Raw genomic sequence first — 72,089 nt, forward strand, 5'->3', positions numbered from 1 at the left:
TAGTGGCGGATTTCCCACTGTAGGAATCTGCCGTTACGAGTGGAAACTCAAAGCTACCCAGCTGCAGTCGAGAGCTCGCTGTGTAGTGCCCCTATGCTGTGGAAGCCCTCCCCCTCCATGTGATCCTGCCCTGATCCTATATTAAGAATTTTATTAAGAAGAAATAAAAACTTGTTTATTAGGAACTTTAAGAATTTTGGTCCTTGTAAGAAAACAAAAACACAATTACATGTCTTTAATTTGCTGGTTGTTCTACACAGAAGAGGAAGCTCCAACAGCCCTGTTCTCGGAAGGCATATTGTCTCGATGTTATCTTTTTGAAGACATTCTTCATGTCTTCATCTCACTGGTTGGTCTAGACAAAAGAGGCTGCTTTGTTGTCTCTGTTTTGTAGGCTTATGTCATCACAATGTCATCTTCATAAAGACTTTCTTCATACCTTTATCTTACTGTTTGGTCTACACAGAAGAGCCTGTTCCAACGAATCTGTTATCGAAGGTTACATCAATACAATGTTATCTTTTTGAAGACTTTATTCATGTCCTTATCTCACTGGTTGGTCTATACAAAGGACGTTGCTTTGATGTCTCTGTTCTCTATAGGTATATCATCTTGATGTTACCTTCTTCAACGCATTCTTAATGTCTTTGTTTCTCAGGCAGTAGATAATAGGGTTACTTAATGGGGTCACCATAGTATACACAAGAGACATCATTTTACGTAAAGCAGTATATTTTCTTTTTTCTGGAGTCAAGTATATAGACATTAAAGTCCCATAAAATATGGACACCACTGCTAGGTGAGAACCACAGGTAGAGAAGACTTTTTGGCTTTGGGCTGTGGATTGTATCTTGAGAACTGTATGGACAATGTAAGCATAGGATACCATGACTATCATAAAAGGACACAGGAGGACAGGGACACACATGGATGTAGCCAGTAACCTCATCCTTGATACGTTAGTGCAAGACAATTCTATTAAGGGGTTAATGTCACAGAAGAAGTGGTCGATGGTGTTTGACCTACAGAAGTGAAGTTGGGAGATGTTTGCTGTTAGAACTAATGAAACCAAAATTCCAAGAATCCAGCATAGAAGAATATATGTCATACATCGGAAAGGAGTCATGGTAGAGTGATAGTGCAAGGGTTTACATATGGCAAAATACCTGTCATAAGACATCACTGTCAGGAGAAAACATTCTAGAACTTCACAAAGAGCAAAAATAAAATACTGAATAAAACAAGCAGGAAGAGGCAGAGTGGAGCCATTGTTCAGAACCACATGGAGCATGGTCGGGACTATGTCCGAGGTTAGGATGATGTCCGAAGCTGTGAGCTGTGTCAGGAAGAAATACATGGGGCTGTGGAGGTTCTTATTATAGGACACCAGGGAAATGACCAAGAGGTTCCCACAGATTGTAACAAGGTAAATCACAAAAAGGAAAAGGAAAAAGAAAATTCTAAAACTATACAACTCCGGAAATCCAAGAAGAAAAATTGTGGTTACATTTCTGGCTTCCATTTTCTACAAAAATAGATAAGGCAGCGTCAAATATAAACCTAAATATATCTATTTCTAGCACATGGTAAAATATGCTCAGAACATAAGCATCATGCTAACCTCATGTTAAGCACCAGCTTATAACAACACAGAATATAAAAGATCCTTATTATTGTCTATGTATTACAGTATATACAGAAGAAAAGTGGAAGCCAACAACACAATAGTAGAGGATCTAAGACTCTGTTCACACCAGCCTCATTGCCTCTGTTCACGATAATGCGGCCTCCAGGCACCATAACAGCTTCAATAGGTATAATGGGGGAGATTTATCAAAACCCGTCCAGAGGAAAAGTTGACCAGTTGCCCATAGCACCCAATCAGCTTGCTTCTTTAATTTTTAACAAGGCCTCTGCAAAATTTAAGAAGTGATCTGATTGGTTGCTTTGGGCAACTGGGCAAATTTACCTCTGGACAGGTTTTGATAAATCTCCCCTTATGTGTCCATGTAAGAGATGTAGAAACTTTTTTTTTCCATTTTAGTGACACAGTTGACCAACCATACAAAAGCCTGCTCATGAGTCAGTCAACTAGAGTTTCTGTAGAACTACGGCCCTTACATTTCATGGAATCAGTCATTTCCCAGAATCCCTTTTAATTGCAGTAGAATAGAATAGAATATGGCTGTGTACACTACTAATATTTAAGTATGTATGTGGTCAGAAACTTGTAAATAACTAATGAAAGAATATAGTTACGTTAAAACCAAGCACATCATTGTTTTTCTTGTGAAATTCCCAATAAGTTTGATGTGTCACATGACCCTCTTCCTATTGAAAAAACAAACTTCAAAATGGCCACCATGGTCACATCCCATCTGGAAAAGTTTCCCCCCTCACATATACTAATGTGCCACAAACAGGACGTTAATATCACCAACCATTCCCATTTTATTAAGGTGCATCCATATAAATCGCCCACCTTGTATAGCATGATCTGGACAGGTTTCCATGCATATTAATAAGGGAGTAGGATAAGACGCTGGTGGATATTTTGCCTTCTTAAAACCTGAAAAAACCCTGAGGAAATCATCTCCAGAGTTTCTTCTTAAAGGGGTTCTCCACCATAAGGTGATTTTAGTACGTACCTGGCAGACAGTAATGGACATGCTTAGGAAGGATCTGCGCTTGTCTTGGGGCTAAATTACTATGTTGTGAGATTACCATAATACTGTGGCTAGCTGTTTGTGAACTGGTATTTCCTGTTTGAGTTTTCTTTTCTGCCTACAAATCCCACAATTCCCTTTTCCTCCCTCCCACACATCAGCCACCCCACCCATTGAAACATAAATGAGCTGCATCCATTCAAAAGACCTATTGTTTTCAATCAGGGTGCCTACATCTGTTGCATTAGTTACAGATTGATCTCTCTCCCACCAAGTGATCGCTCCACCCATTGAAGAAGACAGGCTCCCTGTCATCAGCTGACTAGTGAGTCAGGTCTCGGCCGCATTGCAAGCTGGGAAATATTTGAGACAACAGTCATTCTGTATGCTGTTAAAAAGTGATATTGGGGTGAAAATCACAGAAGAATTGTGAGAAAACCGTCACACACAGGTGCAGACACTATATTATGAACTACACTAACTTTACAGCCGCTGTAGCATAGTCAAATAAAAAAAATCATGAAATACCCCTTTAATTTTTTGGGAAAATTAGCTCAAGGAACAAATCTAGAGAATAATAATTCTATACATGAAAGTCATAATTTGCCTTCATATACCAGACATGGTACAGGTGTAAGCACTTATAGATATATTACAATATTGCTTTATTTTTATTTATTTTTCTCCGCATAGGGGGCTGCAGGAGGGCTCTTTTTTGCACAGCAGTAAGAGATCAAAAAGTAACTTATTACCACTCAAAAGTGTAAATATAACAAAATAAGGCGGGTTTTGAAAATACTTTTGAAGGTACAAGTACTCTTTAAAGAACAGCCATATATCCTGCGATAAACCCCATTAAAGGGGTACTCCGCTGCTCAGTGTTTGGAACAAAGTGTCCCGAACACTGGAGCCGGCAGCTCGTGATGTCGTGACAGCTGCCACACCCCCTCCCATAGACTTGTATTGAGGGGGTGGGGCATGATGTCATGAGGGAGCGGGGCTATGATGTCACGAGCTGCCGGCTCCAGTGTTCCGAACACTTTGTTCCAAACGCTGAGCAGCGGAGTACCCCTTTAAAGCATGCCTGGAATACATGTAACATGCAAACATAGAAATGCATCAGAATACACCCGACTTCAGACACCTACAAATGGCCACCTATTGCCCCTCCCCGAAAGTGCATTGTGGTTGAACCTAGGTTGTCTCATGGAAGGATATAGTCGGGCCTTAGAGCCAGAGGCTACATTTTTAGCTACATCCAGATCTTCACCTCTACGGGCGCTACTTGAAAGCATCAGATCCCAGACCAAGAAGGAGATGGTCAGAGCTGAGGTGATGGGCAGATAATGGAAGGCAGCCATCTTAGCCCCCACTATAATGCTACCTACCCTTTGTAGACTGCAGGACTAAAAAAGTCTCAGGGCTAGTGATAAGAAAATTGTTTGAAACTTATTACAGATCCAATTCTAGCAAATCTGTCAACTGATCTGATCAAGATTAAAGATGAGGGAACTTTTTCAAAAATTCAATTCGGACATGCGCTGAACCCACCGTTTCTTTTTCTTCCTTTTAAAGGGGTACTCAGGTGGAAAACTTTTTTTTTTTTTTAAATAAACTGGTGCCAGAAAGTTAAACAGATTTGTAAATAGCTTCTTTTAAAAAACCCAGTACTTCCAGTACTTATTGGCTGCTGAATACTAAAGAGGAAATACTTTTCCTTCTTGGAAAACAGAGCTCTCTGCTGACATCATGACCACAGTGCTCTCTGCTGACAACTCTGTCCATTTTAAGAACTGTCCAGAGCAGGAGAAAATCCCCATAGAAAACATATGCTGCTCTGGACAGTTCCTAAAATGGACAGAGATGTCAGCAGAGTGCTCTGTGTTCCAAAAAGAAAAGAATTTCCTCTGTAGTAGTCAGCAGCTTATAAGTACTGGAAGGATTAAGATTGTTTAAAAGAAGTAATTTACAAATCTGTTCAACTTTCTGGCACCAGTTGATTTAAAAAAAAAAAAAAGTTTTCCACCGGAGTACCCCTTTAAAGATGAGGGAACTTTTTCAAAAATTCAGTTCGGTCTTCGAACCCACCGTTTCTTTTTCTTTATTTTATTTAACCCCTATGAGACTGATGAAATACATTTAAGGCATGATCGCACAGTATTTGGGGCATCATGCCTTAAATGTAGGTCATGTAGTGCACGTCTAGGAGTCTAGGAGCAGGAGGTGCATACGGCTTTATAGACGGTGAATCTCAGCTGCTTTCAGCAGTCGCTACTTAGAGAGCATGAGCGATATCAGTGAGCACACTGATGTTGATCTTTAACCTTTTAAATGCTGCCGAACCTGTCATCCCTCTGATCAGCATCCCCGCAATGTTACTGTGGGGGGGGAGAGGCAGTCGGATTCCATGGCAGCTGGAGTCCCCCTAAATCCCTCGATGCTTGTTTCAGGGCGAACTGCTAATACAGTCTGCCTCAGGCAGGGTGCTGTTCACACAGAGCAATGTAATGCAAAATGTACATCCAAATCTCCAACAAAGCCCATTCTTTCAGTGTTGACCATAAAAAAATTGAAAACAATCATTGCAGTGATATTTTAATGTGTTTAAAAAAAAAAAAATGTTTTACATTCATTAAAGGGGTACTCCGGTGAAAACCTTTTTTCTTTTAAATCAACTGGGGGCAGAAAGTTAAACATATTTGTAAATTACTTCTATAAAAAAATCTTAATCCTTCCAGTACTTATTAGCTGCTGAGTGCTACAGAGGAAATTCCTTTCTTTTTGGAACACAAAGCTCTCTGCTGACATCTCTGTCCATTTTAGCAACCATGCATAGCAGATGTATGCTAAGGGCAGCATGGTGGCTCAGTGGTTAGCACTGCTGCCTTGCAGTGCTGGGGACAACAATAAATAAAGCGTTATTATTATTATAATAACATCAGCAGAGAGAACTGTGGTCGTGATGTCATCAGAGAGCATTCCAAAAAGAAAAGAATTTCCTCTGTAGTATTCAGCAGCTAATAAGTACATGAAGGATTATGATTTTTTAATAGAAGTAATTTACAAATATGTTTAACTTTCTGCCACCAGTAGATTTAAAAGAAAAAAGGTTTTCACCGGAGTACCCCTTTAATGAAGTGGTACATGTAATCAATATAAAGACATTACCATTTTATAAAACAGGTTGAATAATATACTGTATAAAGTCATTAATTAGACATGTGCCACTGTTTCGGCACGAATGCAAATTTATACGAATGTTACCGTTTTCGGGCGTTCGGATTGATCCGAATGCATGAAAACAAATTTGGAACATTTCCGAATAATCACGATAATGCGAACATCAGATTAACGAATACATTCGTAAAATAACCAATGTATTCGTTAACCGTAAAACGAAAGTAAATAATTAATTCGATTTTTTTCAATTGGTCCTTGGGAGGTCACATGATCGGAGTTCATTGTCACATGATACCTTTTAGCCAGTTAGCTTATTCCAATCGATCCCTACTGTATCACAGACAGTGAGGCTGTTTAATTAGTTGTGAGGTTGTCCTGTGAGAGTTTGCCTGGTGTTACTGAAGTTTGGAGTCACTGGATTTGCAAGAAATGGACGGTTTACCTGAGGAAAACTTGGCTTCCGGCACAGAGACAACTGCAAAACAAGCTGAGGTAACACCTGCTATTTTTTAGAAGAGAGGGTCAGCAAGGCCTGCGTTAGAAATAAGCATTAAAACGATTAACAAAATTGTCCGAAAACGAACGTGAAACGAATGATATATATATATATATATATATATATATATATATAACGAATAGATCCGAAATAACGAATGCATCTGACAGCCGAACAGTAAAATATAAAATATAAAATATATACAAATGCGTCCGAAAACAGAATAAAACAAATGACTGTTTAACGGTTTAACAGAACCGAAAAAAATGTTATTCGAAAAAAAAAAAAAAAAAAACATTTTGGTCGTGCACAAGTCTAGTATTAATAAACAATGGTTTTCATATTTAAAAAAGCCTAAGAATACCAGGGGTATTGAAGACAAGGTGTACATTAATATCAAAAATAGGAGAAAACAGAAGGTACAGTCAAAAATAAGCAGACCTGATCAAAATAATATAACACAGTCCCGTGCGTGTTCAGTGGCCAAAGCTGCTCAGTGTTACTACTGCCGGGGTGCTAAGTAATGAAAGAAGCAAAAATAGCATCCAATGTATGAAATAGAAAGGGGTGAACTTGCACTCACCGTTCGTGTAGTTCATTCATTCACGGGACCTCCATGCAGCAGGGAGACATATAGATGAGAGCGCTCAGAGGCTAACATTCGTTTTCGCACACAGCCGTGTACTTCTTCCGGCCTCCTTTGGAGGCCGGAAGAAGCACACGGCTGTGTGCGAAAACGACTGTTAGCCTCTGAGCGCTCTCATCTATATCTCACCCTGCTGGACGGAGGTCCCGTGAATGAATGAACTACACGGACGGTGAGTGCAAGTTCAGCCCTTTCTATTTCATACATTGGGTACATTAATATCACTAAACTAAATTCTCCTTTTAAACATTAAGTTTGAGATTAACACAAAAAAAAACAATTTAAAATCTTTTTACCTCAGACACTTATTTGGAGTAATCTTTTGATCTTCACAATGGTTTACGCAGCATTACTTTCATGAGATATTTGCTTGGCCTCCGCCATCATTTTCATGTTCCTTTTTCTTGGGTTTTCTCTTAGTTTTGTTTTCAGGACAAGACCCAGAGATGATGTAGGACGATGTTGCACAGGAGCAGCGTCAGCTTCTATGACCCCCATACCCCTGAATGTGAAGCATTACCTGCCGATATTTATCTACAAGATGAAGACAAGGGACCAGGTAGAAGAACCCCCCGGAGATATCTCTGCTATCGTCTGATGAGTCTACAGGGTTCTGATCTATAGAGGAATATAAAAAAATAATAATTTACAGATATTCCAAAAGTCAATTCTATCATTTATAAGAATCTATAAATTAAACTTTAAAGGGGTTATCCAGGAATTAAAAAAAAAAAAACACAGCTAATTTCTTTTAAAAAAAATAGCTCCACATCTGTCTCCAGGTTGGGTGTGGTTTTACAACTTAACTCCATTCACTTCAATGAAACTGAGCTGCAGAACCACACCCAACTTGGAGACAGACAGGGAGCGTTTTTTGTTTTTTTTCCTATTCCTGGACAACCGCTTTAAAGGGGTACTCCGGCAGTACTCCTTTATTTTTTTTAATGAACTGGTGCCAGAAAGTTAAACAGATTTGCAAATTACTTCTTTTAATACATTTTTACCCTTCCTGTACTTTTTGGCAGCTGCATGCTACAGAGGAAATTTTGTTCATTTTCAATTTCTTTTTTGTCTTGTGCTCTCTGCTGACACCTGATGTCCGTGTCAGGAACTGTCCAGAGCAGGAGAAAATCCCCATAGCAAACCTATGCTGCTCTGGACAGTTCCTGACACGGACAGAGGTGTCAGCAGAGAGCACTGTGGACAGGACAAAAAATAAATTAAAAAATAACAGAATTTCCTTGGTAGCATACAGCTGCTAAAAAGTAGAGGGAGAGTAAAGATGTTTTAATAGTAGTAATTTACAAACCTGTTTAACTTTCTGGCACCAGTTGACTTATAAAGACATTAAAAAAAAATGTTTTCCACTGGAGTACCCCTTTAATCCTACTTCATATCATTGTTGAGCTATATAAAGTTTATAAAACAAATTAGTTAGTCATAAAATAGTTATTTAAGAATATTAGTAAGTTACCGAAGTGGAATTAGAAAATCTGGCGCATAATTGGCATTCCAGTGTAATAAATCCCAGATGTATGGAATGGAGTTGAGGTCAGAGCTCTGTGTAACCACTCAAGGTCCCACTCACCAAACTGTTCACCCTATGTCTTTATGGCCCCCTTTGTGGATAGGGACACACTCATGCTGGAACAATAAAGGGCCTTACAGAAACTTGTATGTCTTAAAGTGGAACAAAAAGAAGCAGAACTTCTCATAGGGCAATATTACAGCCACAGTCAAGTGTAACTGGTGTAGTGACCCCAACAGGGGGAAAGTCTCACCTTGTTTGGTAATGTAATGAACACAACCCCTATAGAGTCATTCCCATTAATAAGGTTGGTGAGCTGAGGAACCAAAGCTTCTTAATGTAGTTTATAGAATTTATTGCAGTGAGGAGAGATAAAAAGGGAGGAACAAAAAAGGGCGCTATCTAAGTGCCGTAAATGGTGATATACAAAATGAAAATAAAAATGATTTTCAATACATAGAGATGAGTAGAATGGTGTGCGATGTCACACTCACCTTTTGGTGTTGTGCAGGTTCAGGCACAACACTGATGTTCGCTTTGTGAGTGTATTCACTCTGAGAGATCCTTAAGGCTGCCGGGCATCCGTCCCGAAATCCGTGATGTCGGTCTGATCTGTAGTGATGTGGGTGCCGGGGAACCTCCAGTGAGGTGCTAGTCCGACCCTGGTAAAAAGGGTGATGCTACTCTAGGGCGCCTCAGGTATTGCAGATTCTCAAACCTCCGTCCCAAGCCTGGGTTATTGAAGGATGATGCGTGATCAAATGAAAGTTTAAAAGCTTTATTGCAGGCCAAGGAAACTTAGTTAATTTAAAGGGGTACTACTGTGGAAAACTTTTTTTTTTATTTATCCACTTTTTTTTAAAATCAAAACGCGTTGTCCAACTGAGCACCAAAACTTTTTATGATATTAATAAAAAGTTATCACTATATCTCTGCACCGTCTCCGACTGCTGTCTAACCCCGCCGGTGTAGCGCTTCAGTGCCAAAGTCGTCATCCACGGGAAGGTTTAGGAAACCCATGCCAGGATTCCAACCTCCCGCATCTGCAACATTATCCTACCCACCGTCTCCGACAGGACCGATGGCCATCTGCTCCCGGTGTACCTGCCAAAAGACACCTGCTCAAAGCTTTCATCAGTGCTGCGCCTGAAACTAGCGCAACACTTTATGGTGAGCAGGTGCTTGATTCTTGTACCATACATCCATTATCCACGGATAACCGACACCATATTAGCGCCATATCTGTCTTCTTTTCTCCCCCTACATATACTAGGTTCTGATAGAAAGCTTGGCTAATAAATTTGAACCTAACAGCAGCCTCAGCCCCTTTATTTCCTCCTCGCTTTCTAATAATAATAACACTTTCAATTTTCGACCTACAGACCCATATGAGGACATGGTTTTTTTTTGCCACTAATTGTATTCTGTTATGACATCACTCAATTACCACCAAGTCTATGGTAAGACAAAAAAATATTTGTGGGAAGAAATTGAAAAAAATCTGCCCTTATGCAATTTTTGGGGGCTTCCGCTTCTACGCAGTGCACTTTCGGTAAAAATTACAGAACTTTATTCTGTAGGTCCTTTATTATGTAACTTTATTATGAAAGTTAGTATGCTAATATTGTCCCCTTCTGATCCCTGTACCTCTTTTATTACCATTTTTGTTTTGATGGGACTTTTTGATCACTTTTTATGATTTTTTTCTGGTATATGAAGTGACCAAAAAGATGTAGTTCTGGAATTGTTTTTTTATTTTTTTATTTTATTTTTTTTATATTTACACTAGATTTTTCAAAAATTGATTGGGGCGATTTGCCGAATTTTCCCAAAAAAATTGTTTTGATCCGAATATATCGGCAGTGAATCGCTATTAAAAACTGCTATTTCCGGGCTACAGAGAGTCTCAATAGGGGTGTAGGACACTTTGCCTTGCCGTAACACGCATAGGGAATATGTTGGGGTTGTGAAATAATACTGTTATTCAGTATGACATGCAGATTACTGGTGTCGCTATTAGAATCACTGCCGCAGCGTGGCACAATGACAGAGTCTGGATGCGGCAGCAGGGTATGGAGACCATATGGAATCACAATTGAAGAGATTAAAGAGATTTTTGAGATATAATTTGAAGGGTTTGAAGAGATTAAACAAGTTTAATGTGCCAGCAGCATGAGGAGATCACATGGCGGTACAATGACACAGCCTGGAGGGGTCAGTAGCCTATGTAGGCCACAGAGCAGCACAATGACAGAGCCTGTAGGTGGCAGCAGCATGGCAAAAAAACATAGAACGGCACAATGACAGAGCCTGGAGGTGGCAGGAGCATGAGGAGAACCTATGGTGGCACAATAACAGAGCCTGGAGGGGGCAGCATGAGGAAATCATATGGCTGCACAATGACAATGCCTGGAGGTGGCAGTGCAGCATCAGGAGTTTGGCTGCCCAGAAGTCCAGCAGATCTTTCATGTGGGTTGGCAGGGTCATGTCCAAGTATGCCCCCACCTGCTGGTTCAGGTCCTGCTCAAGGTCTACCTGCTTCAGATGATTAGTTGCTTCACTATGCAGGTGAAGAAAGCTACTCATCAGCAACTTTAGACTCAGGCTGCTGCTGATGGAGCTTGTACTGCTCCTGCCACCCCTCCCCAGCAACCATGGCAGTGGAACATGAGTGCAGGGGGCCCCCGAGTCAGACCTGCAAGAGCATGGACGATGGTGCAAATTGGCATCGGCCAACTGACTACGTAGGATGTCTCTATAGTAGGTCAATTTGTCCTCCCTCTCAATGTGTATAAAAAATGCCCCCATTTTGTGGCGGTAGCGAGGGTCCAACAAGGTGGAGAGCCAGAAGTCATCCTGCTGCCAAATGGTGACAATTTGACAGTCACTACGCAGGCAAGTGAGCATGCATCGTGCCATTAGTGCAAGCGACTCGGAAGGACTCCCTGCCTCAACTCCACTGCATACTGCCACAGTGTGTCTAGGTCCTCTGTCTCGTCTTCCTCATCACCCTGTAGCTCCTATGGCTGCTCCTGATCCTCCGCTCCTGTCAGCTGAGTAAAAAAAACACACATACGTGACACAGCAGGCATCACGTATGAGCTGCCACTGGTTGACATTGAAGTTACACATGGGAGTTCCCCTATGATCATAAAGTAATTGTTGATGGGCTTCTATGTTCATATAGTGGGTACAACATATAGAGGATGGAATTCCAACTGGTGGAAACATCGCAAATCAGACTATGTTGGGGGATGCCGTTCTGATGCTGCAGCTCAAGGATGTTGTGCTTTGCGGTGTACGAGTGGCTGAAGTGCATGCACAGTTTCCTTCCCATAGTTAGGATGTCTTGCAGATGGGGGAACACTACTGCTTGACAACCAGATTGAACACGTGTGCCATGCAGGGCGCATGGCTCAGGCTTCCTTGTCGCAGCGCGGACAAGATGTTCTTCCCGTTGTCGGTCACCATGGTTCCCTTTTTCAGTTGTGGCAGAGAAAGCCATGATTTAATTTCTTGACAAATCACTTTTAGCAGTCGTACATTGTTGCAGGACCAACGGCGTGAGAGTGTGGAGGAGGAAGCGGCATGATGTGGCCAAGTTGCTGGTGTGGCTGTGCAGGAACCACATTCACTCACTTCTTTGCCTGACATACTTGTAGAACAGTGGTGTGCGTATATATTTTACTTTTTTATAGAGCACTACGCCCCTATACGGCTGCAGCAAAAACTTGCATAACACTCAATGGCCCTCATTCACTAAAGGCTTCCCGACAGTTTTTATCGGTTTGTGCGCCTAAATTTCTGCCACATTGAGCGTGCGACCAAATGTGCCCCCAAAATTTACACCGCAAAGCCGACAGTTTTGCAAACACTGAACCAAGAAAATGGGCGTTGTTTTTGTTAAAAGGGGCATGGTCCCAACAAAATGCTAAAAACACTCTGTAAATTGTGTGAATTGTGTTTGCTGAAAAACCGACAGCCAAGAAGATGTGTAAAATGGTAACATGGTGGGGAGTGCTTAAACCATTTTCTTATTTTTTTTCCATTGTTTTACAGTTCTACACAAGGATTTTTAGAATATGCAATGCATTTAAAACTTAAAAATATGCCTTTAACTGTATATATATTTTTTTTTTTTTTTTGGGGGGGGGGGGAGAATTGTTCTTAAAATCCTATATTACATGGTTTAGGTCAATAAAAAAAATGTTGTTCTATTTTGTTTCTTAATTCTCGTTGAATCTTGCTTGTTTGGTTTGGCACATGCTGTTGATGAGTATGTGTGACACATTTTCCTGTGCGACCCAAAAGAAACTGTGCGACAGAAAATGAAGCGATACCTGCGACACATTAGTAAATCAGCTTCCAGAAAAAGAGAAGTGAAATCTAAAACACTCCAGAAAGAACATTCAGGTTTTAGTAAATCAGGGCCAATGTGTGTGTATATATCCCTGCTTTTACACTATCAGGCCACTATACACTTTAAACAGTAAACACGTAAAACAGTGGAGTGCTGTTACGCCGAGCGCTCCGGGTCCCCGCTCCTCCCCGGAGCGCTCGCAACATCCTCGCTACTGCAGCGCCCCGGTCAGATCTACTGACCGGGTGCGCTGCGATACCGCCCCCAGCCGGGATGCGATTCGCGATGCGGGTGGCGCCCGCTCGCGATGCGCACCCCGGCTCCCGTACCTGACTCGCTCTCCGTCGGTCCTGTCCCGGCGCGCGCGGCCCCGCTCCCTAGGGCGCGCGCGCGCCGGGTCTCTGCGATTTAAAGGGCCACTGCGCCACTGATTGGCGCAGTTGGTCTAATTAGTGTGTTCACCTGTGCACTCCCTATGTATACCTCACTTCCCCTGCACTCCCTCGCCGGATCTTGTTGCCATTGTGCCAGTGAAAGCGTTTCCTTGTGTGTTCCTAGCCTGTGTTCCAGACCTCCTGCCGTTGCCCCTGACTACGATCCTTGCTGCCTGCCCCGACCTTCTGCTACGTCCGACCTTGCTCTTGTCTACTCCCTTGTACCGCGCCTATCTTCAGCAGTCAGAGAGGTTGAGCCGTTGCTAGTGGATACGACCTGGTTACTACCGCCGCTGCAAGACCATCCCGCCTTGCGGCGGGCTCTGGTGAATATCAGTAGTAACTTAGAACCGGTCCACTAGCACGGTCCACGCCAATCCCTCTCTGGCACAGAGGATCCACCTCCTGCCAGCCGAATCGTGACAGTAGATCCGGCCATGGATCCCGCTGAAGTTCCACTGCCAGTTGTCGCCGACCTCACCACGGTGGTCGCCCAGCAGTCGCAACAGATAGCGCAACAAGGCCACCAGCTGTCTCAACTGACCGTGATGCTACAGCAGCTACTACCACAGCTTCAGCAATCATCTCCTCCGCCAGCTCCTGCACCTCCTCCGCAGCGAGTGGCCGCTTCCGGCCTACGACTATCCTTGCCGGATAAATTTGATGGGGACTCTAAGTTTTGCCGTGGCTTTCTTTCGCAATGTTCCCTGCACTTGGAGATGATGTCGGACCAGTTTCCTACTGAAAGGTCTAAGGTGGCTTTCGTAGTCAGCCTTCTGTCTGGGAAAGCTCTGTCATGGGCCACACCGCTCTGGGACCGCAATGACCCCGTCACTGCCTCTGTACACTCCTTCTTCTCGGAAATTCGAAGTGTCTTTGAGGAACCTGCCCGAGCCTCTTCTGCTGAGACTGCCCTGCTGAACCTGGTCCAGGGTAATTCTTCCGTTGGCGAGTACGCCATCCAATTCCGTACTCTTGCTTCCGAATTATCCTGGAATAATGAGGCCCTCTGCGCGACCTTTAAAAAAGGCCTATCCAGCAACATTAAAGATGTTCTGGCCGCACGAGAAATTCCTGCTAACCTGCATGAACTCATTCATCTAGCCACTCGCATTGACATGCGTTTTTCCGAAAGGCGTCAGGAGCTCCGCCAGGATATGGACTTTGTTCGCACGAGGCGTTTTTTCTCCCCGGCTCCTCTCTCCTCTGGTCCTCTGCAATCCGTTCCTGTGCCTCCCGCCGTGGAGGCTATGCAAGTTGACCGGTCTCGCTTGACACCTCAAGAGAGGACACGACGCCGCATGGAGAATCTTTGCCTGTACTGTGCCGGTACCGAACACTTCCTGAAGGATTGTCCTATCCGTCCTCCCGGCCTGAAAAGACGTACGCTGACTCCGCACAAAGGTGAGACAGTTCTTGATGTCAACTCTGCTTCTCCACGCCTTACTGTGCCTGTGCGGATATCTGCCTCTACCTTCTCCTTCTCTACTATGGCCTTCTTGGATTCCGGATCTGCAGGAAATTTTATTTTGGCCTCTCTCATCAACAGGTTCAACATCCCGGTGACCAGTCTCGCCAGACCCCTCTACATCAATTGTGTTAACAATGAAAGATTGGACTGTACCGTGCGTTACCGCACGGAGCCCCTCCTAATGTGCATCGGACCTCATCACGAAAAAATTGAGTTTTTGGTCCTCTCCAATTGCACTTCTGAAATTCTCCTTGGACTATCGTGGCTTCAACGCCATTCCCCAACCCTTGATTGGTCCACAGGAGAGATCAAGAGCTGGGGTACTTCTTGTTTCAAGGACTGTCTTAAACCGGTTCCCAGTACTCCCTGCCGTGACCCTGTGGGTCCCCCTGTAACCGGTCTCCCTAAGGCTTATATGGACTATGCTGACGTATTTTGCAAAAAACAAGCTGAGACTTTACCTCCTCACAGGCCTTATGACTGTCCTATTGACCTCCTCCCGGGCACTACTCCACCCCGGGGCAGAATTTATCCTCTGTCCGCCCCAGAGACTCTTGCTATGTCTGAATACATCCAGGAAAATTTAAAAAAGGGGTTTATCCGCAAATCCTCCTCTCCTGCCGGAGCTGGATTTTTCTTTGTGTCCAAAAAAGATGGCTCCCTACGTCCTTGCATTGATTACCGCGGACTTAATAAAATCACGGTAAAGAACCGCTACCCCCTACCTCTTATCTCAGAACTCTTTGATCGCCTTCAAGGTGCCCACATCTTTACCAAACTGGACTTAAGAGGTGCTTATAATCTCATCCGCATCAGGGAGGGGGACGAATGGAAAACTGCATTTAACACCAGAGATGGACACTTTGAGTATCTAGTCATGCCCTTTGGCCTGTGCAACGCCCCTGCCGTCTTCCAAGACTTTGTTAATGAAATTTTTCGTGATCTCTTATATTCCTGTGTTGTTGTGTATCTGGACGATATTCTGATTTTTTCTGCCAACTTAGAAGAACACCGCCAGCATGTCCGCATGGTTCTTCAGAGACTTCGGGACAATCAACTTTATGCCAAAATGGAGAAATGTCTGTTTGAATGTCAATCTCTTCCTTTCCTAGGATACTTGGTCTCTGGCCAGGGACTACAAATGGACCCAGATAAACTCTCTGCCGTCTTAGATTGGCCACGCCCCTCCGGACTCCGTGCTATCCAACGTTTTTTGGGGTTCGCCAATTATTACAGACAATTTATTCCACATTTTTCCACTATTGTGGCTCCTATCGTGGCTTTAACCAAGAAGAATGCAAATCCTAAGTCCTGGTCTCCCCAAGCGGAAGACGCATTTAAACGGCTCAAGTCTGCCTTTTCTTCTGCTCCCGTGCTCTCCAGACCTGACCCATCTAAACCCTTCCTATTGGAGGTTGATGCCTCCTCAGTGGGAGCTGGAGCGGTCCTTCTACAAAAAAATTCTTCCGGGCATGCTGTTACTTGTGGTTTTTTTTCTAGGACCTTCTCTCCGGCGGAGAGGAACTACTCCATCGGGGATCGAGAACTACTGGCCATTAAATTGGCACTTGAGGAATGGAGGCATCTGCTGGAGGGATCAAAATTTCCAGTTATCATTTACACCGATCACAAGAATCTCTCCTATCTCCAGTCTGCCCAACGGCTGAATCCTCGCCAGGCCAGGTGGTCGTTGTTCTTTGCCCGTTTTAACTTTGAAATTCATTTTCGCCCTGCCGACAAGAACATTAGGGCCGATGCTCTCTCTCGTTCCTCGGATGCCTCGGAAGTAGAGGTCTCTCCGCAACACATCATTCCTCCTGACTGTCTGATCTCCACTTCTCCAGTCTCCATCAGGCAAACTCCTCCAGGGAAGACCTTCGTTTCTCCACGCCAACGTCTCGGGATTCTCAAATGGGGTCACTCCTCCCACCTCGCAGGCCATGCGGGCATCAAAAAGTCCTTGCAACTCATCTCTCGTTTCTATTGGTGGCCGACTCTGGAGACGGATGTTGTTGATTTTGTGCGGGCCTGTACTGTCTGTGCCCGGGATAAGACTCCTCGCCAGAAGCCTGCTGGTCTCCTTCATCCTCTGCCTGTCCCCGAACAGCCTTGGTCTCTGATTGGTATGGACTTTATTACAGACTTACCCCCATCCCGTGGCAACACTGTTGTTTGGGTGGTCGTTGATCGATTTTCCAAGATGGCACATTTTATTCCTCTTCCTGGTCTTCCTTCAGCGCCTCAGTTGGCAAAACAATTTTTTGTACACATTTTTCGTCTTCACGGTTTGCCCACGCAGATCGTCTCGGATAGAGGCGTCCAATTCGTGTCAAAATTCTGGAGGGCTCTCTGTAAACAACTCAAGATTAAATTAAACTTCTCTTCTGCTTATCATCCTCAATCCAATGGGCAAGTAGAAAGAATTAACCAGGTCCTGGGTGACTATTTACGGCATTTTGTTTCCTCCCGCCAGGATGACTGGGCAGATCTTCTACCATAATTCTCGTACAACTTCAGAGTCTCTGAATCTTCTGCTAAATCCCCATTTTTCGTGGTGTACGGCCGTCACCCTCTTCCCCCCCTCCCTACTCCCTTGCCCTCTGGTTTGCCCGCTGTGGATGAAGTGACTCGTGATCTTTCCACCATATGGAAAGAGACCCAAAATTCTCTTTTACAGGCTTCATCTCGCATGAAAAAGTTTGCCGATAAGAAAAGAAGAGCTTCCCCCATTTTTGCTCCCGGAGACAAGGTATGGCTCTCCGCTAAATATGTCCGCTTCCGTGTCCCCAGTTACAAACTGGGACCACGCTATCTGGGTCCTTTCAAAATCTTGTGCCAAATTAATCCTGTCTCTTACAAACTTCTTCTTCCTCCTTCTCTTCGTATTCCCAATGCCTTTCATGTCTCTCTCCTTAAACCACTCATCATCAACCGTTTCTCTCCCAAACTTGTTTCTCCCACTCCTGTTTCCGGTTCTTCTGACATCTTCTCCGTGAAGGAGATACTGGCCTCCAAGACGGTCAGAGGGAAAAAAAAATTTTGGGTTGATTGGGAGGGCTGTGGTCCTGAAGAGAGAACCTGGGAACCTGAGGACAACATCCTAGACAAAAGTCTGGTCCTCAGGTTCTCAGGCTCCAAGAAGAGGGGGAGACCCAAGGGGGGGTACTGTTACGCCGAGCGCTCCGGGTCCCCGCTCCTCCCCGGAGCGCTCGCAACATCCTCGCTACTGCAGCGCCCCGGTCAGATCTACTGACCGGGTGTGCTGCGATACCGCCCCCAGCCGGGAAGCGATTCGGTTGAGCAGTTGCTAGTGGATACGACCTGGTTACTACCGCCGCTGCAAGACCATCCCGCCTTGCGGTGGGCTCTGGTGAATACCAGTAGTAACTTAGAACCGGTCCACTAGCACGGTCCACGCCAATCCCTCTCTGGCACAGAGGATCCGCCTCCTGCCAGCCGAATCGTGACAAGTGCGTCTATATTTAACTTTTTATAGAGAAATAAGCCCCTATACGACTGCAACAGAAACTTGTGGAACACTTAATGTGTGTATATAGATTACTGTTTTTACACTAACAGGCCACTATACGCTTAAAACAGAAAACATGTACAACAGCGGAGAGCGTATATATTTCACATTTTAGTGTAATACGCCCCAGTACGGTTGCAACAGAAATAATCGTAACAATCTAGTGTGGAAGTCTTTCAGTGCTTTTCACTTACTGCCCCCTATTAGCTTTAAAGGGGTTCTCCGGTGCTTACACATCTTATCCCCTATCCTTTGGACATGCACGCAGCACCCCGTTTGTAATCAGTCCCCGGAGCTCGTTCACTCCGGGACTGATTACAGGCAACCACCGGGCCGGCGGCGTGTGACGTCAAGCTCCGCTTCTCAATGCAAGCCTACGGGAGGGGGCTTGATAGCTGTCACGCCCCTCCCGTAGGCTTGCATTGAGGGGTGTGGCATGACGTCACACAGGGGCGGAGGCATGACGTCACACGCCGCCGGCCCGGTGGTCGCCTGTAATCAGTCCCAGAACGAACACGCTCCGAGGACTGATTACAAACGAGGTGCCGCGTGCATGATTACGGGGTCCCCAGCGGAGAGGCTCCCGCGATCAGGCATCTTATTCCCTATCCTTTGGATAGGGGATAAGATGTGTAAGCACCGGAGAACCCCTTTAACCAGAAAAAAAACTTAGAACTGCAGAGTGCATATACAGTAATGCACCCCAGTACGGTTGCAACAGAAAAAAGTGTACTCTCTCTCTCTCTCTCTGAACTGTCCCTGCCTGCACTATGGTTGTTTGCAGTCTTTGAATGTGGAGTGCTTCCTGTGATGATCTCAATTGGCAGACTATGAAACAACTTCTATACTCTCCCTTCCTGCAGTGATGCGGCCTTGGGGGTCAATGGATTTCCCCTGTGCTGATCTGTATTGTCAGTAACGCTGATTAGTGACCACACAGTGTTTGCACTCTATTTAGCCAGAAAAAATGTGGGCTTGAGGTGAATGGATTTGCCACTGTAAAGATCTGTATTGTCAGTAACGGTGATTAGTGCACACACACAGTCTCTGCTCTCTCAGAAAAATTCCCATCTTCAGCAATGTCTGCCAAATAATATAGGGCTGTGACATCACAGGGCTGGCTGGATGCTGATAGGTTGCGTGCTGCCATGTAATTCAGGGTGATCCTGCCTACCTGCCTTCCCAGTCTTTCTTGTCCCATGTCTTCACACGTGTAGCCGTCATTTTAGCCCCCGGCACACACAAAATGTAGTGAATGAAGCGTGAGGAACCTCGGATTCGTTCAGAATCAAATTTTTCATGAAATTTGGAGGGAATTTGATTCGCCCATCTATAGTTTACACCATCGACCATGTGGTTTATATTATGCTTGTGGCAACAACACATATGTTAATATCATTTTGTTTAACCCCTTAACGACCCCGGACGTGTATTTATGTCCAGGGTTGGCACCAGTTATGTGTCACGACCTATGGGGACTAAAAAAAAGTTTTAAAATGTTTTTAAAAAATAAGTTAATAAATATGATTTAATCGCTTCACTAGTAAAAGTTTAAATCACCTCCCTTTGCCCAAATATATATATATATATATATATATATATATATATATATATATAGCAACAGAAGAATGCAGCAGCACACTGCCAGCACAAGGATATAGGTGCAACATGAATATGTAGTTAAAACATGGAAAGCTATACAGCTATGGTGTAATAGATGCAAATGTGAAACTATGAAATAGTGAGGCACTTAGCTCGCAAATTTGTTTCCGCCGGCGGTCAAATAGCTTGGACCGTCCCACCGCGATAAGGTGGCCTCCTTGGGACGGACCCTACACTGTGAATATGCCTCTGTGTGAACAGTTCAGTAATCTGTATTGTCAGTAACGGTGATTAGTGCACACACACAGTCTCTGCTCTCTCAGAAAAATTCCCATCTTCAGCAATGTCTGCCAAATAATATAGGGCTGTGACATCACAGGGCTGGCTGGATGCTGATAGGTTGCGTGCTGCCATGTAATTCAGGGTGATCCTGCCTACCTGCCTTCCCAGTCTTTCTTGCCCCATGTCTTCACACGTGTAGCCGCCATTTTAGCCCCCGGCCCACACAAAATGTAGTGAATGAAGCGTGAGGAACCTCGGATTCGTTCAGAATCAAATTTTTCATGAAATTTGGAGGGAATTTGACTTTGTCAGTTTTGATTTGCCCATCTATAGTTTACACCATCGACCGTGTGGTTTATATTATGCTTGTGGCAACAACACATATGTTAATATCATTTTGTTTAACCCCTTAACAACCCCGGATGTGTATTTATGTCCAGGGTTGGCACCAGTTATGTGTCACGACCTATGGGGACTAAAAAAAAGTTTTAAAAAGTTTTAAAAAAATAAGTTAATAAATATGATTTAATCGCTTCACTAGTAAAAGTTTAAATCACCTCCCTTTGCCCATATATATATATATATATATATATATATATATATATATATATATATGAATCCTGGTAGAAAAAACAGACATGGCCGCACATCCTCAATTTTGTATTATGATCTAATTGCTTCTCAGCATAATTTCAAAAACTAACAGGTTGTTAGTATACGTTTTGATCAAAAGGTACAAAGCCCACTCGCCACGTCAAGGCCACCTATTTAGAGTGGGTCCCTAACGTCCCTAGCACTGGGTGGCGCTCACCACCGCCGAGACACCAGTGCCCACAGGGGGAATGACCCACTGACAGAGCGGCCCTAGTGCCACCCAAACCAGTCTCCGGGCCGCACCCCCCACAGACACAGCACCGCGGCAGCAACGGACGCCGCACAGCACCACACCAGTGTGAACAAGGTGTAACAGCACACTAACCTGTGCTCCCAGTCAGACTGGGAGACTGCTAGAAAATGAAAGGGCCCAGGTGTAGCTACCTGCTACTTATATAGGGTTGGGCTGTAAACAAAAATGTAAACAAAAATAAAAATAAATATATGTGGTATCAACACGTGCATAAATGTCCAAGCTATAAAGATATAACATTGATTAAACCGCACGTTCAATGGTGTACACGTAAAAAAAAATCCAACCTTACATATTTTTGGTAACTTTGTATACCTTAAAAATTTTATAAAAAGCGATCAAAAAGTCCCATGAAAACAAGATTGGTAAAAATAAAAAATTAAGATCAAGGCACAAAACATGAGCCCTCATATAGCCCCATATACGGAAAATTATTAAGTTATAGGGGTCAGAACATGATAATTTTAAACATACAAATTTTGTGAATGTAGTCACAATTTTTTTAAGTGGTAAAATAAAATAAAACCTATATAAATTAGGTATTCCTGTAACCGTGTGGACCTACAGAATAAAGATATGGTGTCTTTTTTTTACCAAGTAGTGTACTGCATAGAATCGGAAGTGCCCAAAATTTACAAAATGGCGGCTTCTTTCCAACAATTATTTCTTTTTACTGGTTTCGTTGTAAATTTTGTGGTAAAAGGATTGATGTCATTACAAAGTACAATTAGTGGCGCAAAAAACAAGCCCTCATATGAGTCTGTAGGTGCAAAATTGAAAGTGTTCTGATTTTTAGGAGGTGAGGTGGAAAATACGAAAGTGTAAAAATGAAAAAAACCTGTGGTCCTTAAGGGGTTAAAAAATGGGAAATGGGGAGTGATTCCAACTTTAATTAGGGTAGAAGCTTATTCAAATTTAATAACTTTTTTTTTCTATGCTATTTTTTAGCCCCTGTAGAAGACTTATACATGTGATCTTTAGATTGCAAACACTGAACAATGCTGCATTATCGGGCTCCATTGCTACAGGATGCCATGGCATCTTAGAGCATTGGAGCGCCAATCAAATGGCAGGTAAGGGCCCTCTAGCCTTCCTCTCAGCTGATGGGACAGCTCGATTTTGCTGCGGGTGTTCTGATCACAGGGTCGGCCCAAGACATTGTGCTGCCTGGGTCCAAGAATGAAAATTCTGTCCCCCCTCCACTAATTGATACCAGTAAACAAGGAGCAAATATTACTATACATTATTGTAACCTGACAAGATTGGGCATACTGAGACCAACAATAGCAATAATACGGTATCCCAAGATAAATATTACCAATAATTCACCTATATAAGGGACACATAATACTGCCCCACAAGGACTATTAAACCACAAAGCGACTAGTGACTGGATAATTCCATTATACTGTTATTGAATAAAATCTACCATATTCAAACCAAGATTCCCCAACTACCTCACCACCCCAATACAGTGACCATATAGAGGTATATACCAGCTGTATACAGGATCTGTATACCATATAAATGATTATATACAGGACCATATATTGGTGTATATCAGCTGTACACAGGTTCTGTATACCATGTAAGTGATTATACACAGGACCATGTAGAGATATATTCCACCTGTTACAATGGACCATATGTTTTCCCTTTCACCTTTTAGAGGTCTTTGCATCTCATCAATACTTGGTGGTGTAGGGGACACATTGGCCCTCATAGGTTGCCAAATAGGGGGGGGGAGAGGGCCACTAGATGGGGCTATGGGGGAGTGTTTCATGTAGGTAGAACGGGCCCAAAGGATACAGTCTATAATTGGCAGGGAGTCATGAGAGTTTCTAGAGGTTGAGGTGTGATCTGCGGTCGATAGAGTATGTCTGGGGTATCTACCCGATGTCTCACATTCCAGGGTAACCCACTGCTTACCCTCAGCGCCATGAAAGGCATCCAAGACTCTTGAGAGGACTGCCGCGAGGTAGTAAGATAAAGCTTCGGGGAGAGCTAGGTCACCTTCCACTTTACGTCTAATCAAAATGGATTTAGCCAGTCTAGAATGTTTATGTGCCCAGATGTATTTCACTTGTAGTGACGTGACTTCACAAAAGAAGGAGCGAGGTATTCGGGTTGGGATGCCCGCACAACGATAGAGGAGGCGCAGTAGCACGTTCATCTTAGAAACGTTTATTCTCCCTAACCAGGATACATCATTTCTTTCCCATTTTCAAAGATCAGACTTCAAGGAGAGTAGGAGAAGAGGGAAGTTCAGGTGAAAGGTGTCAGCTGGGTTGGCCTGTACCCAAGTACGTCAGTGAGTTTGTCTTCCATTGAAAAGGGTAGGACGACTGAAGCAGATGTACAGTATGTGAGGGGAGGGTGATGTTAAGGGCTTCACTTTTGGAGGGGTTTAGTTTGTAATTACTATGGGAAGAGAATAAACAAATTGTGGCCATAAGGGAGGGTAGGGAAACGACAGGAGAGGAGAGAAAGAGGAGGAGGTCATCTGCATATGCCGAGCATTTGCAATGGCACAAGGACATCTGGAGGCCCTTGATGTCCGGGTTCTGGCGGATGTCCACTAGGAGGTGTTCCATGCACAACACGTACAGAAGAGGAGATAGGGGGTAGCCCTGTCTCGTGCCATTGCAAATGTCGAAGGGGAGTGACAGGTGGCTGTTTATACAAATTTGTGCTTGGGGTCGGGTGTAAAGTGCCATTATACATGATTTCATGACATCTCCTAGGCCGAGCTGGGAAAGGGTTGCATCTAAGAATCCCCAATCCACCCGATCAAATGCCTTTTCGGCATCAAGGGAGAGCAAAAACATGGGGACCTTACCGGAGCAGGCACTGTGGAGTACAGAGAATACTTTGAGAGTATTGTCCCTAGTCTCCCTGTCCCTGATTAAAGCTACCTGAACAGGGTGGATGAGGGACTTCATATGTTCAGATAGTCTGAATGCAATAAGTTTAGCAAACAACTTGGCATCACTGTTAATCAGCGAGATGGGATGGTAGCAAGGCGTCTTTGCCTACCTTGGGGATGACTGTAATGAAGTCATGTAAAAAGGAAGGGGGGGGGGGAGTCAGTAGAGATGGAATTGAAAGCAGTAAGAAGAGAGGGGTGAGATCTAGACTAAGAGATTTATAAAATTTTGCTGTGTAACCATCGGGCCCCGGGCTCCTACCACTCAGCAATGAGGAGATTGCAACTTGTAGTTCTTCCAAAGAGCTGCATGTCTCCTGTGACAGGTTAGGGAGAGCAGTGGAGGAGATATATTGCTCCAGTGAGGGAGAATCCTCAATGTGTGAGCCCGGTGCCCGAGGCTTAGGCAGGTTGTAAAGATCAGTGTAATAGTCACGGAAAGCGTACAGAATGTCGGATGTGAGGATGGAGCCTATGGACGAGCAAATGGCAGATACAAAGAAGGAGGATTTTTTAGCTCTCAGTGCGCTCGCCAGTAGGCATCTGGATTTGTTTCCCCGGCATAAAATGTCTTTCCCGTGATCTGTTTATAATAGCGATGACGTTTGTTTAGGTGGTCTAATAGCTCATGACGCACTTTAATAAGCTCACAGTATACCCCATCCTGTTGTGTCTGCTTGTGTTGGGTCTCTAATGTATGTAAAGAGCTAATGAGCGAGGTCAGTTTAGTGGCCGATTCCCTCTTTAGCCGTGCGTCATGCTTCATCATGACCCCCCTCAGAACACATTTGAGGGCTTCCCACTGCACCATGGGTGAGGTGGGATCTGAGAGATGGTCCTGTCAAAAGTGAATAATGGAATCTTTGAGCTCTTGGAGGCATAGCGCATCCAAGAGGAGAGACTCGTTCAGTCTCCACGTAGAGTGGGGTTTGGCAAAAGAGGGAAGGGTAAAGGAACAAAATACAGTGGCATGATCTGAGAGAGTGACTAGTCCAACGGTGGAGGATAGGACAGAGGGGAGGAGGTGGTGGGGGCAGAAGATATAATCTAATCTCCTATTAGACTGTTGTGGGTGGGAGTAGAAGGTGTAGTCACGCTCTTGAGGGTGTAAGACCCTCCAAACGTCACTGAGTTGGAAGGAGTGTAATTTACGTCTTAGGGCGCGAAGTTTGTTGTGGGAAATGTATGAGTGTCCGGTTGAATTATCCACTGTGGGGAACATAGGGAGGTTGAAGTCCCCACAGAGGAAGATGGGGCCTAGTGCGAAGGCGGCTAAGTCATCAAGGGTTTTCAGCAGGAAGGATATCTGATCTCGGTTCGGTGCATAAATGGATGCTATAGTTATACACTGTCCCGAGAGTTCGCAGTTCGCAAATACATATCTGGCATTGGGATCTATGGATGAGGATTTGACAGTAATGGGTAAGGAACGGTGAAATGCTAAGGAAACCCCCTTTGTCCTTGCCTCAGGGTTTAGACTGTGTATCCATTGAGAGTAGTACCTGTTGTTAATACGTGGGAGGTGTCCTACTTTGAAGTGTGTCTCTTGTAACGCTAAAATATGTACCCTCTGTCTATGTAATGGAATATAGAAGCTGAGCACTTTTTTCTGGAGTATTGAGTCCCTGCACGTTGAGCGAGGCCAATTTAATGTCAGCTGCCATTATAACAGAGCAACACTGGACTGTACTTACCAAGTGGTCTGGAGGAGGCCGAGCCACCCAGCCCACGAGAGTCCAGCGAGTGTAGAGGTAGAAACCTATCAGAAACAAGAAAGAAAACGTGAGAGACGAGTAGATGATATAGAGGAAGGGGAAGCGCCCACACAGACATGGGAGCAGAGGGACATGGGAACAGAGGGACTAAGAGAGGTGGCCATCTGAGCCATTATCAGCATCGGAACCAGTCCGATCTGTAGCCTAATGGGGGAAATGCAGAAGAGGCACCAGCCAGAAAGCATATCCAGGAGAAGAAAAGTCCAGAAAAATATACTAATTATAAAATGCAGGCGGAAAAGGACCAGGGACCTTGGGGTGCTGATTGATCCTCCACATCCATAAGGGATGCGAGAAGCTAGAATATAGGGGCCGAAGAATAGCTACTCGGGCAATTGTTTACTGTTAAGGTACAACAGTGGAGCAGTAACAAAATTAGGTCTGAAACATAGGAGTGAAACAGTGATTAAAGACAAAATGTGTAAAGTACATGGGTGGTCAGAAACCCCACTAATCACTAAACATGTACAACATGTACAACAGGGAAGGGGAAGGACCTATAAGAGGATCCAGGGCAGGAATGTTCACAGGAGGCAGGTCTCGGGTATCAGACCCTAGTGGGGGAATACCTCGCAGGAGGAGCATCTGCGAGTGGCAGAGGGAAGGATAAAGAAAAAATACTGTGTCCCAATGTAGTTCAGGTCTTCCTCTTCTGTCTCTGCGGCAGGGGGGTCGGAGGTCGAGTTGATGGGTGTCCAGTCGAGGGATGTGGAGGGCCCCATGGTGGTATAGGTGGGGGCAGTTGGAACAGTCCGTCCCAATCTGGCAGAGGGACCTGTGGTAGGCGGAAGGTAGAAAGAAATCCCGGCAAATCTTTAGGGCGCCTTAGGATAGCGGTGGTAGTTCCATGTCTCGCCACCAGGGCAAAGGGGAAGCCCCAACTGTATTGAATCTGGGCATTTTGGAGTATTGACAACAGAGGCTGAAGGGCTGCCCTTAGCTTCAGGGTGCGGAGGGAAAGGTCCGGGAACAGTTGAATTGCAGAACCATTATAGTTAAGGGTCTTCAGTACAAGCGCTTTGCACATTATTTTGTCCTTCTGAGCACAATGATGGACTAGGCATATAACGTCCCTCGGCTTTTTGGGGTCTGGGTTTTTCGCCCTGAGGGCCCTGTTGGCACGGTCCAGCTCTAGTGGGCTTTCTGGAGGCTTTTGTTGCACCTCATTGAAAAGTCTCTGCACCGTGCTGGTGATTTCCTGTGGAAGGACAGATTCTGGGAGGCCTTTAATTCTAATATTATTCCTCCTATTTTAATTGTCGATGTCATCTACGTGGTCCACCATTGCAGCCTGTTGGAGGGATAGAGAGCTCACTGTGGACTGTAGTGACTGCACCTGGGAAATCATTGTAGAACGAAAGTCCTCTAGGCCTTTAATCCGGGTTTGCAGTTTGATTACTTTGGCTTTGACTGGTTTAAGGTCCTGCTGCCATGCCGATTTCAGATCAGGCACCATAGAGATGAGATTGTTTTTAGAAGGTAAGAATGCTAGGAGAGCCTGTAATTCAGGAAAGGCTTTAAAGGGGTACTCCGGTGCTTAGACATCTTATCCCCTATCCAAAGTCCCGCCGCTGGGGACCCCCGTGATCTTGCACGCGGCACCCAGTTTGTAATTAGTCCCCGGAGCGTGTTCGCTCTGGGTCTGATTACCGGCGACCACAGGGTTGACAGCGTGTGACGCCACGCCTCCGCCCCCGTGTGACGTCACGCTCCGCCGCTCAATGCAAGCCTACGGAAGGGGATAGGGGATAAGATGTCTAAGCACCGGAGTACCCCTTTAAGCTGTTTCAAGTGAGGGCAGTTGAGGTGCAGGAGTTGAACTCCCCAATGCCGCTGGTGCGTCACACTGACTATGGGATTTGCAGGCTGAGGAGCGGCGAGGGGTGGTTCTGTCACCTAACTGGGAGTCCTCTGAGGAGGATCTATAGCAATCAGTAGTCAGAAGTGCAGCGTGTTTCAGGGGCATCCTAAAGAGCTTCTTTTTCGCCGGCGGGCTATCTTCCCAAAACCTTGGCGTATCGCTGTCTTCAGTAGAATCATGTGGGCTTCTTTCATGCTGGAAGTCATCAGACTCCATTTCCGTCGCCCAGTCTGTGATCACCTGTGCTGGTGGGCCTGGAGCTAGGTGAGTAGGGCATGAAGAGGTGAGAAGCAGGGGGTTAGAGGTGTCTGGGGGGAGCTGACCCAGGTGTGTCACCTTTATTGCAGGTGGGGGCGCAGTGGAGACCTCAATACTCTCAGTTCCCCCTTGAGGAAGTTAAGCCCGGGAGAAGTGGCGGAGATAGGAGCCTGGGGAAGATGAGGGGAGGCCTTTGCTGCATAAGTCTGTATCATGTGGGCATGTGCGGCAAGACATGGGTACCTGTAGAGGCGCTGGAGGTCCCTTCTGCGGGGACCATAGCAGGGAGGTCCGTCCGCCCGCGGCCCACTGTCAGTGCAGGAGAGTCTTCTTCCTGTGCACATTGCGCTGCAACATGCGATGACCGCATGGTAGGGGAAGTTGTTTGTCGAAGGGCTGCTGGCGTGTCTCCTCTTGGGGTGCAGGAATTCAGGTCTCGAGGTCCGGGCCGTGAAGAAGGTAGGTGTCGCTGCGTGGGAGCAGCGACGGGGAGAGAAACAGAAGCCGCTGTGAGTCAGCGGTGTCCCGAGGCCTCGTGGTCTGAAGGCCGCTGCGTCTGCAGTTCCGTGGTGCACTGTATGGGGCAAAGTAAGCTGCAATGGAGCCAGCAGGGTCTCTGGAGGTAGCTGAGTCGTGGAGCTTCTTTCCGGCCCTGGATCTGCCTCCCATAGCCTACAAATAGCCCGTTTCTGAGCGGTCCCATCTGGAGCTCTCAAACTGTGCTCCCTCTCGCCAGCGCGTCAAGCCATGCCCATAACCACACATGTTATTATTAAATCTTACATTTAAATGTAAAAAAATCGAGAAACATTCTCACTTTCACAGTCAGGGGGGCGCTGAGAGTCAGGGGCTTGAACAGGTGGTATCTCACCTGGCAGAGGACCGCCAGCTCGATTTTAAGATACAAGTACAAGCTTTTTCACTTATCCAATGGCACAGAAGCTGAATGTGCTCCTGTCCAAGTTGCTGGTACTGCAATCCCTCCCTTTTCAAGTGGACACTCAAAGGATGGGGGTGTGCTTAGAGGCAGTGGCTAGAACAGGTGGTAGCTCACCTCGCGGCAGACCACCAGCTCAATGCAGAATGGATAATAAAAAAATGTTAATGAATTTAAATGAAATTAAATAAAACTTACATAAAAAATCTGCCACATCCAGACGCTCTGCGGCAGTGATTCTAATAGCGATGCCTGTAATCTGCATGTCATACTGAATAACAGTATTATTTCACTAACACAGCACACTTGCTATGTGTGTTAGGACAAGGCAAAGTGTTCTACACCCCTCTCTCTGCCGCAAATAAATTTTGACCGAACCAAATTTTTTCTGAAAATTCGTCAAATCGTCCCAATTAAATTTTTCAAACATTCGTTAATCTCTAATCAGTACGATTCAATTTATTTATTTGTTTTACTACCTTGACAAACTTAGTTTTTTTGTGATGTTACATAATATGAGTAACCTTAAATTCTAAGAGCCATAACTTATTTTTTATTTTTTTTAATTTTTTTATATTATGTGTTAACATATTCATTGGTAGCTGTTTGGGGTACATATGACTTTATGTTTTTTTAACATTTTCATTCTGTTTTTGCAAGATGATATAAATAGAAAGCAGCAACATTGTTTTTTATTTTATTTTTTAATATACTGTTACATAATGCTGAATGAATACATATCTATCCTAAAATTAGAATTAAAAGGATATGAGGACTGGATGGACCGGGTGGTCCTTTATTGTCTACAGTCTTCTATGTTTCTATAGAGGACATTAGTCCACTTGGGATCTTCTCTATGAGACAGACAATGAAACTTTCTCATCTCTACAATGATGTAATGTATAACTGAATTTTTTATATATTTTTATAAATTAACAATTTCCATTGGGATTCTCAAAAACAAATAATGAAATGATCAGAACCCTGTAGACTCATCAGACGATAGCAGAGATATCTCCAGGGGGATCTTCTACCTGGTCCCTTGTCTTCATCTTGTAGATAAATATTGGCAGGTAATGCTTCACATTCAGGGGTCTGGTGGTCATAGAAGTTGAAGCCGCTCCTGTGTAACATTGTCCTCCATCCCCCCAGAGACTGGAGAGAACAGGAAGGAAAATTATTTTGAAAAATGAATGTTAGGAACAAAGAAATATCTAATGTGAGTAATATTTATATAAAAAGAAATAAGAGAAATAGTCTTAAAGGTGACTCAAAGTGTCTGAAGGCCCGGACTCTCTAAGATCTCTGAAGGTTCCTGTGGTATGTGCATCTAGATGATATTTTGTCGTGTTACTTAATCTTTTCCTGAACAGTTGGGGCATTATCCTATTGTAAGAGGTCCCTGCCATAAGGGTATCCTGCACCATGAAGGCTTGGTCTGTGCCAGGTTTAGGTAGGTAATACATGTCACAGTAATGTCCACACGATGCCACACGACTGTCTCCACCAGCTTGTCTTCTTTTCATAGTGCACCCTATGTAAGTTTCATATGAAGTAGACAGAAATTCTACATGATTTTGTGTCAGTCATTCTGTCCTACTCTTTGTATTTCATAATACAGTTTCTCTCGACCTAATGCATAATACTGTGAACACCTGAAGAACATATTGTGTCTCAATGTTTTTAAAAAGTATTGCACTCTTTTGTTTCCCCTGAAAACATAAATCTGTACTCTTCTTTAATCTGTACTATTCTCAATCTTTTCTACTATTTTTATAATGTTAAATAAATATATGACATAAATAAATGATTATTTAAAAAAAATGCAGCAAAACCATTAAAAGTTATATTTACATGTTTTAAAGAAGGACGTGACAGACGCTTACTTAGCCATCCACATGATGGAAAGTGTAACCGACTTCCAGGCTCTTTTTCCATTGCTCCAGCTCTGATGCTCAATTGCCCATTGTAACTACTTGTTTAGGAGTGGAGAGGGGTTACTGTAGTAGGCAGCAGACAGCAGACAGTGGTGGACTGGTGGGAGTTGTAGTAGTCAGCGGACAGAAGAGCAGTGGTGGTAGTACTGTCTAATCAGTGAGATCTGGCACAGGAGTTTTGTATTCCTCACTAATCCATGCCTTATTTATTTTAACACGTTGCTGGCAGACAATCTTGTTCACTTAGGGGTGACGATCATTCCTGCTGCGCTGAACACGCTCTCTGATAACACACAGGATGGTGGATAAAGTATCCCTGGTTGTTGATGAAAGTCTGCTCATGGTAAAATGCACACACATTGGAAGATGCAATGGCTTTTTCCAAGCGTTTCAAAAATAGTGGTAGCTGTAGACAGAGAACAATAGGCAGTGGTGAAGTAGTGTTAGCTGTCGTCACTGGACAGCAGATATTGGTGGATACTTGTAGTCAGGCTTTGTGATGCCTCTCCATGTGCTGACATAGAGGCCTGATTCCTAAAGTTGGCACTGTGCCTGGCATGCTGCATCTTATAAGACAGTAAAGAATTTCTGCAAAGCAGTATACTGTAAAGAGTTAGGTATGCCATCACCGACGGTTCCCCTCTTTTGGAATGCTTTATTTTCAAGCCTGTAGATGCAGCAGTGTTACCGTCACCTACTCCTCAGTTGATCAGACCCACAGGCCTGCTGGTATCCTCATGATCAAACTTATTGTTACGCCGAGCGCTCCGGGTCCCTGCTCCTCCGCGGAGCGCTCGCTGTGTTTTCCTCTCTGTAGTGCCCCGGTCAGACCCGCTGACCAGGAGCGCTGCACTGACACTGACGACGGGGATGCGATTCGCATAGCGGGACGCGCCCGCTCGCGAATCGCATCCCAAGCTACTTAACTGTCCCGGTCTCCGGAAACGCACGCACCCTGTTCAAATGGGAGTGGCGTCTCTCGGTGTGAATTCTGCTTTTCCACGTCTCACTGTGCCTGTGCGGATTTCTCCTTCTGCCAACTCCTCCTTCTCAGCTGTGGCCTTCTTGGACTCTGGTTCTTCTGGAAATTTTATTCTGGCCTCTTTGGTTAATAGGTTCAGCATCCCAGTGACCCGTCTCGTCAAGCCGCTCTACATTTCTTCAGTCTACGGAGTAAATTTGGACTGCACTGTGCGTTACCGCACAGAACCCCTGCTTATGAGCATTGGACTGCATCACGAGAAAATTGAATTTTTTGTTCTGCCCAACTGTACCTCTGAAGTCCTCCTCGGTCTGCCATGGCTCCAACGTCATTCTCCCACCCTTGACTGGACCACCGGGGAGATCAAGAATTGGGGCCCTGCTTGTCACAAACAATGCCTCACATCTGCTCCCACTTGTCCTACTCCTGAGGTTCCACCCATACCGGTCCCTCCCAAGGCTTACCAGGATATTCTCGGCAAAAAACAAGTCGAGATCTTGCCTCCTCATAGCCCCCTTCCTGGTAACACTCCTGCCCCGTGACAAGCTTCACCCTCTGCCCCCCCTCCCCATTCCCACTTCTTCTGGATTGCCTGCCGCTGATGTTGCTACCCAGGACTTCTTTTTTTTCCGGAAGAAAACTCAAGAGTTGCCCCCTATGTTCTCGTCTCATTTGAAGGGACAAGGAGACAAAAAGAGGGGGAGACCTAAGGGGGGGGGGGTACTGTTACGCCGAGCGATCCGGGTCCCTACTCCTCCCCGGTGCACTCGCGGCGTTTTCCTCTCTGCAGCGCCCCGGTCAGACCCGCTGACCGGGAGCGCTGCACTGACACTGATGACGGGGAATGCGATTCGCATAGCGGGACGCGCCCGCTCGCGAATCGCATCCCAAGCTACTTACTTGTCCCGGTCCCCGGCTGTCACGTTCTGGCGTGCGAGTCTCCGCTCTCTAGGGCGCGCGCGCCAGCTTTCTAAGATTTAAAGGGCCAGTGCACCACTGATTGGTGCCTGGCCCAATCACTGTAATTAGCTCCCACCTGCTCCACGCCTATATAACCTCACTTCCCCTTCCCAGTATTGCCGGATCTTGTTGCCTTGTGCCAGAGAAAGTGTTTTGTGTATGTCCCAAGCCTGTGTTCCAGACCTTCTGCTGTTGCCCCTAACTACGACCCTTGCTGCCTGCCCTGACCTTCTGCTACGTCCTACCTTGCTCTTGCCTTTTCCTTTTGTACCACACCTGTCTCAGCAGTCAGAGAGGTTGAGCCGTTACCGGTGGATACTACCTGGTTGCTACCGCCGCAGCAAGACCATCCCGCTTTGCGGCGGGCTCTGGTGAATACCAGTAGCAACTTAGAACCGGTCCACCGGTACGGTCCACGCCAATCCCTCTCTGACACAGAGGATCCACCTCCAGCCTGCCGAATCATCTGGTATCTGATCATGGGCTCCTTGCTCCTCCTCAGCATATGCATCATGATGTCTTTCCATTTCCTGATCACGCCTACCACTGACAGCTATACTAGTGCTATGCTTGGCCGCTACTTCCACCATCACCACCTCTGAAATACACTACAAACATTAACTCCCCTCACACAACCTCCTCCTGGCTAGTGCCATCCCTCTACATAGCACTAGGGGAAAGCAAAAGACAGAGATGACGAAGCAGACAGTTTAGCATGGGCATCTTCACCATGCCATGAAACTGTAGACCATGAGGAATCCATTGACAGCTGGCTCGCCCTCAGACTCTTCTTCCTCCTCCTGAGAAGGCTTAGAACAAGTCAACTAGTCCACAAGATCTGTAATTTCCTTTGAAACCACACAACCCCTAGAGGACAGTGAAAACTTTTGCTTGCTGACATGGCTGCTACTACTACCACTAGGCACCTGGCTGCTGCTGCTTCCTGTACTTGTGCTGGTACTGCCACCAACATTCTTAGTGGCAGAGGACATGGCAGGGGTGCTATGTTTTCTACCTCATCCAGCAATTCTTTTACTCGACATATTATTTTTTTATTGTAAAATATTTTGAGGTTATTTTTGTCTGTTTGGGATGATTTGTCCCTCACCTACTAGTCAGCTTTCACTCTCAACGCGTTGGACTGGTTTACTAAATCCAGAAAATACACATAACTGTGCTTTATATTGCTAATGCATGTTGACATTCAACACTTCTACATTGTTATCTTAAACCCAGGTAAAATACTTGGTTTGATGAAACTCAGAAATAACACGTAACTAACACTTAGATGGCTATGCAATGTTCACAACTATTTTAATGAATACTGCTAAAATACAGGTTGTTCACTGTTGGCTGGGATTCGTAGTGCATTAACTGGATTGCAGGTGAATGGAGGTCAGTGTCTCAGATCAGCCCACTGAGCAATGCTTGTTTCTGCTTGTAATGTGATAGCTTTTAAGTGCAAAGTTCTACAGATAGTGACGGGTCATTTTCTGAGGTCAGCCCACAGATTTATGCTGTGTCGAGCTTGATGTGGAATTGTATAAATTAGAACTTGTGAAGGTTATCTGAATTCAGTAGACCTTGCGCTCTCTCTCTCTCTCTCTCTCTCTCTCTCTCTCTCTCTCTCTCTCTCTAAAATGGTGTTTTAAAGGCATTACAAATGTTTAAAACTCATCCCTCTGCTGTCTCCTATTGGTCTGGAAGGTGAATGACACATAAATGCCAGCAAATAATTGCATAACCTATGATCATTTGATTCCCCTCCCCTGGCCTATGGAGTGTAGGACCGTATCATAATTAAAGGGGTACTCTGGTGGAAAAAAATATTTTTTTATATCAACTGGCTCAAGAAAGTTAAACAGATTTTATAAATTACTTCTATTAAAACATCTTAATCCTTCCAGTACTTATGAGCTGCTGTATACTACAGAGGAAGTAGAGTTGTTCTTTTCAGTCTGACCACAGTGCTCTCTGCTGACACCTCTGTCCATGTCAGGAACTGTCCAGAGTAGTAGTTAATCCCCATAGCGAACCTCGCTTCCTGACATGTACAAAGGTGGCAGCAGAGAGCACTGTGGTCAGATTTGAAAAAACAACTCAACTTTCTCTGGAGCATACAGCAGCTGATAAGTACTGGAAGGGTTAAGATTTTTTAATAGAAGTAACACACAAATCTGTAAAATTTTCTGGCACCCGTTGATTTAAAAAAAAAAAATTCCACCCATTTAACTGTTTAATCCAAAACAAATTTAACCAATGATTTAGGCAAAACCTCCCAAAATGAATCTCCTTCTTCTCTAGCTATAATGTTTCTCTATGGGTCATGTATTTAGGCGACTCTAAGGCTCCATTCAACTCATCATGTTTTGGGGACACAAATAAAAAGCTGTTTATGCTTGAGAAATGGACACATAGTAACAATTAGTCTTCTTTTAGCCCAATGAACAATATTAGCCTATTGGCAACACATTGAGTTACAAGACAGCATTTCTGATAGGATGCTGAGCTATAGCCCAATATTGTGCTTAAAACTTGGTCAGGATGCCGCCTAATTTTTGAGTCTTATGATGAGTAATTTTTTCTTGGTTTTAAATATCTTCTTCCATGGTCTACATACAGAAGAACAACAGGACGGAGGTCACAGAGTTCCTTCTACTAGGATTTAAAGTAAGGCACGGTGCACGACTTTTCCTGTTTTCTCTATTCTTTGTGGTTTATTGCTTCATAATATGTTGGAATCTCCTGATCATCACCCTGGTGTCCACCAGCAAGAACCTCCACACCCCAATGTACTTCTTCATCTCACATCTGTCCATCAGTGACATCTTGTTATCCACAGATATTGTCCCCAATATGCTCCACATCCTACTGAATAATGGGGGGACCATGACTTTTATTGGTTGTATGACTCAGTTTTATTTCTTCTCCACCCCAGAACTATTTGATTGTTTCCTTCTAGCTGTGATGTCTTATGACAGATATGTGGCCATCTGTAATCCTCTCCGTTACTCCTCTATCATGACAAGTGGACATAGTGTTATATTGTCCGCCATCTGTTGGTTGTCTGGATTTTCTACTACTTTGATTTACTTCATAACAACAGCAAAGCTAAATTTCTGTGGACCAAACATCATTGACCATTTTTTTTGTGATCTTGTTCCTTTAGTAGAACTTGCCTGTTCTGGTGCCTTTATTGTCCACTTGGAGCTTTATGTAATAGGCACTCCAATTGTCTTTATCTCAACCACCATCATTGTAGTGTCTTATACTTATATTGTTTTAGCAATCCTAAGGATCTCATCCAATACTGGTAGACAGAAAGCCTTCTCCACCTGTAGCTCCCACCTCATTGTGGTCTCCATATTCTACTGGACTATGTTCGGTGTTTATATTGTCCCAACAAAAGGTCTAACCCTCTCCATGAGTAAGATCCTCTCCCTGCTATATACTGTGTTTACTCCATTGGTCAACCCCATTATATACAGTCTGAGGAATAAAGACATTAAGAAAGCCGTACAGGAAACACTTTATAAGAGGGTGATCTGGTGAACCCTCTTCAATATTCTGTACAGATATTTCATAACTGGAAATAATACCAGATCTTGTAGCAGACCTGGACTTAATGTTAAGTATTTTCTGTTCTCCCTGCTATTCTGTGGACCACAGTTACGCATAATATTATGAGCCATTCTGGAGAGTGTGAGTTTGCTAAGGACAATGTTCACCCTCTTCAGATGGCTCGTAGTATCATGGTAGCCTTATGTGCTATTATGAAAACGGAGTCATTACTATAAGCCATGGTTTAGACAGTTACCTATCTCAGATTGGCTTGTAGGATCTCTGAATAACATGGCTGCTTTGCTAGATGAGCTTTGACTTGGAGCGTGTTCATTAACTTTTTTAAAGGGGTACACCACCCCTAGACATCTTATTCTCTAACTTTAGGATAGGGGATAAGATGTCTGGTTGCAGGGGGGGCTGCACGTAGATCATGGGGGTCCCAGAACGGGACCCCTGCGGTAAGAAATCTTATCCCCTAGTCTTTGGATGTCCATGGCCAGAGTACTCCTTCAACACTCTGAGCAAGAAATCTCTTGGCACCATGCTATATCAACATATTGTACTTCTATGGTGGTATAAGCCCTGTCCCCCTCCCCCCCCCCCAAGTTCTATGATGATACCAGGCACATCACTCAGGGGGGTATTGAGACCACTCTTTGTTGGCCAGGCCCTATGGCACGGAAGATTAGGGTGATTGGTGCTGACCTAGACAAAACTACAACTCTCAGCATGCACAGTCTGTCAGTGAATGTTGTGTGCCTCCTGCTGTTGCAAAAATACAACTCTCTGCATGCACTGTGCATGCTGGGAGTTGTAGTTTTTCAAATGCTGGTTCACTGTTTGCCATAGGGTATTTTCGGTGGAGGAGGTATACACCATTTGTACCTCCAATAGAGTCCACCAGTGAGGGAGAAGAGGAAGACTCCCCTTTCTTCCTCTTCCCTCTCCTCATCATTCAGTGATGATGACCCCCCCACCCCCCTAGAAGGTGGTGCTTCAGGGAAATGCCGGTAAGGGCCCTAATAATAGTGACCCTGTCCCCGATATTAGCAACCTTGGCCCCCTTGCAATTTTCCCTGTCCCCCATATAGGTGACCCGTCTGGACCCCTGGGTTTGTTGGCTGCTCAGGAATCCAAATTAACCCCCCCCCCCCAGTCCTCACTGTAATAGACTTTACATTTTTTTAAGTTTTTTTAGTGAGGTCAATTTGATGGCCCAGCATCCCGATGCTTTTTAACTAGGCCCAATAGAAGGAACCCCTATCAATGCAGCAAGATGTGGGCTCGTTCTGCATATGAGCATAGTAAAAAAAACTAAGATTATGCAATACTGGAGTGGGGTGTTCTGTACAACACCCCACTTTACCATATGGTCATGAAAAGGGCCTGTCTCTTGGTAAGTCCAGCGGCTTTGTTGCTACCCTTGCGCTAGTCAGATAAATATTCACCACATATAGAGGGGATGTATATTTCTGCAACATTATGTGTTGGAAATTGGCCTTAAAGTCACATGTAAGGAACATTTGCCCTTCATAATCCCTGCCAATGTCAGCCACCCCTGTGAAAATCCGTAATTTGGACCTAAAATGCGCATGGCACTCCCTCCCTCCTGATCTCTATTGTATTTTAAGGCAACAGTTTAGGGCCACATATGGGGTATTTGCGTACTCGGGAGAAATCGTGTTACAAATTTTGGGGGCTTTTGCTCCATTTACCCCTAATGACAAGGACAACTTGGGGGCTACACCAACATGTTAGTGTAAAAAAAAAATATTCACAAAATGTAAAAGCAGAAAACCCCCAAACCCCCAAAAGACCTCCAAAATTTGTGACACAATTTCTCTCAAGTACAGATATACCCCATATGTGGACGTAAAGTGCTCTGTGGGTGCAATACAACGCTCAGTAGTGAGAGAGCACCATGCACATTTGACGCCTAAGTTGATGACTTGCATTGGAATTGCTGAAAGTTGAAGAGGTTGCTATGTAAACACTAGAAGAAAAAAACACCCACATGTGACCCTATTTTTGGAACTACACCACTCTGGTACCTCTTGCTGTACATTGACTACTACCGGAGTGTAAACCGTCTGCTGTACCCTCGATATAATGAGTGGGCCATCTCCTGCTTTATGCATGCTAATATCAGTCAGCCACCTCCTGCTATGCGCTAGTACTACTGGTCCTTCACCTCATTCTGGACACTGGCTTCTACACCCTGCAAGGATTGTAACAATGAGTATAGTGAGCAATGAGCAAATTTAATTTGGGGACTTTTTCCCATTTATCCCTTGTGAAAATGAAAAATGTAGAGTTACTCCAGGATTTTAGTCTAAAAAAATCAAATGTATAATTTTCACGGCCCATTGTAATGAAAATTTGTCAAGCCCCTGTGGGGTGTAAATGCTCACTGTACCCCTTATTACATTCCTTGACAGGTGCATTTTCCAAAATGGAGAAACATGCATAAGGTTTATGCTGTTCTGGCACCAAGGGGCTTTGTAAATGTGACATGACCTTACAAAAAATTTCAGCCAAATTCGCTCTCCAAAAACAAAATGGTGCTACTTCTCTTCTGAGCCCTGCCGTCCGCATGTCAAGATATGGGGTATTTCCATACTTGGGAGAAATTAGGTTACACATTTTTGGGGACTTTTTCTCTATTAACCCCTTGTTAAAAAAAATGGGGCTACAACAACATGTTAGTGTAAAAAATAGCAATTTTGACTATTTGCCTCTACTTTGCTGCTATTTCTATGAAACACCTAAAGGGTTACTTTCTGAATGTCCTCTGTCTCTTTTTCCTCATCACCCTGTAGTTACGCAGCCTGCTCCTCCTCTTCTATCAGATGACTATAAAAACCACCCATTTCCCAAAACCTTGCCTGTGCTCCACTGTCCCCCTCCTCCAATTCAGCCCCAACAGGGCTCATGTGGCCTCAAGATGTAGGCGCCACGTCTCCATTGCCCTGACCAGCCATCGTTTCCAACACGTGTTGTAAGAAATGAAGCAGTGGAATGACGTCTTTCATCCCGTAATCCAGGCAATTTACAAATAATGTGGCTTCCTCAAAGGGCCTCAGCAAACGGCAGGTGTCACGTATGAGCTGCCACTGGTTCACATTGAAGTTACACAGGGGAGTACTCCTATCCGCTTGGATCATCAAGAAATCGTGGATGGCTTTTCTCTGTTCGTATAGTCAGTCCAACATATACAGGGTGGAATTCCAACATGTGGAAACGTCGCAAATCAGACTATGTTGTGGGATACCGTTCTGATGCTGCAGCTCAAGGAGGATGTGCTTTACGGTGTACGAGTGGCTGAAGTGCATGCAAAGTTTCCTTTCCATTGTGAGGATGTCTTGCAAATGGGGGAACACTGCAGATGGGGGAGCATGTCTCAGGCTTCCAGACAAGATGTTCTTCCCGTTGTCGGTCACCATGGTTCCAATTTCCAGTTTTCATGGAGTAAGCCATGAATCGATTTCTTGATGAATGACTTTTAGCAGTTCCTCCCCTGTGTGACTCCGTTAGCCAAGGCAAACCATGTGAAGAACAGCGTGGGTATGCTGCAGAGGGATTTTTATTAACCCCTTCCCGCAAATGGAAGTTTATGAACGTCCATTTTTCCCGTCACTTAAGGTAAATGCAATACATTTTCTATCACCATGTCCGGTGGCATGGTGATAGAAACGTCATTGCAGCTGTTCTGAACATGGCACTATGCAGCTGGGGACCAATCACTGACCAATGACAAGGGACTTGCAGAGTTTGCTGCGGTTCCGGGCTGATCGGGTCTCTGGTGACCCGATAGCCCAGAAAATAGGGATGATCTGAGCTGTCAGAGACAGCCCTGATCATCCTGAGGGATAGGAGAGAGGTGGCAGCAGTGTCACCTTGTTCCTATCCCCTGCCAATGGTCGTTTAGGACTAGCCAACCATTGGCAGTTGGGAGCTGGAGTTAAAGTTGAAATCCCCGCTGGATGTCAGGGCAGAGCGGGGGGAAGATGGCGGCGGGTGCTGGGACCGGCGATCGCGGCGGGACCGGCGGCAGGCACCGGCGGGATCGTACATTTGAGGTGATTTGCACAGGGGTGGCTGATCGTTACAGCGGTTCTGACATAAACACATGACAAAAAACACCCACATGTGACCCCATTTTGGAAACTACACCCCTTACAGAATGTAACAAGGGATATAGTGAGCCTTAACATCCCACAGGTGTTTGACAAATTTTTGTTAAAGTTGGACGTGAAAATGAATTTTTTTTATTTTTTCACTAAAATGCTGGTGTTATCCCAAAGTTTTCATTTTCACAAGGGTTAATAGGAAAAAAGCCCTGGAAAATTTGTACCCCATTTCTTCTGAGTATATAAATACCCCATATCTGGATGTAAAGTGCTCTGCGGGCAAACTACAAACTACAAAGAAGCGCCATTGGGCTTTTGGGAGAGAATTGGGAGACACGTGCCAGAACAGTGGACCCCATTTTGGAAACTACACCCCTCAAGGAATTTAATAAGGGTGCAGTGAGCATTTACACCCCACAGGTGTCTGACAGACTTTTGGAACAATGGTCGGGGAAATTGAAAAATTTAATTTTTCATTTGCACAGCCCACTGTTCCAAAGATCTGTCAAGGGCCAGTGGGGTGTAAATGCTCACTGCAGCCCTTATTACATTCCGTGAAGGGTTTAGTTTCCAAAATGGGGTCAAATGTGGGGGTCCATTGTTCTGGCAGCGTGGGGGCTTTGTAAATGCACATGACCCCCAACCTCCATTCCAAACAAATTCTCTCTCTAAAAGCCCAATGGAGCTCCTTCTCTTCTGAGCATTGTAGTTCGCCCACAGAGCACTTTACATCCACATATGGGGTATTTTCATGCTCAGAAGAAACAGGGTTACAAATTTTGGGGGGAATTTTCTCTTATTACCTTTTGTAAAAATAGTAAGTTTGGGAAAAAAATGCATTTTAGTGAAACAAAAATGTCATTTACACATCCAACTTTACCAAAAAAGTCGTCAAACACCTGTGGGGTGTTAAGGCTCACTGTACCCCTTGTTATGTTCCTTGAGGGGTATAGTATCCAAAATATTATGCCATGTGTTTTTTTTTGTTTTGTTTTTTTGCTGTCCTGGCACCATAGGGGTTTCCTAAAGGTGACATGCCCCCCAAAAACCATTTCAGCAAAATTTGCTTTCCAAAAGCCAAATGTTACTCCTTCTGTTCTGAGCATTGTAGTGCGCCCACAGTGCACTTGACATCCACACATGGGATATTTCCATGCTGAGAAGAGGAGGGGTAACAAATTTTGGGTGCCATTTTCTCCTATTATGGCTTGTAAAAATTTAAAATTTGGGAAAACTAGCATTTTAGTGAAAAAAAATTCAATTAAACATCCAACTTTAACGAAAAGTCGTCTAACTAATGTGGGGTGTTAAAGGACATCTGTAGTGCAATATAACTTATCCCCTATCCAAAGGTTAGACAAAAAGTTATAGATCGTGGGGGGTCCGAGCACTGGTGGTGGTGCACGAGGAAAGAAGTAATACAGTATAAAAAAGGAGGTCCCAGCACTCACTGTGGGTTGGATATACAATAAATTATCAATTTGCTTGCATCGGTGAGTGCTGGGACCTCCTTTTTTTAACTTTATGATGCAAACATAAAGTAGACATATTGGCCCACATTTATCATTGTCTTTAGACTGTTTTTTGTGTCTAACAAAGGGGCAAAAAAGGCGCAAGCAGGGTTTTTTGCGCCTTTTTTGCCCCTTTTTGTTTACACATTTCTGCAGATTTTGAGTTGCAATCCACTGATTTTGGCAATAGACGTGATATGGAAGGGATTTATCATTGCGCCTTTTTGTAAAAAGGAGCAAAAAAAGGCGCAAAGCCACTGAAAAGTCTCTAAAACTACACCAGCCCAGACATGGTGTAGCTTTTTGATTTATGTGTAGACAAAAATTTCAGAAAATGTGACCTGCACAAAATTTATCAAAGCTCTTTTACCTTTTAATAAATTTGGTGCTCCTACACATTATCAGCACACACAAAAAAGGTGTAAAAAATGCTTCACTTACACTGCAATGATAAATGTGGGCCATTGTGTATGGGAATTAATATATAATTTATTTGGAATGTCTATTTTCCTTAAAAGCAGAGAGTTTAAAAGTTAGAAAAATGCAAAATTTTCAAATTTTTCATGAAATTTTTGAATTTTTCACCAAGAAATGATGCAAGTACCGTCGAAAAAGTAGAATGAAAAAACAAACTCAAAATCAAATTCATCAGTAAAAGCATTCCAGAGTTATTAATGCTTAAAGTGACAGTGGTCAGATGTGCAAAAAATGCTCTGGTCCTTGAGGTGAAAATCGTCTGTGTCCTTGAGGGGTTAAAATTATCATTAAAATTAAAAACCATTTATTAAAATGAATTCAAATTATTTATTATTTAATTTTTTTTATGTAATGTGCCAGCAGCATGAGGGGACCACATGAAGTGACAATGACATTGCCTGGAGGTGCCAGGAACATAAGGAGACCATAGGGCCTCACAATTGAAAAGATTAAAGATATATATTCAAATTAAAGTTGAAGATTTTATATAGATTGCCATGAAAATGTTTAGGTAATGTCCCAGCTGCATGAGGGGACCACATGGCAGCACAATTGCACAGCCTGGAAGTGGCACCAGCATGAGGAGACCAAATTGGCAAAATGACCAAGCCTGGAGTAAGAGGAGACCGTATGGTGACAGAATTACACAGCCTAAAGGTGGCGGCAGCCTCACCAGACCAAAGGGCCTCACAATTAAAAAGGCCATGTTGACATGCTCCAGATACTTGATACAGAGTAACTGATTTCCCCCCCAACAATCTGCACTGACTGCTTGCTACTGCCACCAACTCCAGGAACCCCTGTTCCACTATCTCCAGAGCAGGTAGGCTGCTGCAAAGCAGGTGGTCTACCCCAGGCACGTTTGGCTCCAGACTTCCCACTTCTGCCACCATTTTGACTCTCAATCATGCTACCACCTTGCTGGCTCAACTGGGGCCTCAGGGGCAGCCAGCCACCCTCTTTTCCTGATGATGATGAAGCCCCTTTTGCACCCAGCTCCAGAGTGCTATTGGCTTCATCATCGAGTTGTGTCTGCACGTCACTGATGTCCTCAACAGTGTCTGCTTAAGGAGCCTGAACGCTTAAGGACTGCGGCACCAGCAACTTGGACAGGAGCACATTCAGCTTCTGTGCCATTGGATGAGTGGGCGCATACTGCTGTCTCTTGGAAATCGCTTTGGTGATGGATTGCTGCCGGAATGACTGACTCGAAGTCAGAGGAGCACGAGCATCTGGACCAACAGGAGATGGGAATGACAGAAAGCTCCCTTTGGCTGAGGTGGTGGAGCCTTGGCTGGCTGAAACTGGGAGCAGCATCCCACTGTGTGATGCAGCAGTCCGGGCCACCACATCAGAGCCACGGTTCTCCCAGGCTGCTTTATGGTGACGCTGCATATGTTGACGCAGGGCTGTGGTGCCAACATTAGGACCCTTGGCATGCTTCAACCTTCTGCTTACACATCTTGCATGTGGCCAGGTTAACATCCACCGAATGCTTGACAAAAAACTGCCACACCACCGAGTAGCAGCTAATTTTCCCCCCAACAGTCCACACTGAGTGACTGCTACTGCCGCGGACTCCGGGAACCCCTGCTTCACTACCTCCCGGGCAGGTAGGCTGTCGCAAAGCAGGTGGTCTCCCCCGGGCACGTTTGGCTCCAGAATTTCCACTGCTGCCACCCTGCTGACTGCCAACCATGTTACCACCTTGCTGGCTCAGCTGCTGCCTCATGGGCAACCTGCAACCCTCTTCTCCTGATGATGATGAAGCCCCTTCTGCACCCGGCTCCCAATTGCGATCGGCTTCATCATCATTGAGTTCTGTCTGCACTTCACTGATGTCCTCCTCAGGGTCCTTACCAGAAGCCTGAACGTTCGCAACACCACCTCCCACACCACTCTCCTCATCACTACTTGCCCGCGGAGGAAGTGGCGGATGTCTCTTCCACTTCTTGGCTGTCCAGTAGCTGCTGACTGTCCTCTATTAGATCGTCCTCAGTGAATAGTGGAGCTGAATGCACAGCATAAGACACTTCTGTAGGAGAAGGAACAGCATAGGACAGAGGCAATGGGAGGACAAGGACTGCTCCCGGGCCATGCTAACTGAGAGTTGTTTCTGAGGAACCCACCGACTGTGTCACTTGTGTCACTGAGGGTGTCAGGGGTCACTTGTGATTAAGTGGATGACGGTGTTAATGAATCAATGATGGCTGCTGGGTTGCTGGTCGAGACACGACTGCTAGCTGATACCGGGAGCTCAAGTCTCTCGCTGCGACTCCTGCTGGCACGCGCCCCTAATCTGCTGCGACCTCTGCCTGCACCTGATGAATTTAAGCATCTAACACTCCTCTGCCACTCCTATGTGCACGTCCTGGCACTTCTCTGCCTGATATACTTGTAGAACAGTGGTGTGCTTATATATTTTACTTTTTATAGAGCAATTCGCCCATATACGGCTGTAACAGAAACTTGCAGAACACTCAATGTGTGTATATATCCCTGCTTTTACACTAACAGGCCACTATACTGTTGAAACTGAAAACACTCACAACAGTGGAGTGTGTATATATTTCACTTTTTAGAGTAATATGCCCCAGTGTGGTTGCAGCAGAAATAAGTGTAACAATCTAATGCGTAAGTCTTTTAATGCTTTTACACTTACTGCCCCCTATTAGCTTTATCCAGAAAAAAATGTAGAACCCCGGAGTACATATATATATTTTTTTTACGGTAATAAACCCCAGTACGGTTGCAACATAAAAGCGTACTCTCTCTCTCTCTCTCTCTCTCTCTGAACTGTCCCTGCCTGCACTATGGTTGCTTGCAGTCTTTGAATGGGGAGTGCTTCCTGTGATGATCTCAATTGACAGACTGTGAAATGACCTCTAAACTCTCCCTACCTGCCTGCAGTGATGCGGCTTGAGGTCAATGGATTTTCCCTGTGCTGATCTGTATTGTCAGTAACTCTGATTAGTGACCACACAGTGTCTGCTCTTTCTCTAGCCAGAATGAATGCAGGCTTGAGGTGAATGGATTCGCCGCTGTAAAGATCTGTATTGTCAGTAACGGTGATTAGTGTGCACACACAGTCTCTCTCAGGAAAACGCCCAGGAAATGCCCATCTTCGGCAATGGCTGCCGAATATGTAGGGCTGTGACATCACAGGGCTGACTGGATGCTCATAGGCCGCATGCTACCATGTGATTCAGGGTGAACCCTGCCTACCCGTATTGCAAGACTTCCTTGCCCCATGTCCTCACACATGAAGCCGCCATTTTAGCCTCCGGCCCACACAAAATGGAGTGAATGAAGTGATTCATTACCATGAAGCTCGATAAAATTCGGATTCATTCCGAATTGAATTTTTCATGAAATTCGGAACGAATTTGACTTCATCAAGTTTGATTTGCCCCTCTCTGATGTCATTACAAAGTACAATTAAGCCCTAATATGCAAAATTGAAAGCGTTCTGATTTTTAGAGGGTGATGAGGTAAAAATGAAAGTGCAAAAATGGAAAAACCTGCATCTTTAAGGGGTTAACATTATCTGGATTACAATTTGGAAATATTTTAAAAGTGCATTGTGTCTAGTTTTTTTTCTGCTATAACATAAAATAGGTGGTAGACCTTCATTTGTGCTCAGGGCTTACATTCAACCTTGTGGTAACGAGCGCTGAATAAACAAATATGCAAACCATACATTGACTTACCAAGCGGTTAGAGTTGTTCCTTACTTGAGATTGCACCTACATACAAACCTATGTACCTATAAATAAGTGACTAATGAGGCGGTTGAGTTGTGCCCATAACCGCGTATAAGGGCACGCCTATAGAGGGCAAAAATCAAGAAGTAGAATTAATAACAACATTCCTGACCATGATAACCAACACCACAACTAGTCCTATCTATCTCCCCTACTGTTCTTACTGGATTCAAGAAACCAGGGAGCTGTGCCTGCCGGCTAGCGACCACATGAGGCAGTACCTGACACTGGGAAGATAGGTGGTGAAGCCTACTGCATCCGGCCTGGCACTGGAATAGGACCTGACTATGTGCTAGCTGATACGTTCATGTTGACATACTTACTGTGGTGATTTGCAGAAAGGGGAACCGATAAAGCTTGTCGGGCATAACCTGTCCTTCTGTCCCTGCTGATAAGTGGCAAAATCTACATTGTTAGTTAAGTGATGTGAAGAGATGAATGGACTGTACCGTGAGTCATATCCTAACCTGCCAGCATACCGTCATGAACGTGGTCTCAGGAGTAATGACCAGCAGCAGACGATGGGCCTCCTCATCCTGATCATGCCTGCAGGCTCGGCAGAACTCAGTAAATTAAGCCTAAGGACTATCATGCCTGCAGACAGGCATCAACCGAGTCACTGTGTCCGCAGACTTGAATGACCTCTGCGTGACTATCGTACCTGTAGACTGACAGGTCTCACATACCCTCGTGCCTGTGGATGTGACAGGTCAATGCGTAACCGTTGTGCCTGGGATGGCAATCTGACTCGAACCTCGTACCTGTAGGCGAGACAGGTCTTTGAGTCTGCGGAAGAGATAGCTGTTAGCATGGCGCTGACATTTTATAAATTTTTTTTTTTTTTTAAGCGGAAGTGAATGGCAGTTGAGTGCCTGACGTGATGTATGCGTGTGAGACAAGAGATGAGACTGAGTGTTTGCTATTGCGCTGAAGAGTCAGAACAGCATACGCAGGGGCCACCACTGAAGACGTGTGAGCCAGACGGATGACCCACTGCCTGTGTGTCGAGTCGTGTTGCACTGAAGCAAGTCAGGAACAACAGACTTCACCAGGACCCCGACTGAAGCGAGTCAGGACTGAGGAACCTGGTGGGTGAGAGGACGCGCAAGGCTCTGAAGACATGTTGTAGCAGCGTCAGTGTGTGAAACGAGTAACTGTGGTAAGCAAACGAGGGTGGTGAAAGTAACATGGATCAGTGGGTGCGTGTGATGTGGAGTCATGTTGCACTGGAGCATGGTCAGGAACAACAGACTTCACCAAGACCCAGACTGAAGCGAGTCAGGACTGAGGAACCTGGTGGGTGATAGGACGTGCGAGGCTCTGAAGACGTGTCGTAGCAGCGTCAGTGTGTGAAACGAGTAACTGTGGTAAGCAAACGAGGGTGGTGAAAGTAACATGGATCAGTGGGTGCGTGTGATGTGGAGTCATGTTGCACTGGAGCATGGTCAGGAACAACAGACTTCACCAAGACCCAGACTGAAGCGAGTCAGGACTGAGGAACCTGGTGGGTGAGAGGACGTGCGAGGCTCTGAAGACGTGTCGTAGCAGCGTCAGTGTGTGAAACGAGTAACTGTGGTAAGCAAATGAGGGTGGTGAAAGTAACATGGATCAGTGGGTGCGTGTGATGTGGAGTCATGTTGCACTGGAGCATGGTCAGGAACAACAGACTTCACCAGGACCCAGACTGAAGCGAGTCAGGACTGAGGAACCTGGTGGGTGAGAGGACGTGCGAGGCTCTGAAGGCGTGTCAGTAGCAGCGTCAGTGTGTGGAACGAGTAATTGTGGTAAGCAACAAGAGTGGTGAAAGTAACATGGGTCAGTGGGTACGTGTGACGTGGAGTCATGTTGCACTGAAGCATAGTCAGGAACAACAGACCTCTCCTTTAATCCCCCGAGCTGAAAGCTGAAGAGGAAAGCCACTTGTGGGGCTTTGGTAACCAGTGGAAATGAAACAACGATCTGGGGAAAGAGTATGCAAATATTGTTGGGCTGTCGCTAAGGAGACTGCACAGGGGTGCCCTCTGTACAGGGGCTTAGCTTAGCGGCGAGGAGATAACCGCAACCGCCCCCCCCCCAGGACTCACTATGGCAACAGAGTACTGTGTGAAGGCCATGTATGTGTCCCCCCCCCCCCCCCCCAAACCCCTATATGACCCACCTAAGGCCTGACTAAGGGAACGTGGTATGTGTGGCTGTGCTTATACGTGTTTTTTTTTAGTAATATCTGATAGGAGTCTCTAACCCCGGTTACTCGGTGTGACCCCCTGTGGGCATGGCATGTGGGGGGTATGTCAGCCCTCTGTGTTTCGTGATGTCGTAGCTCTGAGGAAATGTTAGTAATAGCAACTACGCCGTGCTGCCCCCAGGTATCACGAGGAAACAACCACCTATGAGCCGTGAAGTTATTAATCAGAAGACATGTCAGTGACAACAATATAAATAGCGCGTCTCCCTGCAGAACGTGGCGGTGAAGTGGGTGAACACCACTTGTGTCGTGGTATGGATGTGCAGAACAGCATGTCAGCGGCCACCGTTAGTGCATGCTGTATGACAGTTAGAAAGTAGCAGGTGAGCGTATGACAGATACAGGTGCTTGATCTGTGACTGAGCAGTTACTATGATAACGTGCCTAAGGAATATCAGTAGCCGGTACCGACGTGTGTGCTGAGTGACTATATGTGATTGTACCGTACAACCTGAGAATATCTGTACCGCATGAAGCTACGAGCGTGTGGATAGTGTATGCCGTGTGAGGTTGTGCGTATGAGCAGTACTACCTATGAGCACGTGTGCGATAACACAGTGAGGAGCAGGATACGACGACAGTTATGTGCCACTAAGAGCGCCTGTTATGCAGGATGAAAGAATGTTTGTACGCGGTGTAAATGCTTGAGCGTGTGCAGTATAAAATGATTGGCGTATGGTACTGGCGTGACGTAAGAGCAGGAATGTTATGGTTGTATGTCCCGTATACGTGTTGCACGCAGTGTGAAACCATGAGCGTGTGTGTTGTGTGAAGCTATGTTAAATACATTCTATAGGTGACTACATGATGTAAGTGCTATGAACCTTTCGTACCGTATAAATGCTGAGTGACTGTACCGTATAAATGCTGAGTGACTGTACTGTATAAATGCTGAGTGACTGTACTGTATAAATGCTGAGTGACTGTACTGTATAAATGCTGAGTGACTGTGCTGTGTGAATGCTGAGTGACTGTACTGTATAAATGCTGAGTGACTGTGCTGTGTGAATGCTGAGTGACTACCGGATGCTGATAAGGGGATAGATTTATTATGTTTGTTTAACGTTACATTTCATTCCAAACTGCTATTTGACAGGTATCTGTCACAAACCAGGTCCCCGCAGACCTTGTAAGGGACCGGTCTGGATTAACCAGTGGCCGGGCCACAGCGGCTCTGCCCCCTCGAGCCCCGTGGGAGCGGGCAGAAGGGTGATGGCCGTAACCAACGCAGTCAGCCCGCTCAGCCGGAACCGGTGCATCTCGGGCTGATCTAGGACCGCTGATAGGTAGGCACCACGCGGCCCGGCGGCCGCAGGAGCCGGAGCCCACGACTGCAGCAGGGCCTACTTCCCGAGCTGGTGACGGGGAGAACGTCGCCCCCCCGCACACCCCGCGGCCCGGTGGCGTCACCCCCGGCAACCGGGAGGGACGCCGGGCACGTCGTCCGGCCACAGGGAGCGAGAGGGGGAGCCCGCAAAAGTACCGGGCAGGGGAAACGGCCTGGTCCGTTGGAGGCTGGAGTGCGGATGCCCCCACGCAGCCCCGGTGTTGCTGCGGGAAGGGGCGGCGGGAAGGGTGTTGGGGCGCGCTGAATGGGGCATCAGTGAGCCGCCCCAGAGCGGAGGAGCCCAGAGCGGGGAAAGCAAGGCCAGGGAAGTTCCAGTCCGCCACCCGTAGCCCCGAAACCCCGACAAGCAGCGCAATGGAGGAAAGAGGGGAGACAGGGTACGGTAAGGAATAGTCACAGGCCGGCAATTGCCGTGCTTACCATACTGGAACGAAACTCTGCCCCCCCCGCACACAACTCTCCTCCTCCCGGTTGCCTGGAACCACGTACGCCCCGCCCATCTGTAGCGGGGGCGTTTTATAGTGGTGCCTCCTGCATGTCCCGCCTGTAGGTGCGGGGGGGGGGGGGGGCACGGGAATTCACACCCACTCGCACAAACACAGCCAAAAAGGCTTCCTACTTAGGTGTGTATGAAGCCTCTGAAGAGCTCGGTATCTGCTTCTACAGTCTTGCTTGGTCAAGCTGTACTAGCAGGTTATGGACAAAGCTATCCCATGCATTCAATCAAATAAAAGGTGTGAAAGAAAAATCCAAAAAGTTTAAAAAATATAAAAATAATCAAAAAAAATGTAATACAAATTTAAATAACACTGCACAAATTGGGCTTTATTGTAATAGTACCAATCTTAAAAATGCATATAACATGTCAATTATAGCGCATAGGGAATGACATAAAAAATAAAACACCCCCATGAAATCCCCCCCACCCAAAAAAAAATTATATTTTATGTCTATTATGAACAGAATGTGAAACAACAACACACTCTCTCATCCTTAATAATCATAATTAAAATGCTTTCCTCAAACCTCCTCCTTATGCTGCCCCTTGACTTTGACTCCTGAGGCTGCTTCTACTTTCTTTTTCTTTTTTTGTGCGTTTTCCCCGCAAAAAACGCAAAAACGGCACCCATGGTGTTTTTTTCATTGAAAAAACGCTGGGGCCAGATGTTAGCTGCAAATCAATGACAAATTGCAAAATTCTTTTTCCACTTTGCGCTTTTCAGTTTTGCATTTTTTTTAATCATTTTGGTGTTTTTTCACTCTTTTTCAGCTCCTTGGTGGTTTTGCAAAGTCAGGCTTGTTGAGCCTATGGTATTTTTTTCCCTGCAATCGTGGCATTTTTCTCCCATAGAAGTCTATGGGAGTAAAAAAACTCCAAGAAAAACGACATGTGGGTTTTAACTTTGGTGTTTTTGCAGACGGTTTTTATTCTTTTTTGGACTTTAGCGATACCAAAAAGTGATGGAGATACCTTTTTTTAATAAAATTTCATAGAGTACCATTAAAAATATATATATAATGGTCGATACGTATTTCTCTATGGAATATGGGAAAATAGGGCCGTTATCTTGGCTTTTGTTTATATTCCTCCACCTTTTAGAGTGGATGTTCTGAGGGATCTTGTGAGTTATAGCGAAAGTAAGACATATGCGGCATTATGGATAGTTGGAGACTTGAATAATGTAATGGACCCTAGTATGGACAGATACAAATTAGGTAGGAATGTAGGGGGGGATGAAACAGCATTGGCGAGATACTGTGGAGAGATGAATTGGGTTGATGGGTGGCGGAAATTAAACCCGGGAGTAAGACAGTATTCATGCTTTAGTACCTCATATAACACTGCTTCCCGAATTGACCTATGCCTTTGTGATAAGAATGCGATGACCTGAACCAGTATAGTGCAGTATAAAGCTAAAACCCTATCGGACCATTGCCCAGTGGTGGTGGAAATTGGAGGTAAGGCAATGGGTGGGAAAAGGTTGGGCTTTTGGCTCAACTCCCACTGGATAGAATTAGTGGGAGACCAGGACTGGTTCAGACAGGAAATAGAGGCATTCTGGGAGATTAATCACAAGTCTGCAAACCCTCAGGTGGTATGGGATACCATGAAGGCATATTTGAGGGGCCTTTATATAGGGCGAATTAATAAAAAGAAAAGGAATTTTCACAGGAAGAATCAACACTGAATAGTAAAGTGGCAACATTAGAAGCAGGGATAGAAGAGGACAGTGGGGGTGAACGGCTGTTAGAATTGAAGGCAGCTCAAGTGGAATATAAAGAATATCTTCTTAAAAAGGCACAAAATAAACTATTCTTTAGTGGGCAATTTAACTTTTTTTTAGAAAGGGAAACCAAATAAGACATTGTCAAGATTACTTAAAAATCAAGGTGAGGAATGTGGTTTTATGGCTCTGAGGAGGGAGGATGGCAGCATAACCACAGAAAGAGAAGAAATAGCCCAAATGGTTAGCTCTTTTTTCTCCAATCTCTATATAAGTAGCAATATTAATAGGGCTGAGGTAGTGGAATTTTTGAGGGGAATTAATATTCCAAGACTGACAGAGGATGTCAGGGACTCTATGGACGACCCAATCTCCCTCCAGGAGCTGGAGGAGGCATTGGCATCAATTCAAGGGAATACATCCCCCGGGTCCGATGGCATTCCATTCCAGATATATAGGATATACTCAACTCTGCTACTTCCAAAACTGCTGGGTATCATTAATGAATCCTGGAGGGGGGGGGTTCTCCCTAAATCAATGTGTGAGGCTAATATTAGACTCATTAGGAAAAAAGATAAAGATCCCTTGGATTTGGGTTCATATCATCCTATCTCCTTGCTTAATACAGATATAAAGATAATAGCGAAAGTATTGGCAAGGAGATTGGATAAAGTGGTGGAGGTAGTGGTGGGCAATGACCAGGGAGGATTCAGGTCGGGAAGAACGGTCCATGACAATATCCACCAGGTGTATGAGGCAATCCAGAGTGGATCCCGGGGCCCCCACTCCATTCTTTCACTGGACGCTACTAAAGCTTTTGACAGGGTGGAGTGGGGATACCTCTGGGAAGTTTTGAAGAGGGTGGGGGTGGGCCCGAGATTCTTGAGCTATATTCAGTTATTGTATACTAACCCTGAGGCGAGTGTAGTGGTGGATGGAATTCCCTCCTACCCATTCAAACTAAGTAGAGGAACAAGGCAGGGCTGCCCCCTCTCACCCTCTTTATTTTTAATTTATATTGAACCCCTAGCGGCTTGGATAAGAGATAACAATGTCTATGAGGGATTTGGAGTAAATGGACAGATGAGTAAGATCTTATTATTTGCAGATGATATCCTCCTTTTTGTAACTAACCCACAAGAAAAAATACATCTTATCATTAAGCTGTTCGAGGTATTTGCCCCTCTATCTGGGTTGGAGATAGACTGGAGTAAATCTACTATGCTCCCCCTGGATGAAGATATGGGGGAGATGGTGGGAAGACTATCCGTGCTAAAAAAACGAATGTTTCCCCTATCTGGGAGTAAAAATAGCAGTCACAAATTATAGGTTTGTGATTGACAATATACGGCCCCTATTAAATAGTCTGGCGAAGAGAGTAGAAGTATGGATTAAAATGCCTTTCTCTATGTCAGAAAGGATGGCGATAGTAAAAATGGTGGTCCTCCCACAGATCCTTTTCTTTCTTACTGCCTCGCCAATGTGGATCGGCAAGTGCTGATTCCGGAAGATTGAAGTGATACTGGGTAGATTGTTATGGGGAAGAAAAAGGGTTCGTCTGAAATATAGATATTTTATGGCCCATGGAGATAGGGGGGGATTGGATATGCCCAACTTTCTTGTTTATTACTTGGCCGCGCAATTGGTACAAGTCGTGAATTGGAGGAATTCTAGATATCTGGAAAAGATTGTAGTAGATAAGGAGAAAGAGAACATATATGAGGTGTTGGAATTAGATGATTATGAGGAGAGCGGTTCAAATAACACAATGCTATTGTATGAATACAGAAAAGTATGGGAAAAATTAAAGGAAGAATTACATATAGAAAATAGTTTTGGGTTCACACCCTTATGGGGTAACAACAAATTTAAAGAATTGGTGGATTGCGAGTCAACTTTTTGGGATAGTAAGGGGATAAAACGATTGGAACAAATATTTGATAGAGGACAACTTTTTTCATTTGAGCACATAAAAAGGGGGTATGACATTGGTGATAATGATTGGCTGTACTATTGGCAAGTTAGTCATGCAGTCCATAACACGATAGATAAGGAGGTATATGTAGCACAGAAACACAATTTGATAGAAGCACTAACCCAAATAGAGCACTTTAAAAAAAAAAGGAATATCAATTTTGTATAAGAAATTGAATAAGATTATTGGAGTAAGGGGGACCGATAGAATTAAAGAAAAATGGTCCGGGATAGTGGGTACTGTGTCTGAAGATGAGTGGGACATTATGGCCCAAAATATAAGTAAGGTCTCTCGTAATATGGAACATAAAATCACACAATTTAAGATACTACACAGGACCCATTATTCCGCGCTTCATTTATATACGATAGGGGGTGAAAATTACGTCACAGTGTGTTAAATGTGGTTTGGAAGAAGCGGATTATCTACATAGCTTCTGGTCGTGTGAGAAGATATCTGTTTTCTGGGAATCTGTAATAAAAGAGGTAGAAAGAAAAATACCTGTGAAGATACCTCGTACGATAGAGTTTATACTGCTGGGAGCTATTGGTAAGATGGGCAAATTTGAGTGCCTGCTGCATCGGATTTTGTTCTTCGCCAGACTGACCATATTAAGGAATTGGATATCCCCTAAAGAATTGCAGATAGAGGAATGGAAGAAAGGTTTAAAAATTATGAAAAATAAGGAGTTTAGATGGATGAGGGGTAAGAGGGGTCAAAGAGAATGTAGAAAAATTTGGAATGTATGGTAGACTTGAACATTAATAATCATTTTTTTTCCTCTTTCCTTTTCTTGGTGCCAGTGGGAGGGGTGGGGGTGGGATGGGGGGTGGTGTTAATAATGATTATACTTCTCAGATGTAAACAAGCATGGCTATTTGGCCTTTTTGTCTTTGTCTTTTCTTGATTGGTGACGTTGTTATATCTGAATTGTACAATGTATTTTTGTAAATTTTTATTATTAAAATAAAAACATATATTAATATAAAAAAAATATATATATAATAAAAAAGATGCAGTAGTAATTGAAAAAATTGTATTCAACAATTTTTTTTATAAAAGAATTTTAATTAATTTTTAAACAGGGATAAATTTATGTGTGCGGGCAGGGAACTAAAAATGTAGCAGACAATAATAAAAATGTGTGTGTTTTTCACTTTTTTTTTTAAATTTGTACATTTTTTTAATTTTTTTTAGATATTACTACTACTCCCAGCATGGAAAACACTGTTCCATTATGGGAGTAGTAGTACCTGTACTCATTGACAGATCACCCCGGGTCCCTTGCGATCCTCATGTATAATGTATAGATGGGGACGGCCGCTCTTCTATGGTCCCCTGCACTGCTGTATGTACTGTATACACCTATTCATATTTCAGACAGAGAGCAGTGATTGGCCAGATTGTTCCAGCCAATCACAACTCTCTGTGGGAAATATGAATATGTGTATATATACGTCAGTGCAGGGGACCATAGATCTCCTATACATTATACAGGAGGATCATAGGGGATGTCAGGAGTGACATCCACTGTGATCTGTCCTCAACTGCAGGTACTACAGGTCCCAGCATTGAGCACACTCTGCTCCATGCTGAGAGCTGTAGTACCTGCATCAACAGACAGATCGCAACAGGTGTCAGAAGTTACAATCGCTATGTTCTGTCTATTAATGAAGGTACTACAGCTTCCAGCATGGAGCAGAGAGTGTTCCATGTTGCGAAAAGTAGTACCTGTGGTTAAGGACAGATCACAGCAGGCATCACTCCTGACACCCAATGCGATCCTCCTATCTATTGCAGAGATGTGGAGCAGCTCTATACAGCGTCTCTGTTCTATATGAATAGAACATCACTCATTCATATTTCCCTCTGAGAGCTGTGATTGGCTGCAACTATCTGACCAATCACCACTCTGGGCGGAAAATATGAATGAGTAATGTGAATTTCTATTCCCATCACTGGCCGGCCTGGAGTATAGTGCAGAGATCCGAGCGCTGTATAGAGCCAGTCCGCATCTTTGCAATAGGGCGATAAGTCTATTAAAATTTCAAAAATAATAAAATTTTCCCTGTGACATACAGCTGCTAATAAGTACTGGAAAGGTAAATATATTTTAATTGAAGTAATTTACAAATCTTTCTGGCACCAGTTTATTTAAAAAAAAGTTTTCCACCGGAGTACCACATTAATCTATGCAAAGGATCCGGGCAGTGGTCTGACTAAAAAGGAAATATAGCATACTATAGTGGTAAACTTCCATTCACACACTTCAATGGAGGGAAAAATAAGTTTACTGATTTATTGGGCAGGTTACACAGCTTTTATGGCAATGCATTCAAAGACGGCAGCCTGTAACAACCAAACAAAAGAGGACAACACCTTGTCACACCCTGCAGGGGAAACAATGGCAAAACTCCCCTCCTTAGGCTTCAAGTGATGCCCTCTTCCCTTGACCTGACTTTTCCTGACTATCATCTCTTCCTCAATCTCAAAAAACACCTAAAAGGGTAATGATTTGGGAGGCAACTAAGGCTGCTTTCACACTATAAAATATATCCGTTTTAAACATCCGTTATAAAAAAAAACTGAAAATCGGCAGTTAAACGGCAGTTACAAAATCCTATACCGCCGTTAGAAAATCCCATTATAGTCTATCTGCGACGTGGATCGCCAGCCGCAGACGGACGTATCATGCCTATGGCATTCTGATATGGGGTAACTACACATGGATAATGGCTGGACATCTTTTGGACTATACTGTGGTTATGTGGACATCATAGAGGTTGCTTTTTTACCTAGGTGGCATTATTATCTGAACTCTTTATCTAATAATCTGGAGGGTCAAACAAGATCCTGGTGATTGGACAATTGTGGTCTGGAGTTATCTGTAGTAAGGAAGCAAATATTTTCAGGTCTTTATTCCAGGGGGCCATTTATTAAGCCTATTTTTCTCTTTCTGTGGAGGAGCCCTTATCTTAGGGTCCTCACTTTATCAGTGACCTCGTTTTCTGCTATCCAACTACCTAGAGGTTGCTACATCAGTCGGAGGATATTTAAATGAAGCCACAAATAAGCCTTGCTATCGTCTGTCTGCATTCATGTGCTTTGTACTGTATATATGTTTGCTTTGATGTAGTATAATATATGTATAGTTCTAATTGTCCTTTCATCTATTGTACATTAAGCTGTGCCTTTGTCCATGTGTTGCACGCTATCTATATATATTGTTCCTCCATATCTCGGTGCTTACTAGGTATATATTTGTATACTGTTGTTGTCATCCCCTGATGAACCGTTGTATATCACAAGATACACGGGGAAACGCGTTGGGATATACGGTTGTTCATCATAGGAGAGCTTCTTCTTTCTTATGTATTGATACTAATTATTTATACTAATGTCATTGGGTTTTTTACGAGGATTTAATAAAATTGTGAATTTTTAGCTACATGGTTTAATGTTATTCTATGGGATATTTACATTATCCATTTTAACCCATTCTACAGCAGAATACCGGACAGGGACTGCACGACCTGATTGTGCCTTGTGTCTCCTCCTCTGGAAGTTGTTTTTTTTAAATAGAATATGAACATGAAGCAGTGTTGCCGCCACCTGAGCTCATCAGACCAAAAGTCCTACGTCTGTTGCGTTTCACAGGTTCTCTTCCCCGACCTCGGCTATGCTCTTCTCTGCTGACACTGCCACTACCCTCCTGCTCTGAACACTTCAGTTCCTCCTCAACTGGTTCCCACGTCCTGTCCAACTTCACATAATCGTCAATGCTATACTCCTCATCCTCCATGCCACTCCACTCTCCATGGACTTCATGGACACTTTGCTCCCCCTCAGCATAGCCATCATGATGCATTACTGTATGCCCACCACGCCTACCACCACCAGTCCTTCTAGTGCTACACTCAGCCACTGATTCTACCTCCATCACCTTGCCAACACACTCCAAAGATTGATTCTCCCCTTCACACAACTCCTCCTCTTGGCTAACATAATCCTTCTGCTAAGCAGTGGGAAGGGGGGGGGGGGTAAAGGAAGAGAGAAGAAGGCACAACATTTGGGATGGAAATTTCCACCGCACCATGTGACTGTAAACAAGGAGGAGTCCACTGGCAGGTGTCTCACTGTCAGACAGAATACTGATGCCTCTCTTTCTCTCTCTCTCTCTCTCTCTCTCTCTCTCTCTCTCTCTCTCTCTCTTTCTCTGTGCTGCTCACACTAAACAGTCCGAACGGCTGGTTAGGGCTATAATGTAGAACTGCCCTCCGCCTCTTACTCACTCATATTGTCCTTTGAACTGATTAATAGTTTAACCAGCAAATCATATGATAACTTGAGTGATCATGTGATATTCTGTCACCCTGACGTTATGCCACCACCCCCTGCTCCTCTCCATTCCTCAGGGCGCCAAAATGCCATGCTTTTTACGTGTTTACATGCTTCTACTGGTTTGACCAAACTGAACCAGTAAAAGATCTAAAGCTGAGCAAGCCGAGCAAAACCCAAAATTTGCATTGATAATGGGTTCTTCGGACTGAACAATAATTGCAACCATATTTGTAGTTAAAGGGGTACTCCGGTGGAAAACTTTTTTTTTTTATAAATGAACTGGTGCCAGAAAGTTAAACAGATTTGTAAATTACTTCCAGTACTTACATGTGTTAGCAGCTGTATGCTACAGAGGAAATTATTTGCTTTTTGAATTTATTTTTTGTCTTGTCCGCAGTGCTCTTTGCTGACACTCTTTTTATTATAAAAATACAAAACTTAACCAGCTATAACCAGCTTAACCAGCTATAACATAAGCTTAACCAGCTATAACAAAAATCAATAACAAAACCCTGCCTAACCGGACAGCCCAGCTTAACAGAAAAACCGGACAGCCCAGCTTAACAGAAAAATTTATGAATAAATAAACTCACTTATCTAACCAAACTATATAAACAGCACACTGACACACACATTCCGAAAATGAACATAAAAATAGCACAACTTGGCTTGAAATAAATAAATACATTAGCACTACCCAGCTGTAACTCAAAAACATCCATACTCGGGAAACACACAAGAAGAAAACAAAACAATAAAACAAAACAGAAAACTTAGCAAGTACACCACTGCAAAAAATAAATAAATAAATACATATAACCTGGAATAAACCTAATAAACCACATATCAACTGAAAATAACCAAATAAACCACATATCAACATAGCTGGTCCGACTGCCAAAATAATATAGAATATAAATAAACAAACACATATATAAACATATAAATAAACATATGCATAAATAAACATATGCACTACAGAAAACCTTTTTACAAAATCAACAGAAAACCCTAGAAAAAAAATAAAATAAAATAAAACCCTAGAAAAACCCTACACTAAAACTGTGCCCTCACCCACAACACCCCTCCTGCACATGGGTCAGAGTCCATACTGTTCATACAGTTCACAAAGTCCTGTCCTTAACTGACCCATGTCAGGTCCCCCCCCCCAAAGCAAACAAATAAACAAAAACACCACCACCCACAAATGCACCCTCCCAACCTAGCACTCCTCCCAACCAACTTATGCACACTAAACCACAACCCACTTTAGGCCCAAGTTTTGTCGCCTGTAAGCCCTTCATACCATATCAGCTTAAAACAAAACAAAATGCTAGCGTGCACATGCATTAGCCCACCACCTTGAAGAAGGATGGCAGACCTGATACATCAAAATAATTTTAAACTCTTTCCCTAACTCCCCCTACAATTCTCCCTAATCCTATCCCTCCATTAAAACTGACCCTACTCTCACCCTATCTCTATCCCTATAACACTTCCCCTAACCAAAATAAAAGGTACTCTAGCCAAAAGGTCTAGTACCTAGGGCACATCAAAAGAAAATCCTTTCCATAGGAGAGATGTCCTACTGGTACCAAGACTGCCATACTCCAAAGACCTGATCTTCCCGAGGTCACCGGTTATATTCCTACAGACCTCCACCTCGGAGAGGATTTTTTGTTGGGTTGACACTAAACACCGTGCATTCCACATTTAGTACCTAACCACTAAACTAAGAATAAAGTACCCCGGTCTCGGCCACCCAGTTTCCTACATTGCCCCATAAGCCCACTCCGGATAGGTAAGGCTGGCAAGTTGACTCCAGCCGATGGAACCACCAACCCGGTTGTAAACCCCTTTATTAAAGGGACAATGAAGCAGGAAGTGGTCCATGCTTTCCAGCGTGTCCCCGGACTCATCTCGGGGACATCCCCGATCATCAGAGTTCTTTCACTTCAGGTTGTCCCTTACATATAGCTTCCCCTAAAAACAGCACCAGGCCAAGTGCCAAAATTTCTGGGGGATCCTTTTCCTGTTGAAAAGATACAACCCCGGCCTCAGATCCTGACCTGGGCAGTCCCTGAGGCTTCTGGAAGTTTGTCAACAGAACCCGTTTGTCAAAGAACTGTTTTGACTGGGTCCTGATCTTCCACACTCCCAGACACCACCGAGGTATCACCTTCAGAGTCGGAGTAGCGTAAACTGGAAGATATCCATGGGGCGTACAGAGGTCCTTCACTCGCCCTCCTCTCTCCCATTCCTGGAAGAAAGGCCAAAACCATTCCCTGCAGGAGAGTACCCACGGAGAAGCCCTCTCTGACCAGAGGTTTAGATGTTGTCTTTCAAGAAGGTCTTCATTAAGATCACCACTGGGTTTACCATAGATAAACCCCCTAGTCTCCTCGTAACCTCCCTCTTGACTAGGTTCATCCTGTTCCCCCATAAGATCTGGAAAAACAGGTTGTAGATCCTAGTATAGTAAGTCTCTGGCAAGATACATACACTGCCCAGATAGATGAACAAGGGGAGCAGGTACGATTTGATCAGGTGTACCCTTTCCCTGAGGGTCATAGACCAACCCTTCCACTGGTCTACCTTCTGAGTGGCATCCTGGAGCTTACCATCCCAGTTTTTGGTGGGATAATCATCCTGGCCGAATGTGATGTCTAAGACTTTTGCTGATTCTTGGGGCCCTGGAAGGGTGTCCGGGAGATCAAATGTGGGATCCCCCCCTACCAGCCAGAGACTTTCACACTTATCCCGGTTGATCTTAGACCCGGATGCCTCCGAGTAGTGGTCCACCTCCGACATCACCACATCGACCTCCTCTCCTCGAAAATAGTGACCTCGTCAGCGTACGCCACCACTCTCTGGGTAACAGCCGGCTCTGCCAAACTCATCCCGACTCCAGCCAACGACCCACAATCTACCCTCCGAACGAAGGGATCGATTGCGAACACTTATAAAAGCGGGCTCAAAGGACAACCCTGACGGACTCCGGACCCCAACTCAAAAGTGCGGCCAGACCAACTGTTCACCAGCGGTAAAATCTCTGCCCCTGCATACAAGAATTTAAGCCAATTAACAAAAGTACTTGGTAAGCCATATCTCAGGAGGACGGACCAGAGGAATTTACGCATATGCGGAAATATACTGTGAATATTACGAATATGCGAATTTAGCGAATATGTGACGAATATTCATCCATATATTCGCGAAATATCGCAAATTCGAATATGGCTTATGCGGCTCAACACTATCCAGGGAAAGCAAGTACCCCTTCCAGAAACCCGCACTACTCCGCTCCACAGCCTCCCTGACACTAAGGACAGCAATTAAGGTGCATCAGCCTGGAACAGAGCAGTGCTGAGCCCCCGAAAGGAGCCGGGGTGCAAACTTCACCAGCCGATTAAACAGTCTCTTGGCCAGAAGCTTCCTGTCCGTATTGAGAAGAGCTATGGGCCTCCAATTCTCAATACGGCTAGGATCTTTACCCTTTGAGAGAAGAATCAGGGCTGATCTCCTCATTGACTTTGGCAGAGTGCCCGAGGAGAGACACTCATTGAATACCTCAGTCAAGAGGGGAGCTAAAGACTCCATAAAAGTCCTATATATACACAAAGAACCAGCGTATAATGAATCAAAATAGCTTATTGAATACAAATCCTTAAAACAGTCACAGACAAAAGAGTACCTGTTTGTTATAAACAAGGAAAAACTGACAGTGAAAACCGAAGAAAATGGAGTCCCGCACTTGTAATATAATCCCAATATGATACCCAAGTACATACTTCCTTGATGACCAAGGTAAAGAACACTATTATGAGACCAGGGATACTTGATACCCACCCAGGGGTTAACATAGACTGCTAGTAAACAACATACCACATAGTGTGAGAAAACATTACCAAACAATGCAGACCGAGTGCAGGACTCCACTGCCCGACTTTTGCCACTCAGGGAGGCTTCTTCCGGGGCGTCGTCCCGTTACGCCCCGGAAGAAGCCTCCCTGAGTGGTGAACCGTCGGGCAGTGGGGTCCTGCACTCGGTCTGCATTGTTTGGTAATGCTTTCTCACACTATGTGGTATATTGTTTACTAGTAGTCTATGTTAACCCCTGGGTGGGTATCAAGTATCCCTGGCCTCATAATTGTTAGGATTCGGCAGGCTGGATGTGGATCCTCTGTGTCAGCGAGGGATTGGCGTGGACTGTACTGGTGGACCGGTTCAAAGCTGCTACTGGTATTCACCAGAGCCCGCTGCAAAGCAGGATGGTCTTGCTGCGGCGGTAGCAACCAGGTTATATCCACTGGTAACGGCTCAACCTCGCTGACTGCTGAGAAGGCGTGGGACAGAAGGACTAGACAGAGGCGAGGTCAGACGTAGCAGAAGGTCAGGGCAGGCGGCAAGGTTCGTAATCAATGGTAATGGCAGAAGGTCTGGAAACACTGGTATGGCAATCACAGGAAATGCTTTCACTAGGCACAAGGGCAACAAGATCTGGCAATGCAGGGAAGGGGAAGTGAGGTTATAAAGGCGTGTAGCAGGTGGAAGCTAATTACACTGATTGGGCCAGGCACCAATTAGTGGTGCACTGGTCCTTCAAATCTTAGAGAGCTGGTGCGCGCGCGCCCTAGAGAGAGGTGCCGCGCGCGCCAGGACGTGACAGCCGGGGACCGGGACAGCTAAGTGGATTGGAATGCGATCCGCGAGCGGGCGCGTCCCGCTATGCGAATCGCATCCCCGTCGGCAGTGTCAGTGCAGCGCTACCGGTCAGCGGGTCTGACCGGGGTGCTGCAGAGAGGAGAACGCCGTGAGCGCTCCGGGGAGGAGCAGGGACCCGGAGCGCTCGGCGCAACAGTACCCCCCCCTTAGGTCTCCCCCTCTTTTTGTCCGCTTGTCCCTTCATACAAGACGAGGCCATTGGGAGCGATTCTTGAGTTTCCTTCCGGATGACAGAGAAGTCCTGGGTAACTTCATCAATGGCAGGCAATCCAGAAGAAGTGGGAATGGGGAGGGGGGCAGAGGGTGAAGCTTGCCACGGGGCAAAGTGTTACCAGGAAGGGGGCTATTAGGAGGCAAAATCCCAGCTTGCTTTTTGCCGAAAATATCCTGGTAAGCCTTGGGAGGAGCCGGTATGGGTGGCACCTCAGGAGTTAGACAAGTGGGAGCAGATGTGAGGCTTCATTTGTGATAAGATGAACTCCAATTCTTGATCTCCACGGTGGTCCAGTCAAGGGTAGGAGAATGACGTTGGAGCCATGGCAGACCGAGGAGGACTTCAGAGGTGCAGTTGGGCAGAACAAAAAATTCAATTTTTTCGTGATGCAGTCCAATGCTCATAAGTAGGGGTTCTGTGCGGTAACGCACAGTGCAGTCCTATTTTACTCCGTTGACAGAAGAAATATAGAGCGGCTTGACGAGACGGGTCACTGGGATGTTGAACCTATTAACAAAAGAGGCCAAAATATAATTTCCCGCAGAACCAGAGTCCAAGAAGGCCACAGCTGAGAAGGAGGAGTTAGCAGAAGGAGAAATCCGCACGGGCACAGTGAGACGTGGAGAAGCAGACTTCACACCAAGAGACGCCACTCCCACGTGAGCTGGGTGCGTGCGTGCGTTTCCCAGATGCGGAGGGCGAATAGGGCAGTCCACTAGGAAATGTTCGGTACTAGCGCAGTAGAGGCAAAACATTTTTATCTCTGCGACGAGACCTCTCTTCATGGGTCAGGCGAGACTGATCCACTTGCATAGCCTCCTCGGCAGGAGGCAAAGGGGTAGACTGCAAAGGATTCCGGGAGAGAGGTGCCCAGAGATCAAGGTCCTTTTCCTGGCGGAGCTCCTGGTGTCTTTCAGAAAAACGCATGTCAATGCGGGTGGCCAAATGGATAAGTTCATGCAGGTTGGCAGGAATTTCTCGTGCGGCCAGCACATCCTTGATGTTACTGGATAGGCCTTTTTTGAAGGTCGCACAGAGGGCCTCATTGTTCCAAGATAATTCAGAGGCGAGGGTACGAAATTGGATGGCGTATTCGCCCACAGAAGAATTTCCTTGGACAAGGTTCAACAAGGCAGTTTCGGCAGAAGAGGCTCGGGCTGGCTCCTCGAAGACACTACGGACTTCAGCGAAGAAGGACTGGACAGTGGCAGTGACAGGATCATTGCAGTCCCAGAGCGGTGTGACCCATGACAAGGCTTTCCCAGACAGGAGACTAACCACGAAAGCCACCTTTGACCGTTCTGTGGGAAATTGGTCCGACATCATCTCCAAGTGTAGGGAGCATTGGGACAGGAAACCACGGCAGAGTTTAGAGTCCCCATCAAATTTGTCCGGCAGAGACAAGCGGAGGCTAGGAGCGGCCACTCGCTGCAGAGGAGGTGCAGGAGCTGGCGGAGGAGATGGTTGCTGCTGAAGAGGCAGAAGCTGCTGTAGCATGGCGGACAACTGTGACAGCTGCTGTCCTTGTTGGGCAACCACGGGGGTTAGGTCAGCGAGACTTGGCAGTGGCACCTCAGCGGGATCCATGGCCGGATCTACTGTTAGGATTCGGCAGGCTGGATGTGGATCCTCTGTGTCAGCGAGGGATTGGCGTGGACCGTACCGGTGGACCGGTTCTAAGCTGCTACTGGTATTCACCAGAGCCCGCCGCAAAGCGGGATGGTCTTGCTGCGGCGGTAGCAACCAGGTCGTATCCACCGCTAACGGCTCAACCTCGCTGACTGCTGAGAAGGTGTGGGACAGAAGGACTAGACAGAGGCGAGGTCAGACGTAGCAGAAGGTCAGGGCAGGCGGCAAGGTTCGTAGTCAATGGTAACGGCAGAAGGTCTGGAAACACTGGTATGGCAAACACAGGAAACGCTTTCACTAGGCACAAGGGCAACAAGATCCGGCAATGCAGGGAAGGGGAAGTGAGGTTATAAAGGCGTGTAGCAGGTGGAAGCTAATTACACTGATTGGGCCAGGCACCAATTAGTGGTGCCCTGGCCCTTTAAATCTTAGAGAGCTGGCGCGCGCACGCCCTAGAGAGCGGAGCCGCGCGCGCCAGGACGTGAAGCCGGGGACCAGGGACCGGCAGTGTCAGTGCAGCGCTCCCGGTCAGCGGGTCTGACCGGGGCGCTGCAGAGAGAACGCCGCGAGCGCTACGGAGAGGAGCAGGGACCCGGAGCGCTCGGCGCAACAATAATAGTGTTCTTTACCTTGGTCATCAAGGATGTATGTACTTAGGTATCATATTGGGATTATATTACAAGTGCGGGACTCCATTTTCTTCGGTTTTCACTGTCAGTTTTTCCTTGTTTTTAACAAACAGGTACTCTTTTGTCTGTGACTGTTTTTAATGATTTGTGTTCAATAAACTATTTTGATCCATTATACGATGGTTCTTTGTGTATATATACTACATTTTACGTAGGATCTGTGACTTCACAAGGGTTTCCTTTTGGTTTCTTCGTTAAAGGTCCTGTACCACTCGGATGTTAAGCCATTCGGACCTGGCAACTTCTTAGGGGCAAGCCAATCGATCGACAGTCTCACTTCCTCTTCCCTGATCTCTTCTGCCAAAATGCCAAGAGAGGGGTCTACCCCTGGCTCAGGAATGGCTTCAGCCAGGAAACCCGACATCACATCCCGATCTAGATCCTTCCTTCCCAAGAGGTGCGAGTAGAAGGATCTGACGACCTCCAAGATCCCTGATTTGGACCGATTCAGAGACCCCGTACTATCGATCAGTCCTGAAATGACTTTACTACTCACTGACATCTTGCAGTTTCTGTAAGGGTCGGGCGAGCGGTACCTCCCGTAATCCCTCTCAAAAACCAAAGATGTGTGCCTACCGTACTGACACCTCATCAGCAAGGACGTCACTCTGGACATATCCTCTCGGCTACCTCCAGTCGAGATGAGAAGCTCGAGTTTCCTCCTCAGTCCCTGATACAGGCGATACCTGTTCAGGGACCTGAGGCTCGAGAGCTGGCGGAAGAACCCCGCAACCCGCTTCTTGAATATCTCCCACCACTCCAGCTTATTACTACATAGATCCAGTAAAGGTACCTGACTCTGAAGAAAATCCTCAAAGGGCTGTCTTACCTCCGCTTCCTCCAGGAGGGACAAATTCAGCTTCCAATAACCTTTTCCCATCCGGGGGGTCTCTGAAACATTCAGGGAAAATAAAATCATACAGTGATCGGAGAACTCCACCTCAACCACGGACACTACGGAAGAAACGGCTTCCTCCTTTAAATAAAACCTATCTATCCTAGACCTGCGACTGCCTTGATGATAGGTGAAACCTGAGTGGCCCGAGGGGCTATGAATGTGGGCGTCCTCTAGGCGAGCTTCTCTAGCTATGCTAATCAGTGCCACACTATCGCAAGTCAGCGGACCATTGGAGACTCTCCTATCTTGGGACCTCGTGACATTATTGAAGTCCCCTCCAAAGATCACTTGCCGACTCATAAAAAGAAAGGGCTTAATCCTCATGAAGAGATCTTTACGGCCCCGCTTAGTTTGCGGGGCATAGATGTTAACGAGCCGGAGCTCCTGTCCCTTCATGAAGACATCTAAGATGGCACCTCCCCATTTCTAATTCAATAACCTGTCGGCATTCAACAGGAACGGTAAAAAGGACCGCCACCCCACTATACGGCTCAGCCGCAAGAGACCAGTGAGCGGAACCGCGCCTCCACTCTCTTCTGGCTTTTACCAGAGAGGCTAGATCGGACAACCTGGTCTCCTGTAAAAAGAAAATGTCGGCTTCAACATGGCCGAGAAAATCAAAGGCTGCAAATCTAGCCGTATCAGACTTTATGCTAGCACAGTTAATAGATGCCAGCGTCAATGGGGTTAGTGCCGCCAAACAGGGTGATTAAATTAGACGGCCTCACCCTTTACTTCTGTTTCCCCTTCTTCTTAGCCCCCTCATCCCCCGAAGAAGAAGAGAAGGCAGGACCGCTTTTGGACCTTTTCTTGGTTTCTGATTGATCCATATGGTCCCCATCTCTGTCCGGCCCCGGTCTAGCCCTGCCCTCTGAGGAAGGTGCCTCAACAGGACAGGGTCCAGTTCCCCAAAGAGGCTCTTTCTCCCTAGGCACCTCACCCTCACCTTCCCCCTCCAAGGAGGGGGAGGAGATGGTATCGAAGACGAGGCACCAGTTTGACAGGTCAATCAGAGGGGGGGGAAGCAAGGCTCCTGCTTTGGACCTGGCCTGTAGTACAAGGAACAGAGGGCTCTGACCTCTTCTTTCTCCCTTTCCTTTTGCCCTTTTCTTTCTTTTTAGGCCTCTCCCCACTCTCCTCATCCACACTTTCATAGTGGGAGGAAATCAGAAGGGTCGGCCATGTTGCCTTCCTATTTGCGCAGCCTCCTGATGTCCTCATCCAGCACGTTCTCCTCCAGGGCTTCAGCAGTTACCAGGCCAGCTTCAGGAGCAGGGGCTTTAGCTACCCCCGTCACCTGGGCACTCTCCATTTCCTCCCACCTTAGTTTGGCAGGGCCCTTTTTCCTCCTCACTAGCCCTGTTGCGCCCCCATCCCTGCCCGTACACTCCCCAGCCAAGGCAACTTCACAGCTCTCCTCAGCCGGAGCGGCCACAGCACGGGCGAAGGTGCTGGGACAACAGCTAAAAGGGTGCCCGAGGACACCACACAGGTGGCACCGGATCTGACTGCAGGATGCGGCCAGATGACCCACCCCACCACACAAAGCACAGACCTGCACAGTACAGGCTGCGCTAAAGTGGGTGGGGCTGCCACACCTGTGACAGACCTTAGGCTGCCCCTAGTAGAAGAACTGGATCCTATCACGTCCAAGGAAGGCGGCTGACGGAATGTGGGCAACCGTACTCCCTGAACGCTTGAGTTTGACAGAAAACGTCCAGGCCCCAGACCAGATCCCGTGCTCATCAATGTTTTTCTTGGGCATGTCCGTCACATCCCCATACCGTCCGAGCCAGGTCATGATTTCTTAACAAGAAAGTGACTCGTTACGGGTCAAAATGGTCACTTTCTTGACAGAGTTCTGATGGGAAATCGCCTTTACGGCGAAATACCGCCAGCCGGGCTCGTTCTTCGCCACTTCGTAGGTTGACCAGAAGAGTTCAAGACCCTCTGGCCGAATGAAACTGACATCAAACTCAGACGAACCGTAGGGGTGAATCAGGGCAAGTGACATCTTTGGATGGAGCTCAACCACTTTAGCGCGAGGTAGACACGCATCCTCGCCCCTCCAAATCAGACGGACCACATTCCTACGGTTATTGTCCTGCCCTGGTGTCGGGAGGGACCAGACCACCTCCCCATTCTGTTCTCGGAATGCCCCCAAACCGTGCCTCTCTACCCAGAAAGACAGGTCGATCTCACCCCTTCCCTCTACCCGGATCGACCTGTTGCCCCTGCATAGAGCCTCCAGGAGGCGCTGTTGCAAGTGGCCTCCAGAGCCGAATGGAGACGGGGACCCCCCCTGAACCCCCAGTAGCGACATTGGCATAGCTCCTAGGAGCAGTCACTACCAGGAGGGCAGCCAGACCAGACCCAGAACCAGAACCACTAACACCACCATTCACACCACTACTCTCATCATCTTTATTTTCATTCATACCATTACTACCACCAACATTCACCCCACTGACACTCCCACACACATTTCTCTCATCCACAACACTACTACACCCATCATTCTCACATCTTGCACTCTTATCATCCTGCCTAACAAATACTGGGCTGGCTGGGACTTGTAGTGTTGCTGGTCTAAGATAGGTCTTCTCTACTGGTCTAGCTGCTGGGGTCAGCGCGGATGGCTCCTCCATGGCTGAAGTCTCCTCCTGAGTCCGGGGCTGCCCCACCGGGCGCACCCCAGCTCCTCCCACAGTGTCTGTGCTTAATTTGCCCAACCGTATGGGCTCTGCAGCTTATCCAGGTGCCCGGACACTACCCCTCTCACAGTGGAGTGTCCCACAGCGCCCGGCAGAACACACTGTACTCAGAGGACCGCCCCCCTAGCACACAGATGCAACACTCTGCCACTTGCACCCGGACACTCCCCCCCTCACAAGGGAGTCTCCTGCAGCACCGGTAGTGCCCACAGCACTCGGGGAAACGCCCCCCGAGCATGCGGCGGCATATCTCGCCTCTGGCACTTGGACACGCCCCACCACCACCCTGGGGCAGTCCTGTAGTGCCAGAGCTGCCCACCATGAGCCCATCCTGCCCCTCCCTACCGGCAGGATGGGTGGGCTTCCCATCTATTGCGTCTTCAGCCTTTCCTGACGCCATGCTGTATCCCCCATGCTTGCTCCGTTCCACCACAGAAACGGGGTCTGGCAGTCTGGGGGACCCAGCAGCCTGAACCAGCTTTGCAGCTGGCCCAGACTGCTGGAAAAGAACAAACACATATTGTATGGATTCCTGTATCTTTTGCTTTTTCCTCTTAACTGCCACATCTTCACAGAGATCATCACCAAAGGTGAAATTCTGGAGGTGGGCTGGGGACTCCTGCATCACTATAGCCCTCAATAAGCCCCCAGCCTCACTCTCCACATCTTGCTCTTCGCTTTCACTAAGCGGCAGCGCCACCTGTGCCGGCTCGATGTAACTGTCCTGAGTACGGGTGTCACAGGGAGAAGGGGCAGGAAATTCGTCCTTATCTTCCATAACCTTTACACTTTCCTCCAACTTCTCCTCCTTTACACCCTCACCACCATCCTCCCTTTCTTCACCGCCACTACTCTCCCCATCCTCCACCTCCATTTTCACCTTTCCTGGGGATTTCATGGCGACAAACCTGCCTTCATTCTCCAATTTCTCTCTGAAGAGATCGCTCCCCTCCAGGATCTCTGCCCTCCTTTCCTCCAACTTCACGATTTCACTTTTCAGTGCCGTGACTCTTCTCTTCAGCTCAGGCCGGTTATTTTTGGAACTCGTGTTTGCGAGATTATGTGCCCCACACCGGTCCTCTCTGGCCAGCCTGAGCTCTTTACCACACTGCTCATACTCAGTAATGCGGGAGCAGTATGTTGCACTTGATTCCTTGGGTCCTCTTTCAGCCCACAACTCCAAGCTTTTACTCCTTGCCTTCCTTCCACCACCGGATTTCTGGCTGGCACCGGTTGCCGGGGGAGCAGAGCCTGCATTCCTGCAGACTCTGCCAGATCTTCTCCCCCCGGCCGGAAAGGCTGTTGCTGTTTGCTCTCCACCCCCCGCCAGCCTTGAAGAACAGGGAGGCTCTACCGAGGAGTCTGCCACACTCCTGGGGAGGCTGATGAAACACCTGCTCTGGTCTGCTGGAAGTTTCTGGAGTACACAAAGAGACACACCCGAATGAGCTGAACACTGAACTGCTCTGGACTACAGGATGTGCTCTCTGCTGACACCTCTGTCCGAGTCAGGAACTGTGCAGAGTAGCATAGGTTTGCATCAGGTGTCAGCAGAGAGCACTGTGGACAAGACAAAAAAATAAATTCAAAAAGCAAAGAATTTCCTCTGTAGCATACGTCTGCTAATAAGTACTGCAAGGATAAATGTTTTTTAATAGAAGCAATTTACAAATCTGTTTAACTTTCTGGCACCAGATGATTTAAAAAAATGTTTTCCACCAGAGTTTTAAATGTGACATATTATTATTGATTATTTACCAAATCATCTGCTTACGTATTGTTTCCTGTATGACTTTCCTAATGTCTTTATTCCTAAGACTGTATATAAGGGGGTTGACCAATGGAGTAAACACAGTATATAGCAGGGAGAGGATTTTACTCATGGTCAGTGTTTGTCCTTTTGTTGGGACAACATAAACACCGAACAACGTCCCATAGAATATGGAGACCACAATGAGGTGGGAGCTACAGGTGGAGAAGGCTTTCTGTCTACCAGTATTGGATGAGATCCTTAGGACTGCAAAAACTATATAAGTATAAGAAACAACAATGATGGTGGTTGGGATTAAGACATCTAGAATACTTATTAAATACATCTCCAAGTGAACAATGAAGGTATCAGAACAGGAAAGATCTAGTAAGGGAACAAGGTCACAGAATAAATGGTCAATTATATTTGATCCACAGAAGTTTAGCTTTGCTATTGTTATGCTGGAAATCAAAGTAACAGAAAATCCAAAGAACCAACAGATGATGGTCAGTATAATACTATGTCCACTTGTCATGGTAGATGAGTAACGGAGAGGATTACAGATGGCCACATATCTGTCATAAGACATCACAGCGAGGAGAAGACATTCAAATAGTTCTGAAGCACAGAAGAAATAAAACTGAGTCATACAACCAATAAAAGTCATGGTTCCCCCAATATTCAGTAGGATGTGGAGCATTTGGGGGCCAATATCTGTGGTCAATAAGATGTCATTAATGGCCAATTGTGAGATGAAGAAGTACATTGGGGTGTGGAGGTTCTTGCTGGTGGACACCAGGGTGATGATCAGGAGATTCCCAAATATTGTCCCACAGTAAATCGTCAGAAATAGACAGAACAGGGCAATTCTAATTTGTTGGCTGCTTTGAAATCCTAAGAGGAAAAACTCAGAGACTGCAGTCAGATTGTTTTCCTGTGTGTAGAACAGATAGAAGATGACAGAAGTCATTGTACTAGAGCATTGGAAGATCAGGTTCTGGACAATATATTCATTTCAAACATATCAATTGGCAGTACCAGAAAAACAAACAATCTGCATCCAGAAACATAGTAGGCAGAAAGTAAATGCAAAAAAAGGGCAAATAATCAACAGAATTCTAAAGATATCAAAACAAAGATATAAAAAATATAC

At 45.5% G+C, this 72,089-nt stretch overlaps 2 protein-coding genes across 2 annotated transcripts; one reads left to right on the forward strand and one right to left on the reverse strand.

Moving 5' to 3' along the window:
* Nucleotides 1-607: 607 nt before the first annotated feature.
* LOC130367153 (olfactory receptor 1468-like) lies at nucleotides 608-23,274 on the reverse strand. Its single transcript, XM_056569556.1, has 3 exons — nucleotides 23,031-23,274; nucleotides 7,509-7,606; nucleotides 608-1,525 (listed from the first exon to the last, which is right to left on the reverse strand). Exons 1-3 carry the CDS (start codon nucleotides 23,272-23,274, stop codon nucleotides 608-610), a joined length of 1,260 nt encoding a protein of 419 aa, XP_056425531.1.
* Nucleotides 23,275-35,344: 12,070 nt separating this feature from the next.
* Nucleotides 35,345-36,289, forward strand: LOC130367154 (olfactory receptor 11L1-like). The gene has a single exon (XM_056569557.1). It carries the CDS (start codon nucleotides 35,345-35,347, stop codon nucleotides 36,287-36,289), a length of 945 nt encoding a protein of 314 aa, XP_056425532.1.
* Nucleotides 36,290-72,089: the final 35,800 nt, after the last annotated feature.

Source organism: Hyla sarda, chromosome 4 (genome assembly GCF_029499605.1).
Source record: "Hyla sarda isolate aHylSar1 chromosome 4, aHylSar1.hap1, whole genome shotgun sequence".
Classification (NCBI taxonomy): domain Eukaryota; kingdom Metazoa; phylum Chordata; class Amphibia; order Anura; family Hylidae; genus Hyla; species Hyla sarda.

What these genes read in the sequence shown, in the direction of transcription:
- LOC130367153 (XM_056569556.1), bottom strand. Translation starts at nt 23,274, where the DNA reads ATGAACGTGCTACTGCGCCTCCTCTATCGTTGTGCGGGCATCCCAACC. An exon ending in TGCCTTTCATGGCGCTGAGG is followed by an intron (nt 7,607 to 23,030) that starts GTAAGCAGTGGG and finishes ATTCCTCTATAG; the next exon opens with ATCAGAACCCTGTAGACTCA. An exon ending in TTGTAGATAAATATCGGCAG is followed by an intron (nt 1,526 to 7,508) that starts GTAATGCTTCAC and finishes CTATTTTTGTAG; the next exon opens with AAAATGGAAGCCAGAAATGT.
- LOC130367154 (XM_056569557.1), top strand. Translation starts at nt 35,345, where the DNA reads ATGGTCTACATACAGAAGAACAACAGGACGGAGGTCACAGAGTTCCTT.